Source organism: Erigeron canadensis, chromosome 7 (assembly GCF_010389155.1).
Source record: "Erigeron canadensis isolate Cc75 chromosome 7, C_canadensis_v1, whole genome shotgun sequence".
Classification (NCBI taxonomy): domain Eukaryota; kingdom Viridiplantae; phylum Streptophyta; class Magnoliopsida; order Asterales; family Asteraceae; genus Erigeron; species Erigeron canadensis.
Window position 1 is genome coordinate 13,020,520 of NC_057767.1, and position 72,089 is coordinate 13,092,608.

The 72,089-nt window shown below is 34.9% G+C and overlaps 4 protein-coding genes across 5 annotated transcripts; 2 read left to right on the plus strand and 2 right to left on the minus strand.

Moving 5' to 3' along the window:
• Positions 1-7,556: 7,556 nt before the first annotated feature.
• On the plus strand, positions 7,557-11,819 carry LOC122607443 (malate dehydrogenase, chloroplastic-like). Its single transcript, XM_043780416.1, has 2 exons — positions 7,557-7,719; positions 10,334-11,819. The coding sequence occupies exon 2, from the start codon at positions 10,342-10,344 to the stop codon at positions 11,572-11,574; it is 1,233 nt and encodes a 410-aa protein (XP_043636351.1). The 5' UTR covers positions 7,557-7,719; positions 10,334-10,341; the 3' UTR covers positions 11,575-11,819.
• A 1,662-nt stretch (positions 11,820-13,481) lies between these two features.
• Positions 13,482-15,638, minus strand: LOC122607792 (protein EMBRYO DEFECTIVE 514). The gene is made up of 2 exons (XM_043780840.1): positions 15,259-15,638; positions 13,482-13,948 (listed from the first exon to the last, which is right to left on the minus strand). Exons 1-2 carry the CDS (start codon positions 15,571-15,573, stop codon positions 13,622-13,624), a joined length of 642 nt encoding a protein of 213 aa, XP_043636775.1. The 5' UTR covers positions 15,574-15,638; the 3' UTR covers positions 13,482-13,621.
• A 6,707-nt stretch (positions 15,639-22,345) lies between these two features.
• Positions 22,346-26,392, plus strand: LOC122607304. 2 transcript variants are annotated; one of them, XM_043780250.1, is made up of 8 exons: positions 22,346-22,512; positions 22,827-23,030; positions 23,313-23,384; positions 23,964-24,022; positions 25,000-25,147; positions 25,238-25,354; positions 25,611-25,700; positions 26,069-26,392. In XM_043780250.1, exons 2-8 carry the CDS (start codon positions 22,827-22,829, stop codon positions 26,141-26,143), a joined length of 765 nt encoding a protein of 254 aa, XP_043636185.1. In that variant the 5' UTR covers positions 22,346-22,512; the 3' UTR covers positions 26,144-26,392. The 2 variants fall into 2 exon arrangements, with proteins under 2 accessions (XP_043636185.1, XP_043636186.1); XM_043780251.1 differs by having other exon boundaries at positions 22,351-22,512; positions 25,277-25,354.
• Positions 26,393-27,574: 1,182 nt separating this feature from the next.
• On the minus strand, positions 27,575-30,117 carry LOC122608212 (probable arabinosyltransferase ARAD1). The gene is made up of 2 exons (XM_043781298.1): positions 29,178-30,117; positions 27,575-28,724 (listed from the first exon to the last, which is right to left on the minus strand). Exons 1-2 carry the CDS (start codon positions 30,111-30,113, stop codon positions 28,206-28,208), a joined length of 1,455 nt encoding a protein of 484 aa, XP_043637233.1. The 5' UTR covers positions 30,114-30,117; the 3' UTR covers positions 27,575-28,205.
• Positions 30,118-72,089: the final 41,972 nt, after the last annotated feature.

Here is a 72,089-nt window from a genome sequence, read left to right on the forward strand (position 1 = left end):
GTATGTATTCCTTGTGATCAAACATTTTTTTGCCTTTTTGTGAGATTATTAATGGATTCCTATGATATATATAAAAATCAGGTTTTTTTTATTTATTTAAATTCATGATTAAAGAATTTTAATTGAAGGTTTTGGTTATTTTTGGTTCATCCTTTTAGGACTTATTATGAAGTGTATTTTTATTTCCAGTTTAGCGGTGCAAAATTTTTTGATCTTAAGATTAGCATTTTTTTTAATAGATATAAACCGTGTTGTAGCATGATCTTGTGGTCTTAATTTAAAAAAATGAACAATGTCAATGAACTTCTATGTATGATTCCACTAGAATTATACAAAATAATTATATAAGAACCCAAGCATCAAACATATTTTTGATAGTTATAACCGATTCCAATATAGACTTCCAGCATCAATATAAATGTGATTCTGAACTTGGAAAAAGTGAAAGAATCTAATCTAACAAAACATTTCAGAATCAATTTGTCTAACCTTTTTATAATTATTGCATTTTTTAGTAGTAGTCTTGGTAAAATTATAGTCTCAATCTTGGTTGGAAAGTTGCCTAACCAAATTCCGTAATATTTGCATCTTAAAAACAGATTGTCAGATGCCTTTTGGTCGTTTATTAGATAGTACATTATAATGCTTAGTTCACGTCTATTTTACATGTTTTAAACAAGATGAACCAAGCCACAATCATGCCTAACGTTATAACACCTACGACACAAAATGCAAGTGTAAGGGGTTCTAATGCTACGTTCTTGGTAGCATGCTGCGAGTGGTAGATACCCGTGATGTTGGAACTTTTTTTTAGCAAACATACAGGTTAGTCATTAGTTACTATCAATTGATCTTTGATGATAAAAATAAGACACACTTGTATAATACTGGGCTTTTTATTGTTAATATTTTAGATTGTGTTTGGATGTTTTTTTTCTCAATAATAATTACTCAATTTTAGAAAGTGGGTCTAGATGTATTTTTGTGTTTGTGTGTACACATAAGATACAAAACTGATCATATTATTACTTAATTAGTTGTTAAATTGATAATTGTTATAAATTGATAATTGTATAAGCTTCGGGTTAACAGTAAAGTTATAACGGCAATACAGAGGAAGGTAGATTCCATGCCTTTACACTACGTTCTAACTTTTAACATTGTTTTAAAACAACTTATGTGAATATTTGCAATCGTTTATGCGTACAACACGTGTTATTGGATAAATAGGCCTAATGCTTGGAACTTGTGTTTATATTTGTCTTTTATAAAGAACATGAAATTAGGAGGAATTCTCATGTAAGTATTTTGTTTAAATTTATCTTACCCCATGAGCTTAAATTACTTGGTAGTTGCTAGGGACCTAAGGTACTATTATCGAATTCGTTTTTATTCTATAATTTTCTTTTACCATCATCATCATTATCTCACAGATTCATGCCTTTCCTGATCCTATCAGGAAATTTATGCCCACCTGGGATACAATGGACTTTACTTTCCCTCTTCTTGTCGATAAACAACCCGGGGTCGTGGGGATACTATTATGATCCTTTAGTTTATATATGAGAAGAGTACCCCCTCCTAGAATACCATGATTCCCGTAGGCGAGGGTTGCCAGTTGCATGTCGATTTTCATCTGCAAAAACAATTAGTCATTTATATTTATATACATCCCCACCTTCCTCTAGTATATCACTGGCAGTCCATCATGAGTGCGGCACACACCTTTTTGTTTGTTTCTGAGCCATTTTGGCGGGGCGTACTAAACCCACTATGTACCACACTACCGGGTGGCTCGCCAGTCTTTCTCTGCATGTATGTGGGCTGCCTGCCCCTTCCCGAATAGACGAACAGGAACAAGCTGAAGAAGCGAGAGATATGTGGGCATCTTTTAAGATTTTTGTGGCCATTAGGTAGCATACATATACTTTTTATTTATATGATAAAAAGTTTTATTTTAAGGTACCAGTTTGCCTTTTTCAACTAATTTTTTGGTTATTATTATTATTATTTGATCAAGTTACTTCTAAACTCATATATTGAAATTTTGAGGAATAGTGGAACCGCAACCGCTTTAGTCACAATGCTTACCATCTCACAGAAATGGCTGGATTGAAATCGTTGTTGTAAATTAGTCACATTATAGTGCTAAAAACATGTAATACGTCTAGATTATTAGGAAACGATGGGTTAGTGACCAAGGGCAGTCAAAAATACAGAGTCTAGGAAACAAAAATCCAAGGTTGCGGGTCTGGGCATAGGATTTGATTTTTAACCAGCTGGGACTTGAAAGAGGTGGATTGATATGAAGACTCTTGGTGTCACATAGTACTTTCTAAGACATGTTTCTATTTCTCTAGAAGACTATAAGTGTCACATATATTCATCTTTCAGTTTTGTTGTATATATATGCTTATTTTGTTTGTCTGAAGCATACACTTTCGAACTGGGAAAAAACATTATTTAACGTATATATATATATATATATATATTATAACAGTTAGGAACCAAAAACAAGCCGGAACAAGGAGAAAACCATAGAAATCGACGAGAAATAAGATAGTCGTTGTAACTCACGGGTATCAACTAGATCTCATCATCCTAATTGATGAAAAGTTGGGTTTTCAATTTCTATTGTTTCTCCACCAAAAATGTATTTAAAGGTGAAGCCGTGAAGATGAAGAAAACCCATGTGGTAAGTTGTCTTCTTCAACATATTGTAACTTAGAAATATTGAAGTGGCATGTAGCTTTATTTGTTTTTATTTTTACTATTATGGTGGAATATAAAGGTGTGTATGTCATGGTATATGTAACTATGTTTATGGTGTTTGTTATGTTGCAGTTTACGAAAGGTGTGCTAACTGAAGCATTTTTAGAAATGGTCAGATGAATTCAAATTAGGTGTCAAAAGCTCCATCGAATGCAAAGATATTTCTCACCCTTCCTCTATCTGCTGGTGCCACTACTTCAAACAAGTGCCGGATGTTTTAATTTTAGACAAGATGGCAGGCGTGTAAATACCACAAAAAATGTTTTGTTTTGAATGAGGTTTTGAGTCATCCAAAATTTCTTTTATATTTATATTTAATTTTTGTTTAGTTCCAATTGATTTTACAACTTTTCTGTACAATAGATATTATTCACCTTTTTTTGAAGATATTCAACTCTAGAATGTATATGAACATCTATTTTATCATATATTCACTTTTCATTTTAACTAGAAAATTTTGGATCCCGCATTGCGGGGTCTCAATTCTTTTATTGAAACGGTTCGTTATTTTAGTATATATGCCGTGAATTTCGACAGCTTAATAGAAATAATTTTAAAAGTAAGCAAGAAAACAAAACGTAACACGTAGTAGAAACCTGAACGGGATGTGATATGACAAAAATATTATTATATTAATTCAGATATCAGGTGGATGCGATATAGCAAAATGCAAGTAGTGGTACGGGGTGTATCACAATAAGGTTGAATGACAATCAAAAAGTGTGAAAAAAACAAAAGAAGTAACCCGTAATAAAAAATCCGAAAAGGAAAAACAAAACTAAAAAAGATAAAGACGTGACAAAATCCGAACAGGATGCAATGTGGGAAAATCCAAACTATAGGAAACGTGCGATGTGTCACTTTATAGCCGATGCGACGTGTCAAGTTTTAATAAGCATGGTGACTATTGATAACCATGCCAAAAAAAAACTCAAAATGGGATCTGTAATGTCAGAATCTAAATAGTGATGCGGGTATATGATGAACCAATAAAAGAGATCATATACGCAAAAAAAAGGTATCAAAAAACCAAGAGAAACCAAAAGATAAATAACGTTAACGAAAACAGAAATAACAAAGGAAAAATTAAATTTTGTGTAAAAGTTTCCAATATATTAATTCAGAACACAAAAGCCAAAAAACTATGATGAACACTAAGAAAAAACCCCAAACGGGATCCAAAATGACAAAATCTAAATAGTGATGGGGGTATATGATGAACCAATAGAAAGAAAACACAAAAGCAAAAAAACTATGTAATAAACCAACAAAAACCGAAAGAAAAATAACCTTAACGAGATCCGATATAGCAAAATCCGAAAAAACGCGGGGTATAGGTGAACCAATAGAAAGAAAACACAAAAGCAAAAAAAACTATGTAGGAAACCAAGAAAAACCGAAAAAAAATAACCTTAACGGAATCCGATATGGCAAAATCTGGAAAAAACGCGAGATACAGGTGAGACCAATAAAACAGCGCCACGTGGAACGTGGCACTGTTCATAAGGCTCGCCATTAATGATATAGTAATATTGTATCTATTGCATATCATTTATAATGAACTATGTAGAAAATAAAATAGACCGGTGCAACGCACGGGTTTCACCTAGTATTGGATATGGGCCCCAAAGTGTAATTCTTTATATTATTTTATTATATTAAATAAAACAAGATTGTTTGTAGAAGGTTTTTACTTATGTGGCATGCCATCATTTTTTCTTAAACTATTTTTAAAATTATATGATGTCATAATAAATTTTTTTTTTTTCAAAATTTTTTTTTTATATTAGGCAATATGTCATTTTTTTTTTCCATAATGTTTTTTTAACCTTAATTTTTTTAATTAATATGAAAAATTATCGAATATATCCTTTTTTGTTGAACAATATTTATTCTTATTTCTACTCCTAAATTACATGTCTGTCAGGAAATAAGGACTCTCGAAAAACACCCTATTAATCCACCCCCAAAAATTTAAAAAGTGGGTCGAACCCAGGTGGATCTTCCGATTGTCAAAGACCTTACCAATGCAACACCAACCCCATTGACTGACTGTATCCTAACTCTTTAATTTTAGTTTCATATCTACCATTGATTTATGATAGTTACTTTTTTAATTTTTCATCACCCTTATCGGTTTTATATATTAATGTTCATTTTTACAAGTATGTTGTTAATTATCCCCGTATCAAATTATAATGTATTAACAAAAAATTACATACTATTTCTATATATTTTTTGGTTTTAAAATTTTAGTTAAACGTCCCGGGTTGAACCCGGGTTGATTAGCTAGTTGCTCAAATAAAACATTATAAATAAATTTTGAGGGGGTGATTAATGGTGAAAAATAGAGTTGTATAAATAATTGATGTTTTTAGACCATTAATAAGTTCTAGATCAATAGGAAGATGAAATGATTAGATATGTAGGCGAACAATTAAATTGGTTTGGTGAAATAAATGTCAAGTGAAATGGTTCATCTAAGTGAAAGAGAAAAATGGTTGGGTTTGATTTCTTTTGTTTTATGATTTGTTTTATTTTGATTGATTGTATTGTGAGATATTGAATTTGAAAGTTAAGATTAAGGAAAAAAGAGAAGGTGATATTGACATGACAAAGAAAAAAGTACGTAAAAAAAATGAATGGAAAAAAACGGTTTTAGGAATGTTTTAGAAAAGAAAACAAATGATGTAACGTTGAAGAATAGAAGTAAAAAAATACCCTCCTATAACAAACAACCTTATAATATAAAAGTTTTATAGCTAATTGTAATAAAACCGTTAACAAATTATTGTAATGAATTTATCAAAAGTAATGATATTTATATCACTTCACATTTAACAAACACAATTTCAATTTACATATATATACTAGCATGGTATCGCGCAATGCGACTGTATTCGTGACGGAGACGGTGTGGTTGTAGGGGACGACTGTTGGTGGTAGAGGAGACGTCAAGTGGTGTAGACAATTGATATAAAAGTAATTGATGTAAAGAATTAATAAAGATATTTTCAAAAAAAAAGAATTAATTGTGTAATATAATCATTAAAAGTATTTTAGACATTTTCACATGTAACTTTAACTTGGAGGGTATTTTTGTTATAAGATAATACGAGCAATAGTACCTGCGCAATGCGGCGGTGAGATGGTGGAGGTGATAGGTCATAAAGGTGATAAGTCATATACTGTGATAGCCAAATGTCTTAGCCGTACGGGCTCCGTACTCGGATTGAAAAATTCGTCGAAAGTATATCGAACAACATCTCTGATGAAAGAGCATGAAATTTTAAGAACACCCATACAATTTTTATAATTTATCGATATACGGTTTTTGAGATAAATTTTTTTGAATGAATTAGAGTAATAAAATGATTTATACAGCAGAGTGAAAAATGAATGGTTGAGGTTTAAGGGTATTATAGGTATATTAGATAGAGATGTTTAAATTAGTGAATAGAAAAGGAGAGTAATTTAGGTAGTTCAATCATTTTTTTGATATTTTGAAAAATGGCAAAATACTTTATAAGATATTATGGATAGATAAATAAGCAATAATTAAAAATAGAGTTAAATGCAAGAATGGTCCTCTTGGTTTGTCATTTTTTGCAACGAAAGTCCCTCTATTGATTTTTTAGCAATCGTGATCCTTGAAGATATGTTTCAGTTGCAACGGTGGTCCCTCACTAACGGAACCATTAATTAGTGCCGTTAAGTTTCCCATGGAGTAGCACATGAGAGGTATTAATGTCCTTCCACCTACACAAACACATGAGTGTTCAAAAGTATCCGTATTCGAACCATGATCCGAAAATCCGATTCGATTTTCTCTAAAAAGTTGGATACCTTAAATTTCGGATTCAAATTCGGATAGTGATTTTTGAAAAGTTTCAGATATTTTGGATTTTTGAAAATATCTAGAATTTTTTTAGTTAAATTTCAATGTCATATTTTTAAAATTCAAAAATATTGAAAATATATAAAAAAAAAAAAAGCTTAGTTTCAATATCTAAAAGTATTCTAAAACTTGAAAATACCCAAAAATCTGATAATACGAAAATTACTATGATACTTATTTTTTTCATAAATTTTGGCTATCTGAATTTCGGTATTTATAATTTCGGATAGTGTATTTAAATATTCGAACGCATATCCAAACGTTTGGATATCAGAAATATCAAAAACTTTCATGATAATATAGATATAATATCCCTTTTGGATACCCGAAATTTTGGCATATTTTATCCTGAAAGTTGGGATATCTGAAATTCAAATATCCGACTTTTAGATATTCGAATATCCGAAATTTTCAAAAATCTTTACATGTATTTGAATCCCAAATTTAGGATATCCGAAATTTGAATATTTGACATTTCAAATAATATCGGATTAGATTTTTAAATAACGTGTTTGGATACAGATACTTTTGAACGCACTTATGTTTGTGTAGGTGGAAAGACATTAATACCCCTCACGTGCTACTCACATGGGAAACTTAACGACACTAATTAACGATTCTGTTAGAGAGGGACCGCCGTTACAACTGAAACATGTCTTCAGGGATCACACTTGCTAAAAAATCAAGGGAAGGACTTTCCTTGCAAAAAGTAACAAAACACATGGACCATTCTTGTATTTAACTCTTATAAAAATAAAAAACAAAGTAGTAAAATAGGAACATAAATCACAACCGTAAAAGTAGGCATTGGATCCAACGGCCAGGATCAATTGACTGAAAACAAAAGAGTTGTTGAGATTCGTATATGCTAAAAGTACGTAAGCAGTAGCAGTAGTAGATTGCATCGAGGCTCATCAGGCGGAAATACCTAAAATCCTCTCCCTCCAATAACACACACACACAACACCTACTATTTAAACCCAATTCACCACACACACATTACTCACCCCTACACACTCATTCTCAGATCCACTTGTTTGAATAATAAGGTATTTTGTACATGTATAATTATACTTTCTGTATCTATTTATTCCATTTACTTGATTACAATAGTTATTATTATTATTATAGGTTTTTCAATTTTATGGATCTGGAAGTTCTAGTAATTAGATTTTAATGTTATCGCATTATATTTATCTGTTTTCTTGTTTTGCAATATGTTATTTTTGATTTTTAGGATTTCGTTAATTGTAGTCGGGTAAAATTTAATACGCATTGAAATGATAAAAGTATATATAGGGTTAATTGTCTAGAAATGTTATGTACCTTTTTTTTGCTTCTTCCGAGCCATCGAACTCTTTTATTTTCTTTTAGGTCATTAAAACTTTAATAGCTGTTCTTATAGGTCATTTTGTTACCAAAACGACGTTGTTTTGGTAACAAAGATAATGGTTTAATAGGAAGATATATCAAAATTTAATGACCGAAAAGAGACATTTGAAAAATACGATGGCCTATAAGGTACAAAAAAAAAAAACTCAAATATTTGTTCTTTGTATTTTCGTTAACAAAATGGCATTATTTATGTAAGAAAAAGATACCAAAGTTTACAGGTTTGACCAAAAGATTTCTCAAAGGAAAGAAATTATCAGTTTTATTAAAAAAAATATTCAGAAATATGGATTTTATTCCAGGCCAAAATATCTCTCAATGGAGAGAATTTTTGGGTTTTTATGTTTGTCAAAAGTCGAACTTTCGCTTTTGTACTTGTTGAGTTTTAGAAAGTTTTTAATTTTATAAACGCAGTTATTTCCGATTCATATTCCGATTTCCGGGGGTAGTTTGACATAGCTTATATTTGGCCTATTCAGGTTCGGTTTAACAAGAAGCAAATCTTTGTAGCTTATGAGTTTATGTTGCAATTTTAAGTTGTGATAAGCTAATAAGCCAGGAAACAAGCATGGTAACAAATGGGCTTATATGACATCAGTTGAGCCAAATAAACCAAATTAAGCTTAGCCGTGTTTAGTCATTTTTCATACATATAGTTTTGGATAGAGTTTCATGTGCAATTCTGAGGTTGGTTAGCTTTCACTATGCTGATAGTGTTGTCATATGTTGTTAGTGCAACTTTATAATATGGAGTTAGAATGTTCGATTTGAAAGTTCACTTGCTTGGATTGTTCTTGTTAATATCTCTTGATATTAGATTTCCGTATTTTTATTGACCTTACATGTTGAGTTATGAAATATACAGTAAATCATCTGGCAGTAGTCTTGATTCTCGGTAAGACTTTTTGTTTATCCTCTCTTGATGTTACATCATGTATATATCTTGGCTGTGCATATAATAATTGTCTACATTTGCATAAGTTCGTTTTAGTTCTAGAGTCTATATTTATCTTTCAAGTTTTGAAACAGTTCTGGAGTCTATATCTGTCATCTAGAATTTTGAAAGTTTAATTAAACCGTCACTAAAAGTGAATCAGATTTGAGAGTATGGTATCAATCTTTAAATTGGCACTGTGCCTATGTAAAGGCTGCACATTTAGTGATTAAGATAGCTACCAACATTTCCATGCCAATACTTACTATTTGCATTCAAACTAATGTGATAAGTTTAGAGGTTTAGGTTGATTTTTTGGCTTATAATTGTTACCAAGTTAGCTCAAAGTTTGAACAAATATGCTTCAAAATCTAGTTCCAAGCTTCAACGTAAATGCATCCAAAAGACCACCATAGATGCACTTGTCATCCTTATTAGTATTCAGGTACTGAAGGGTGTCATCAGCGATTAAGACTTCACATATTTATAAATGAGTGTTCCTGTATTATCTCATTTTCTATTTCTTTTAATCCATCAAACGCAACTAATGAATTTTAATAGCAGAGAACAGTATAATTTTTCTAGCTCTGCTGCTGGAAATACCCTAAAACGAGCTCATTTGTGTACAATATACTTTTAGGTTCTGTCTATCCCAATATCCTTGTAGGAATTCAACATATTCTGCTACTGTTTTTTTCTTAGTTAACATACATAATCATGGGCTTGTGATGGAGGCTCATTCTCCCATGATACTTGCTGTATATTTAGGTCTACATGCATTGCAAATTTGCAACTATTACTCTACTTAGATTTTATACCGAAATTTGATCTCTTGCTTCCTACATCACCTCTAGTCAATTTTACCCATATTTGATATTTATTACATTGCCTATAATTTAGTTTTGTTACCATGTGCTTCAAACCTGAAGAACTAATTAGAGTTTTGGTAAAGTGTCAAAACAGTTGACTTTTTCTTTCGATTGAAAGCTTTGGGTAGGGCCAAACCGAAACATATATTGGTTTAGTTATCTTATAATGGTCCATGGATAATTAGTGTTACAATTGCCTAGTACAGTAACTAAGAATCTAATCTCTGAATGAGATATTGTAGGAATTATATGAACTGGAAACCTATTATTGTAATTACAAGTCTAATGATGAGATTATCATTTACAAAAAAGTGAGCTAGATACTCGTAACCCTTATTCTGCTAACCAAAGTGTCCGTCTTTGTCATCATGTTCATCATTTTACATGCTTACCTTTCCTGAATTATTTTTCTTACCTTTCCAGTATTTGGTGTTGATCATTGAATCTTATTTTACCTATGTTCTTTAGGATCGAAAATGGCAGCATCATCAGCAAGCGCCCTGTCAATTGGATCAACATTGTCCCATGACTCCATAACTAACTCACTTTCACAATCAAGGACATGTGGTATGAGTGTTAACTCTAGAACCCGCCTGATGAGTTTTAGTGGCCTCAAGGCCACAACATCCGTTGCATCAGTATCATCTTTCCTGGGAAAAGAGAGCACTGCAGTTCTTCGTCACTCTTTTGCCCGGAAAGCTCAAAATCACCTTCAATCATCTCCAGATGGTCTACAGATTCAGGCATCTTTTAAAGTAGCCATTCTTGGAGCTGCCGGGGGCATTGGTCAACCATTGGCTCTTTTGGTAAAAATGTCTCCATTAGTTTCTGATCTCCACCTATATGATATAGCAAATGTTAAGGGAGTAGCTGCTGATCTCAGTCACTGCAACACTCCCTCAAAAGTTCAAGATTTCACCGGAAATGATGAACTTGCCAACTGTTTGAAAGGTGTAGATGTGGTTGTCATTCCTGCTGGCGTTCCAAGGAAGCCGGGCATGACACGTGATGACCTTTTCAACATTAATGCGGGAATCGTGAAGACGTTGATTGAAGCTGTGGCTGATCACTGTCCTGATGCTTTTATACATATTATCAGCAACCCAGTTAACTCAACCGTCCCGATTGCTGCTGAGGTCTTGAAGCAGAAAGGTGTCTACAATCCAAAGAAACTGTTTGGTGTCACCACTCTTGATGTCGTGAGAGCAAACACGTTTGTTGCTCAAAAGAAGAATCTAAAGCTTATTGATGTTGATGTCCCAGTTATAGGTGGTCATGCGGGAATTACCATTTTACCCTTGCTATCAAAGACTAAACCGTCCGTTACCTTCACTGATCAAGAAGCGGATGATCTGACTGTTAGGATTCAAAATGGTGGAACCGAGGTGGTTGAGGCTAAGGCCGGTGCAGGTTCTGCCACACTCTCCATGGCTTATGCAGCTGCCAGATTCCTGGAGTCTTCTCTTCGCGCACTTGATGGAGATAGTGATGTTTACGAGTGTGCTTTTGTTCAGTCTGAAGTGACAGAACTTCCATTTTTTGCCTCAAGGGTTAAGCTTGGGAAACAAGGAGTCGAGGCAGTGATCTCTTCGGACCTTGAAGGATTGACGGAATATGAGCAGAAAGGTTTGGAAGCTTTGAAGGTGGAGTTGAAGGGAAGTATTGAGAAGGGTGTGGCATTTGCACAGAAGCAAACCGTAGCTGCTTGAAGGCCATTGTCAGTTTGAGAGGTGTTCCAGAGAAAGGTAATAACATTCGGCATGTTTCTTCTCCAGTTACCAGTTTTGTAGCATTCAAAAACTTATTGCCTGTTGTAGAATTTGGTTCACATATGTAATGCATCCCATTGTATAACATGGAATAATGTTTTGCTGATGTTATTGGCAGCAGAAAAACATCTCCTTTTTCTTTTTCTTTTTGGAATTATAAATTTATACATTTTAATGCTTTTATACGTACACTGCGCCGACACAATTAGATGTACTGAATTTGTTCATATGGTGTTGCATAGAAATAAGTACACTTTGCTGGACAGTGTGTTTAAAGTCATGATACCAATTCTGGATTGTAACTTCTGTATAACTGTATTGACCGATCAAGTGGAAGACATCGATACGCTTAGGTGCTGCTGTACAGTCGAACAATAAAAAGGAAGTTAATTGGTCGTAGAATATTATATATATAAAAAAAAGAAATGTTAGGTAAATCATACAGTACTTATCTTAGGTAAAGCAGGAGACTATATAAAACTCAGGGAGAAACTTTTTTTAAAGTGATAGTACCTAAGCTTAGGTAAAATTTGCAATACGGATCATTTAAAATAAAATAAAAAGAGAAAGCTCTCAACATTTCACAACTTGGTATCCAATGTCAGTATGTCACAAGATTAATAGATAATTGCTTATTAGTTTTTGCTATATAAATTAAATAATTAATTAACTATAAATCTTATTAGCTCTTTTATCGATATCCTACATTTTATAATTTTTTTCTATATAAAAATATGTTAAACATTACTTAAAGAATAAAAACCTTAGCATCTCCCTTCCTCATTAGAGGTCAGGAGCTCGAGTCACATATTTGGGGATGATTACAGGTATTTAATTTTCACTTATGGTGAGTCTGGGTAAGTTTTTCGCTCCATATCCTCGGATGATAGGGGCTTTCTCATCAAGGGGTTTAAATTGGGGTTTTATTCGGAGTTAAGTAGGCGTGTACAAAATAACTGGGTTGGACCCGAACTTGAAAACGAACCCGAACCCTAAACTGGTCAACAACCGGGTTTGACCTATGGGTTATAACCAGACAGGGTTTTCGGGTCGGGTTCGATTTTTTTGTCAAAACACCCGAAAAGCTCCGGTCAATGTTTGATCCAAAACCGGGTCGGGTTGGGTCAGACACAATTTTGAACCCATTGAACAAATACCCCAGGTGGAGTTTCGGGTCGGGCAAACCCGGTGTTTGCCCACTACTGGAGTTAATATTGAGATTCTTGTTAAAAGGGAAAGAAAGGTCTTCGTCTTATATAAAAGTAGGAACCCTTGATCTATGATATAAAACGTCACGTTGTAGGTTTCGGGTCGGTTAGGCCCGTTTCGGATCGTCTAGCCCCTTTCCCAACCATGGCGAGTCGGGCCTGTTTATGTCAAAACCGTTTTACCACTTTGAGGCTACCTTGTATGTGGGACTTTTATATTGAAAAATTTCACGTGGTAAGTTTCGGGTCGACTTGACTTGTTTCAGGACCAGTGGCCAGTTTCATCCTATTGGCTCACTTACGGCCGTATCGACACCATACTTGGTGTGGGCTTTGCTACACGAGAAAAAGATGTCATCATGACCAAGTGCCAAGCCTTGTTCTCATGGGGCCTCATCCGGATGACACTTGATCTTCGTTGTTTGGTCATCGTGTTTACAGCCGGCCAGGAGCCTCTCTTGGAAAAACTTTTATGTTTGTCACAAAATCCATGGTGATAAGAGTATAAGGACATACTTGGGCTAAACCTCAGTCTTACCTTCCCAGTGTCGCCTTAATCAACTTTGCGATGTCTTCACTTTAAAGTTTAAACTAATAAAACCAAGCTTAGTTTGAACAAAGTCGGAAATGGCAATCTCATTTAACTTCCAAATAAATTTCATTCATAGCAAAAGTTCAAAATCCAACATGCGAAAATAGTAAACAGTACATACTAATGCAATGTTTCCTATATGTTATATGGTCTGGTATACCACAAACAACCAAGAACGGAGTCATCATCAGTTCCTTGGTTTGCCCCCTCTACCACGTCCACGCCAATTTCCACGACCACCGCCTCTGCCGCCACCCCTACCGCCATGACCACCACCCAACGCCTTGTTGACATCAGGTTTCACTGCCATGTTTTCAGGCAAGGGAAGAATGTGATCCACACACTTGCGGAAACTAAAATCATCAGAAGTCTCGTCCTCTCTGACTAAGAAAAAGCACCGGCTTTTCCACTGTGGATGGTAACGCACTTGAAAAGACTTGACGCCAGAGCCAATCTTTTTATCTGATTCAGAATGTCCTTTCTTAAGCAAGTCCAGCAGCATTGCATGTTCGTACTGTGTAACAGATGACAAAAACATACCACAAATTAGCATTAATTACATACCAAAATTGGCTTTACCAAAAGAAAACAGCACACTCTCAACACAAGGGAATGCTCCCTCTATAACACTGAACATAATTCTTGAAAGAACAACAATGAAAGTGTCAACTGTATCAGCCTCGCATCCATATATTTCGGTTACAATACTGGTTACACAACATCAATTACCTATTTATCTTTATTTATTCTACATGCGAACATTAGTCATAAGGTGTTTGGGGGGTAGCAAAATGTGAGAGAAACGCATCGACAACTGATTATTGCTAGTATTTTGATAGTTTTCAGATAAAAAAAAAAACGATGGGTCACATTTCTATATGGTAGGAAAACTCTTGATGTCTCTTCATAATGATATTACTCAACTTTTAACAGATAACAAGGAGATACCACAAATTAGTGTAAATTACTTAACAAAATTGGCTTTAACGAAAACACAAGTGAATACTCCCTCTGTAACACTGAACACAAGTCTTAACAGGATGTCAATGTTAGTGTCAATAGTATCGGCCGCACATCCATATGATTCTGTTAAAATACTGCTTACACAATAATTTCCTATTTATTCTTCAAAAATACATTAATCATAAGGTGTTTGGGTAGTCACCAAATGCCAGAGTAATGCAGCTACAACGGAGGATAGTATTTTAATAATTTTCATATAAAAGAACTTAAAAAAGAAAAACAACCGCTCATGACTTAATAGAGGGAAAAATAAAAGATGTATCATGATAAGAAAACTATTGGTGTGCATGTGGCGGCGACTGCAGTGTGTTAACCAACAGTTTAAAAACCGACAACAGTTATTAACCACTTCCTAGTGATTTCGACATTAGTGTTTGAAATATGTCAAATTTTATTTATTGAAGTAAAAAAAAATGGCTCATCTCTACTAGATCTCCTTAATCTTAAAGTTAGGAAACATATCAATGTTTTTTATACGGGTTAAGGGTCTAAATACCAAGATGAATTCCCGTTTGTACACAGTTGCACTATGTAAAATGACATCAAAAGTATATCATATCTACAATTTATAAAAGTTTATTGATAATCTAGGTCAATAAATTTATACCTGACGTAATTGTGTACAACTAGAAAATTACATTATATTATCATTCAGCAATTTTTATGCAGTTGGTACGGATAGTTACTTAAAAAATCATACAAAAACAGAACACAAAAAACGGTATAGTTTGTATATCTCAAAATCATGTATTTCAGACAACCAAAAAATTAATAAAAGAAGAAATAAATAAAGCGAAGTACCTTATTGACATTGAGATTTGGAGGCCAAAAGTGAAGAAACTTATAATAGTAATCAAAAATCTCAACAGAAGTATCAAAGTTTTTATAGCCAACAGAAACAGGGCCAGTTTTTGTTTCTTCAAGTCTTTTTTCTTCAACAGATTTTTCATTGTCATCATCTATTTTTGGTTTTTTAGCATCAACTCCATTCTCTGGAGATTCATTATCTTCTCTCCCTCTTTTTGTTGCTGCTGCAGCGGCTGTGTTGACTTCAAGATCCATCTCTGTTGATGAATCGTTGGGCTCGACGGCGGCTACTGGAGTTTCGTCGGCCATTGGGTTTGTGGGTGGGCGTGTGGGTTTGTGTGGAATAAAAATAGAAGTAAAACCCTAATTTAAACCCTGATTCCTGATAAAAGAAAGAAAAAAATATATATAAGAAAAGTTTTATTACTTGATAGGTTGAGTAACATGTAAGGTTACGGAAGTCGGGAATCGGGATCAGTTCAGTCAGAGGGACAGGATTTTTTAAAAGTCGGATCGAAATCGGATATATAAAATAATAGCTTTTGAAATTATATGTAAGAAAAAATTAAAAATATATATAAAACTTTAAACATAAACATAACATAATTTTTCAACTTAAACATAATTGTCTAGAAACACTAACATAGTTGATAAAAACTTTAAAAAAAGAAAAAAAAAGTTTGACTTTGGTTGACCCAATCTGATATAGCCGAGGCTTGACTGATACAGCCGAATTTGGACCGATACAATCGAGTCTTGACCAAGATGACCCGAGTCTGGAACCCTAGCCGATTTTCAGACCAAGTGTGACAAACTTGCATCATCAGTCAGCCGATACACGATCTGACTCGGTTGTATGGGTCGAGTTTCACAACACTGGTTAAATGTATTACAATACCATTAAAGCCGATGGCACTGTTTTGTTGGTTGATATTACAAGCCGCATCATTATTCGGTATTTGTTATATCGGATCTTGTTCGAGTTTTTTTTATTGATTTTTTCACAGCTTTTTGCTTTGTGTTCTCAATGAATATATTGGATGTTTGTAACACCCCAAATATTTTAAGGTAAAAGAAAGTAACCCTTTTTCATAGTTTTGACATTAAATTAATTTCCTAGTATTTTATTTTTGGATATGGGGTTAATTTAGTTGGAACTTTAACGGATAGCGGATAAAATACCCACAAAAGGTGGGATGGGTCGTGGCATCTCCAAAGAGTGCCAGCCATCCTTTTTTGGCTTGTGAGTTACTTCTCACTCTCTTTTTCTCTACCTTTTCATGCATTCCTTCCCATTTCTTTCAAAATCAAGCTCAATTCCTTCAATTCAAGATAGAAATTATCATAATAACCATCACCAATAATCTTTATCAAGCAATTTGAAGAGTTAGGGTTTGTAGGTGTTGTGGTGTGGCTGAAAATCCTAAGGAATTTGAGGGAGAAGAAATTGTAACTTAAAGTCTTGAGTTAGTTCTTGGAAGATTGAGGTATTGATTTCCTTAACCTATTTTTATCTCTTTTTTCTCTTGAAATTAGGGTTCTTGGAGATTTCCAATTTGGGGGTTTTTGCTAGAAATTTATTATGGATGGATTTTTCCCAATTCCTTAGTTAACCTAGTGTCATTGAGTTATTTGAGGTGTTTGATTATGAAATTGATAAGTTCTTGTGATAATTTAAGTTTATGAGAAAAGATGAGTTTTTCTAGTTATTGAAATGGTGATGAAAATGGTAGGTTGAACTACCTTTTTGTAATTGTGGGTAATGAAAGTAACTCAATGACAAATGGGTTGGGTTGGGTTTGGAAAGGCTAGTGATTTAGTATGACTAGGTTGAGCTAGTCAAGTTGTGAATGAAAGCTTATGCATTTTATGATATGATCATAGGTTGAGCTTGTTGAGCATTATTGTTTAGCTTTGTTGTCTTTCTTGCGGAGGAGGTGAGTATATTTGCATACCTTTGTGTATACGTTGGGTCAATTACCATGAGATGTGAATGTTCCAAGCATAGTAATTGATTTGGCGTTTAGCCCATGTGGGGCATAGTTTATGAGGCCTAAGAACCTTCGGGGCCTAAGAACCCCGATAGTTGATCGATTGAGGCCTAAGAACCTCCGGTGGCCTAAGAACCCCGATAGATGATCATGATTATGTTGTTTAGCTTATATGGATCCATATATGTATTGTTAGTGTACAAGGTGCATATGTAAATGTGACATGACGATGCCATAGGTTACATGTAAAAGTTCTTGTACTTTGCCTTCCTTCGTATTCGTAAATGTATGCAAGTATATTCACTAAGCCTTTGCTTATATTTTTAGTTGTTTACTCTTTTATAGGTAGTTCCGGAAGAAGGAACTAGTGTGATTGATTTGAAAGATTTGATAGAGCTTGAAGTGGCACTTTGCAATATTTGAAGGTATTAGGTCATTCATGGACGAATGGCTAGTTTTGGCTTTTAGAGACTTAGAAGTCCCTCTCCCTTTGGCTCTTGATACATTTCGTTTTGATGGTCTTGTTTTGGTCAAATTGTGTAATCGGGCAGGCGTAAGTTTCAGCAAATTGTGAAGTTGTATTTGGACAACAATAGCGTCAAATGGGTAAATGACCCATTCTTTGTGTTCAAGGGTTTTGAAACTAGACTAAATTGTAATTATATATACAACGTGTTTTTAAAGTTGTTGGTAATATCTGGAAAGTGTTTGGTAAAGTTCATTTGAAATTTGAAGGTCACAAGTTCGATTTAGTGTCAAAAATGTTTTAGGGTTGCTGATGTGCTGCCCACTGCGGCGCAGTGGGTGTGATATTACTTGCGGCGCAGTGGTTTTCCTCGACCAGGATTGATGTTCTTCCCACTGCGGCGCAGTGGGAGGGTGTCAAGCCCACTGCGGCGCAGTGGGGCTTTGTCCCTTTCTTTGCCGAGACTTTCCACTACGGCGCAGTGGGGAGTGCTCGACCCACTACGGCTTAGTGGGGTGAAAAAAAAAATTTATTTCAGTATTTCGGTTTATCGAGTCTAGTTCTTTCAATGTTGACACTGCCGGCACGTGGCATTGTTCCTTTTTATTGATATTACATCCCTGATCACTATTCAGATTTTGTCATATCGGATCTCGGGTTTTCTTACTTTCGGTTTTTCATGATTTTTTTCACAGTTTTTTGTTATGTGTTCTCAACTAATATATTGGGCGCTGACAATGTTTAATTCGTCTATCTTAAACCACACACTACTATTCGGATTTCTCCATAACGGATCGAATTTTTCTTGGGTTTTTGCATACTTTTTTTATTTTGTTGTGTGTTTTCAACTCATATATTGGTCACTGACATTGTTCTATTCGTACATTTTACATCTCGCACCATTATTCGGATTTTGTCATATCGGATCCAGTTTGAGGTTTTATTTTTTTAGTTTTTCTTCGTTTTTTCCACAATATTTTTGCTTTTATGTTCTCAAATAATCTATTGAAAACTTTTATATATTCCTCACATCACAAACTTTTGGGCATAATTATGATAATGCATGATACATTTATTTTGAGTTTGTTTTCCCTAAGTTTTTTTATCTTTATATTTTTTATTTTTTACTTTATTGTACAACACAAACCTATATATTTCATATATAATATTTCTCGGTGTAATTAGGGTATTGTTCTTAAATACATAAGTATAATTTTGATATGACAAACATTTTAAGAAACATATCTATGATATAGTGTTTTTGGTGTTGCCTATGATATAGCGTTTTTGGTGTTGACCAAACTATCCTTAATGAATTAAATCACCACCAACTATATATATTAAATTACACTATTAGTCATTTACATTATAATATATCCCTACTACCTACTTTAAATCAAACACTTTATATCAAATTATCTATACCATTTGACGCCCCACTACCATCACACTATCTTCGTCACCGTCCCATTACGCGATTACTGTGATAGTTTATTGTAATATATTATCCTATATACTAAAATAACTTATTTGTTATTAATTAGTAAATATAAGTACAACATAACTAACAAGGCATTTGTTACTTGCATTTACAAGTTGAAATACATTTGGACAAGATCCTTTCAATTTTAAAAAAACTTTACTTGTAAGGTTAAGTATTTTAAACCTTGAATTATAATTAAGGGTCAAAATAAAAAATCGTAAACATTTATTTTAATCTACAGGTCAAGATATATTTAACTTTACTAGTTTCAATCCAAATGGGAAAAGTGAATGTGGTGTTGTCACACACGTAAGTTGGGTGAAATCCTTTACATACGAATTTTTTAATCTATAAATGTATAATGAATAAATAATGGACCCCTGTGTTTTTTTATGAATTAAAAAAATAAAATGTGAGCGAGATTTCACCCAACTTAAGTGCCTAACAGCACCACCTTCACTTCCTCAATTTACAAAAATCCTTATTGGTTGTTTTAACTATGTAACCAAGGTGTTATTTTATATGTACTTATATTATTTTATTTATTGACTAATAGATGTACTTCTGGTTTCTCGAAAGGGTTTACCATTATATGATTAGGTCCTTGATATCGAATATCCACTAACTGTTTAAAAATTTTTTTTTTATATTTAAGCGGAAAATTTTTTATACTAGCCATATATGACAAATGTTAGTCCCAAAATAAACTTAGGTTTTGATTAGATGAGGAAGGGTTATTTAAGAACCCACAAATAAAAAAGAACTCAAGAGCCATTCTGGACCACACATTTTTTTTTATCTTTCTTTCTCTTCAATTAAATAATAAAATTCACCCAAATCATTCAAAATGCTTTATTTCACAAACCGTAAATCGTTAGACGAAACAAAAAGCATGGGTGGTCATAAAAATTTCGTCCTCTTTTATTAGAGATCCAATTCGATATACTTTTGACGACTTTTTAATTTTCGTTTTTTCCCCTCTTGTACTTGTGTACATATACATGTGTAGGATCATTGTTTTCACATGTAAATTAATAAATAAGCAAATGTACACAACAATGAAGGTTAAGGGCAGATCCCGTCAATCCATGGTGGAGCCATAACGGCTAAGGGCGGAGCCCGTTAAGTAGATCACCCATCAACAGTCACCCCTTATGACCTATCACCCTCTATGACCTATCACCCTATGACCTATCACCCTATGACCTATCACCCTCTATGACCTATCATCCCCACTAGCTTTCGTTTATGAATATCCTTAAGGGCGAAGGCCGTTCCGAATCATAATTTCTGTTCAACCTACACATGTGTAAGTTCAACCTACATATGTGTAAGTACCAAAAAGAAAACAAAAACTAAAAAATCATCAAAAGTATATCAAATTGGATTTCTAATGAAAGATGACGAAATTTTAAGACTGTCGATGCTTTTTGTTTCGTCTAACGATTTACGGTTTGTGAGATAAAACATTTTGAATGATTTGGGTGAATTTTATTATTTAATTAAAGAGAGAGAAAGAAAAAAAGAATATGTAGTCCAGAATGATTTTTGAGTTCTTTTTTTTAATGAGTTCTTAAAATAACTCACCCCTTGATTAGATAAAACATTCTACTAAGTACATTTTATAAACGGGAATCAATATCATCTCAATGTTAAGAAACACTCTGTTGAAGTCAAAGAAATAAGCGGATGGAAAAGACATCTAAAATTTATGGAAATTACCTTAAAGTTTAAATGATAACTTAGAATATACAAGTGACATCAACGGTTCTTACAAATAGTTGTTGATAAACAAGTTTTAAAAGACTTAAAAAAAATTCTATTTTGCAACATTATTCTATGTATATGCTGATTCAGCAGTCGCTGATGAATACATACAAAGTGTTTTGTCCTTAGTATAAGAACATTAAGGAGTGGGTTGCGGTTGTTAGAACATGCATTTGTCAAATTAGACTTTGATAAGTGACTTTCACCTATCCTGAAGAGTGAATCTTTGTTTATTGAAGAGAAGCCAACTATTGGAGAAAGTGTTTGTCCAACTGTAAATTTGTGTTTTTGAAATATTATTTTTTAAAAATCTGTATCTATTAGTAATTTTTGGTATTTGATATAAGAGACAAATTTATTTTAAAAAAACATTAAATAATCTTTTTAAATTTTATCAATTTATTTTTTTTCATTCTTAAAAAAACAATTTTATTTTATTTTTATCAGAAAAAACTCAAAACATAAATTTTTTTTTTTATAATTAAAGGTGTGAATTACTTGCGAATATTGGAAGAAGTTATGAGCACGGGTTAAAACCCGACCCGACCTGTGCATAAGATGACCCGACAAAAGCAACAAAGTTGAACCTGTGACCCATCCCGTTACCTCTTTTGGGCAGGTAAGTTTGGGTCAGGTCGGGTCGGGTACGGACAGGGTCGGCTCGGTTCTTGGGTTTAAGGGACATTTCATTTGTCAAAACCCGGACCTTACTATGTCCGAAACCAGGCGGAGCAACAAAATTAAACCCGTAACCCGACACGTTATCCTATCGGGCAGATCGGTTCGGGTTTGGACGGGTCTAGGTCGGGTCGTGGCTTTTCGGGTCATATTCTCATCCCTAGTTGGAAGATCTAGCACACGTTGTTATAACCGGACCCGCGTTAGAGAGCATCTGTTGAATTAATCCTCAATTTAATTTTCTCGATAAGAAACCCTTATCACTCAGAGATCTAAATGAAAAACTCACCCAGACTCATTATAGATTAAAATTAAATATTTGTGCCCATGTCAAATATGTTTAGGGTAAGATTCGGATTACAAATTCTTATCACTTAGAGTTCCTCAAGTTATTATTTATTATTTTTAATTTGAAGATATCTTTAACTATTTATGACTTTGGGTTAAATATTTGGAGATGTATGTAATTTGTAAATTTTTTTATTATATGGAAAAAACTTTTATCTGGTAAATTTTAAGTAATTAATTTGTTACATTAAACAAATTGTATAAGCAATCGACTAAATGGTAATGTGAGGATCTAAATGTTAATTACATGCATAAAACTTTTTTTCGCACAAAATAGATAACACGAGTACATCCCAAATAATTAACCTATGACTTTTGATCCTCAACTTTACTCTGTTCCTTTCTTTCAAGAGTAATTCTAGGTGTACAAACCTAGAATATCCCAATTATTTACTTACCAATGCCAATTTCAAGCTAACTAGTTCCATCTTCAACTACTAAAATATCCCAATTTACTACTCGTATTACAAAAGACGCACCTCATCACCATCATTTCCACTGCACTTGTTTTACAGGTATTAAATATTAAAAATTATTTTTCCATCGCAATTTATATTCTAGGGTTGTGTTACTCTAATGTGTATCAACTTTTATTTATCAATTCATATTATTTAACCCTAGATCAACATAGCTATTATTATGCCATTCCAAAAAGAAAACTTAGTTATTATTATTTGTAAATATTTTAGTAGTCTTCATTAGTTATTGCAATGTGTTGGAAATGTTACTTTTGGATTTTAGTTTTAAATTTTGAGGTTTCATTAAACAAATGTTAGATGTCTGGATTCATGTGTAAGTATTATTGAATAATTAGTGCCTGTTTTTGCAGATGGAAGACGATGTGGTTTTATGCGTTAATCAGCTGGTGACAAATAAATCGTCGGAAACTCCAGGGTCGTCTCTAGATGGAGAAAATGGTGAAGAAGCTGGTGAACACGTGCCACTTATTCAGTCAGTTGAGTGTCGAATATGCCAGGAGGAGGATAGCGTCAAAAACTGCGAGATTCCTTGTGCTTGTAGTGGCAGCCTTAAGGTGCTTTCAAGGATTTCATCTTTCTTTATTAGCTTACATTGCATTCTTTTCGTTATTATAAAGAAAGAAAGAAAGAAACTGCTCAGTGCCGCCTTTTGTGGATTTTGAGCCCCAATACCTCGACGGTGTATGCGGAAGGTTAAGATGTAGGCAGACCTTACCTCTATCTAAGTAGAGAGACTGCTTCCATTTACTACCTAAATTCTTTCGTTATTATGTGAATGTCAAACACTGTATTGGCGGTCTAGAATATATGAACACTAAAGCACACCGTTATCGCAGTTTGCTCACAGGAAATGTGTTCAACGATGGTGCAACGAAAAAGGAGACACAATTTGCGAAATCTGTCACAAGGTATCTCACTGCCTGCTTTCTTACTCTTGCTGCCACAGTGACCCCTCCCGAACACAGGTGCCACAATCCCTCCATTGAGTGGGGTCTAATCATGACTAATATAACATACCTTTGTGACCACTTCCACTGGTGATCAAAGTTAAAAGTTGCAAAGACGGATTGTATGCATAACGTGGAAATTATGACTGCAGAAAACATAAATTATCTATATCCTTTCATAATGAACCCGTTTCGTCCTTTTGACCTGTTTCCTTCATTAACTATGTTGTTTGATTGCCGATCCAATATTTATAAAAAATGTTGTTTGGTTCAACCCATTTGACCTGTTAAGTTATAACCTAAGTTGACCCATTAACAATAGATGGGTCGAAATTAGCATCTATAATTAAGCTCACTATCCACTTATCGAACTATGTTCCTGTCTAGTGGATTATTCTTTGCAATGCTGAAGTTTAGTAAAATTGTGCATAAAGCATGTCCTCTTAATTTACATTAATTTATTAATATTGTATTGCATGCTATGAATATGACATAACATCTTTAAGTCGATGACTAATTCGAAAAATGTTGATTACACAGGCTTATGAACCTGGTTATATGGCACCTCCTCAATCAGATGGCACTGTTGTTGATATCAGGCATATTAACCTTTCATTGCTTCTTACCTAAACTATTTGAAATCATTTATTAGAATAATCTTTCGGTTGTATACTGTCATTATGTGACATACTTGGAAGAATTTTTATACGGAAGAAAGCTAAGTAGTTAATACTGAAATAGCGGTAATAGTGGTCGAGGACTGATATATGAGATGTTCGGTATAGCTGTGGTATAGTGGTAATTTTAATATTATGCAACATTTATATATAAAATAATTAATACTTTATGCTGAATAGAGATATCACAAGTCAAGCTTGAAAGTGTCAATATTTGAAACATTAGTGTTAATGTTTGCAAAAATTAGTGTATTTTTAAGTTTGGGCTATTTTTTTTTTTATTTTACAAAAAAACGCTATATCGCCTCCATTTAACTGCTATTTGGACCTATATAGCACCGATAGCGGTAAAATAGCGCCGATAATAGTGGGACCACTTATATGACTTCTATTTTGCTTGAGTACCGCTAACTGCTATAGCACCGCTATAGTGCCGGTATAAAGAAAGGGATGCTGAATGTGCATTTTGGAAGTGATGTTATGTGGGTTTAGACACTCTAAAACTGATAGTTAGTAGTAAAAAACGGGATGTAGGAGATAACTTCTTCAATGTGCTTTTTCTGTTTGAACTTTATAATATTCAGTTAATCAGATATTTATACGGAAACTGGCCAAATAGGAGATTCTTGTGGAAAAAGGCAGCATCTTGTAAGATGGAAGCAATAAGTTTCTTACACAGTTACGCAACTGGCGAGAAACTTATAGCTTAGCCGTTAAGATTTCTGATAATTAGAAGCAGATTTCGTGCATATGAACCTAAAAGCAGTTTATTTTTTCCACAAGTCACAATAGTTCCAAATTTTGATAGTTATCGCTGGAGCTTAAACTGTGAGTGAAAGTAATTTTTAATGTTTCTCTACAATTTTAGTTGTGGTTTTAATAGCTGGTTTTACATGCAGTGCAAGTTGGACACTTAATGGTACTCCTATAAACCTGTTAGATCCTCGACTTGTGGCTATGGCTGCTGCTGAACGGAATCTTTTGGATGCTGAATATGAGGACACCAGTGCCAATGGGGCTTCGTTTTGTCGCTCAGCTGCTCTCATTGTAAGATTGTAATAACAATCTTCATTTTATAGTTATATGTATGGTAATTTTTAGAATACTTGTCTGCTAACAATAATTGGTATATTCAAGAATTTTATGTGCTTCAAATTTTGCATCATTGCTGGGCAGTTGATGGCTCTTTTGCTCTTGAGGCATGCTCTCACAATTGGCGATGATGACGATGATGATGCTTCTGCCTTTTTTGCTGTAAGTGTAGTTTGTTGTACTATGGGGCTGTTTGGATTTGCGATTTGGAGGTAATATGTAACACTGAATCAAGATCTGATAATCAGCTGCACTGAAACTTTTACTCTTATATCATCAGTTACGTTGCAAAATCTGTTAATCAAAATTCACTAAGCTCCAAATCGCATATCCTAGGACCCCTTATAAAACAATTCGTACATGACTCCAGTTTTAAACAAAACTATCTAGACAACTTGACAAGTTGTTTATCGTGCAGCTTTTCATGCTTCGGGCAGCTGGTCTTCTCTTTACTTTCTACATGATGGCCTGGGCGATCAGTATCTTGAAGCGTCTTAGGCAATCACAGGTAGAAGGCCAAAATTATGCTTTTCTTTAGAGGTTGCAAAATGGGTGAAAATGGGTTGGATCAAAACAGGTATGTGCTGGCAGAGGCGGGGCTATCGTACACACAATTAGTTTGTCAGATATGATAATGGTTTATTTTTTTGCTTTTATTAACAACCTATATTTTTAAATTAAGTCATTTAGGAAGGTTTTGTGCATCGAGGATCGATCTGTTCAACACATTCTCTGTTTGCAGAACAAAATATCTTTTCATTTACCCATCTAATAGGTTGTAGATAGATTGTAGTCCAAATCCACTCACTTATCAGTAAATGGGTCGGAATGGTTACCTTGATGATATAACAATGTTAATGAAATTATTATGTACAGGAACCCACAAGACGGGCAGGACTGGAAGCAGCTGTAGATGTGGACTGGCAGCAGCCCCTGATGAGGCACCCATGATGCAAGCTGCCAAGCAGAGCATCATAGAGGCCTGCATATCATTCTTGCACCAGGAACATCTATGGTATCACCACCACCACCTGCTATGACCACGGCTCCTTTGCCAGTGAGCCTCATCGATATAATATGCTCAATTGAGGTTGTATGTTGTATCTTCTCCCTGTCTACAAAAATGAAACTGAAAGCTTAATTGTGTTTGTAAACTAATATTAACGATCAATTTATGAATATATGTGGGGATTCATGGTAGCCTTTTTAGTCGGTATGGATATTTGTCAACTTTCTCCAATTTCATATTAGTTTGTCACAATACACGTTCAACATATTTGTATTTTGTATTGCGTAGTAGGATAAAGAGGATAGAATGTGAAACAGGAAAAGAAGTTTTGCTACTTTAAATGATTTTAAGCATATAAAGCCTTTAATGCAGATTAAACACAAGAAATCAAGAGTTAGATGTATGTTTTGTTTTATAAAAAAGCTTGGATACTTCGGTTAGGGCGTGTCAAATATATCTGCATTCTTTAGGTAATGGGAATAACGGAAACTTCCAGCATTTTGTGATTAGTTATGTGTGATCCAAATTGATCAAACAAACGAGGTAAAAACGTGCAGTCCCTATCCATAGTAGTAAAAGAGACAGCCGACCTGAATCACTGGTTCAATGACAAAAGCTGAACATAGGCTGGTTTCTTCTCAGTGGTTCTTTATATATATATATATATATATATAAAAGCAACTCGGATTAGTTCTTCTCGATGAGGTTAGCTTCATCATGATGGTACAAACATGGCTCTGATATCATATTGTAACATCCGTCTATATAGATTATTTGTTTTATTGCAACTAGTCCTCAACCCTTAATTTTCCAATAGCTCATCATATTGGATGGAATTACTCGATGCGATTCTACCACTCCATATCTATAGGTCTGGGCCATAAGGGAACCGATCTCAAAGCTTTCACAATATTGCCCGCTCCTTCTCAGAATCGAACAGGACAAGGATGGGGAAGCTACGCCCGCGAAACATACCCCGAAAATAACCACTTACCTCACATGTCCGTGGACACTGCTATAGGATGAGTACTCCCTGTAAAAGTGACATTGTCGCCTTCATATTCATCGCAATGATTCACAAACATACGCAAACATTAATTGCTTTTAGGATGGTAATTAGCTCATAAATAGGCTGTATAATGTTAGTTTTAGTCAAGCCAACATAGCAATTAGCGTTTCGTATTGTAGGTATTCCGATTATTCCATATGTCATTCTATTTCGTCAAAATTGAGTTATTTCTCTGTATGATAAGTGATTTATGGACATAATATGGTTCAAAGTACAAGAAAATACATATACATAATTCCAAGGGTGTAACTCATACATGCAAGTATGCAAATGCAATGATAAAAGAAAAGGTTTACAATCGACATAAATTCAAAAGGCATATTAACGTTTTTGAATATTTATAGATGGTTCATTATATTTTTGAGAGAAAATGATTTTCTATAGCTACCAATGACCCATAGATAGAGTGCTGAGACATCCAGGTTTTACTCATAAGGTTGGGTGTTCAAACCTTGGCAGGGGCCTTATGAGGTTTTTCCTAGAATGAAACTACATGGTGGGCTTGGGCTACCCAGCGCTATACGTGTTCGCAGGGCGTATGGGGTTGCCTTTCGCCATTGGGTTAACCTAGGTATCCGGGATATATTCGTTGGCCATTAAAATAAAAAAAAATAGTCTTGCAATGGGCCAAATTTACTGGTTACACAGGCCAGTGGTAACAGATTTAGGATTTTGCTGTAGGCTTTGTGTAAAACATATGACTTCTACACCCTCAACAAGCAGAATGCTTGAACTATAGGCTTGAGCTCAACTTGGTCTTTTGATGAGTTGAGCGTTAGTAGACTGGCTCCCTTACATCTCTATTATGTACACTTGAATCACGGCACTTGATTCCACTGCAACAGCGGGCACTTGATTCTTTTTGGACGTTTGACATCTTTGGTGTAACCTCTAGTAGTCCAGCTTCTGTATCTGTTCTCCTAAACCATCCTGGATTACGATGTCAAAAACTTTTGTGACATTTGGTATCTATTTTCCCTACCAACTGTCTTATGTACCGAAGATATCTTCCTATAAACTGCCTGCCAAATCATGTCAACAGCATCACCACTCTGTGAGGGAAACTGATACTCAAAATGTGGTGCAATTTGTTTCAATCTTTCCCACATTTCAATCCATTTTTCTCTTTGAACACCTCTAAGAAGTTTTAAAAGGTAACCCTTCTTAAGAGCATCTGATGCAGGAACAAATATGGCGAATTTGGAGTAATCAAGAACATCCTCAAATGGAACCTCGATGTTGTCACTTATTACAACAGGAACACAATGACTAGCAATAGCATCAAACATACGGTTAGATGAAGGTGTGTCTCCTGCAATGTTGAGGCAGAATTTGGATGAAATCATCCCTCTGGATGCCTTTCGGACCCCACCTGATGACACAGTTCCGAATGTAAAGTGCACATCTTTTTCGTCTTTCATTAGGTAGTATAGCTTTTGACGAAGCATTCCACCCTGTGTAGATACACAAACACACAGTTAATTGATAAGAGAGACAGAACAATACTGCATAGCCCAAAGGTTTTAAGCCTTATTTGAGGCCTGTGTGTTTATTATATTCGGTACAAAAGCAAATGCTTAATATTAACGAATTTTTGTCCAGTTTGTGTTTAGGGTAAACAACTTCGCTTTCACCCTTAACACCTTTAAACTAATTATTACTTGACGATAACCTGTACATTAGTCACATATAACCGGTTAGTTAGCATCGAATAGATGTAAAGTAACCATTTCCGAATATCAAACATGCCAGCATTATCCACACCTGATAAGCTCTACGGAATAATAACATTACATCAATCTTTTGAACATTTGAAGGTGCCATGGTTAAAAAAAGGTGGTTCCCTAAAATACTAGTGAGAAACTTAGATCGATACAGAAACAAAACATGGGCAAGAAAAAACTCACATCTTTTCTATAGATCGCTCCTTGAAAATAAACTAACACACGCCGATCTTCAAAAGAAGGCGAATCACCAGCATCAACAAGCCTTACAACATGTTTGTAAGGTGCAATGATATCTTTATCAATATTTGCAATATGAGCAGGATACCTTCCAAAATCAGCAAGAACAAACATAGCAGAACCCAAGTGTTTTCTTGCTAAAAGCATACTATTTGGATGGTGAGCCACAATCATATGATCCTTTCCTCCCAACCTTTTCCATTCATCTCTACCTTTTAAATACTTCACCAATCTTTCTTGCAAAATCTTATCTAAACTAGTTTTCCCGGTGCTATGAATTTTAGAATGCCGATTGTAACTTAAAGAGGAGAAAAATGGCACAAAAATGACATCCGCTCGAGTTGCATTTTTTACAAGAATTGCAGTACAAGGTGTAGACAAATTTGGAGCAGTTGAAGACAATAGATTAAGAGTGAGCCAATATTCTATACTGTGTTGTAAGTTTAACCCACCTGGGTATTTAGGGATTTCACTCAAATCACTCACATTAGGCCAAATTTGGCTTCTATCTCCCTTCCATCCTAGTAATCCAAAGTGAAACTCAGGTGGTAAATCATACATAAAAATTTTAAGCAGAGCATGGTTTCGGTCACAAGAGACGGTTGGTTTAATGAGGTCGGATTTAAAACAAGACTCTTTACAAGATGAACCTACAAAAGGGGTCGATTTTAGTTCAATTGGCTCACTGGTTTGATCATCTTTAATAATAACCGGCGTTTTTGAAACAACAATAAGCTTATATATTGATCTGGGTACTACAGAATTATCACCAAACTGAAACAGGATTGATGAAGAAAGCATTAGAAACAACATTGAGACCGCGAATAGCAAGGTAAGTGATCGCGAAATAAACACACCCTTTTCAGACATTGTTGTCATTGGAACAAAGTGTAGAAGTTGCAAAAACAAACGTTATTCTAAGATCATAAATACTTCAAAACCTCAAATACATCAAAGACCTATTTTCAACAAGAACCTAACTTTCAAGAAAAGTAAAAGTCACTTTCTTAATAGTTAAAAGCCTAATTTTCTAAGCAATGCATTGGTAGTGACATTATAACTAAGCCAACAATATATTTGACCATAGTTAACTTAGAACTATTAAAATTCTTGATATTTGAAGTAAAAAACTTAATTATCAAATATTAATTAAACATCATAAATAACATAAAGAACCTGAAAGCTGAAGAGGCATGCATTAAGTTGCAGTCTTAAAACTCAAGAAAAGATTAATTACCAAGAATCGAATTTCTTATCAAATAGTTAATAGGAAACAACAGAAAAAAGAAGATGTGAATGAAAATCTTAGTTTTGTGACATGATGATATTGATGAGCTACCATCCAAGCCTCCAAGGTGATGAAAATAGAATCCTTGTTGAATTGATGCTCTTTTCATTTTTATTTTATTTTTTAATTTTTCAAGAAGAAGACAATAACGTGTGTATCTATGCAAAGTAGTCACGACTCACGGGGACTGATTTAATATTCATTAATTAATTCTAATTAATAATTGAAAAAACATATATCTTCCCTCCTAAATATAGTATAATGTATTAAATTCAATTTAATTTAACTTGTACTGATATTGAATGTTAGCTGTAATTCGGCCGATAATACGGTATTTCTGGTTTTACCTAAGGTCTTGAGTTCGATCCTTATAGATGGAAAAACCTTGGGGTTTTTCCCTCTGAATACTTGCAATGGTCCATGGTCAACATCTTGTTTATGCAAGGCTTCACCATTATACGGTGAAGTTTTCCCGATGTCGTATGCCGACTGAATGTTCGAAAAAATACCAAATTACCAATAATACTAGTATCGAGTATTTTGCCGATACGATAAATATAACATTTTCTAGAGCACTCAATTATTTTTATATCAAATTAATCATACTTCTATAAAAGCTTATGAAAACTTAAAAATTGGTTTAAAAATTCTCCTAAAACTTTTTGTATTATTGGACTGTCCCGTAATTACAGAGTAGTATTGTTGTGAATGACATATAATTTTAAAAAAAAAAATATTAAAGATTGATCTAAAAATTCTTCTAAAAATATAAAAAGATGATATGTGGTATACAATAATTCTCATTTTTAATTTTCTCCTTATTTTTTTATATGTCACCGTTTAACAATTACGATGATTTTTAGACTATTTATTATAAGTATTAATGATTTCCCAAAACTTTAATATCATAACCCTCGTCTTTAGTTAGTTATTTTCGTATACAAATCGTAGGCCAATTTAATGAAATAATTTGCCAAACTGCAACAACAGTGACGATTGTTGGAAAAAGTACAACTTTAAACATTCTTATATGCTATTTCATTTGTCTTCCAATTTTCCTTTTCTTTTCTTCTTTTGATTCTTGTTTCCGTACATTATTATCATCAGATCTTTACCAAACATGAATTACATAACTTCTTCCCTTCTCATTTTGTCGCATCAACGTAATGTCAACACATCCAAACTCATATTTTACTTTATTTGCTTGTTGCTTCATCACTTTATTATTTATTAGAAAAGTTAAAGTTAATTTCAATTAATTAATCAAATACAATAATATATTTAATGTCGGAAAAATAATACAATAACTTAAAATATACAGTTATTATTTGGTAAAAGCATCTGTAATCTAAATTATCGATCCATGAGACGCTCAATAATATAAATGAAACATAAAACTAAATTTTAAATGACTGATATGTAATATTTCTAGTACAGTTTTCAATGAGTTACTCAATAATATAAATGAAACAAAAAACTAAATTTTAAATGACTGATATGAAATGTTTCTAGTACAGTTTTCCATGAATTACTCAATAATATAAATGAAACAAAAAACTAAATTTTAAATAACTGATATGTAATGTTTCTAGTACAGTTTTTCATGAGTTACTCAATAATATAAATGAAACAAAAAACTAAATTTTTAAATGACTGATATTTAATGTTTTTCTAGTACAGTTTTCGATCAGTCACAAAGTCACACAACTAGAAATGCACATATGTATTCTGCGGAATTCTTTGAATCGAAAATTTTAAAATTATAGCTAGCTTATTAGTAAAATTTCAACCAAGTGGTCATCGGGTAATAGGTCGGGGTGGTTGGGGTAAAACGGGCACATCGGCTCCGGGGGTTTGGGTTGAAGATATTTGGGCTTATTTGTTATCATTTTTTAAAAATAGTTGGCCCATCAGTTTTTTTCCTAACAACTTTTGATTTATAAGTTGGTTTTTGTTATACTTTTATTGGACATTAGATGACAGAGCCACTCGTCATTTTATTGGACATTAGATGACAGAGCCACTCGTCATCCACAATGGTCTTTACGTTCATTTTGAGACGATGTCATCGCAGAGATTACAAGAAAAACCACCTAATGGACCATCAAACTGCGCTCTTGGTTTATATTAATAAAAAGTTTTCGATAATTAAATATAAGTTGATGTTATGTTTTTATAGAGTTGTATTGATGCGAAACCATCAAAATTGGTGAAACCTAAGGGCTCAATCTCAGCCCTTAGATCAAAACAGATCGACGGTTCCCTTGAAAAAAGAAAAAAAACACGCAGAGGGGTACTTTGGTAATTTTGCACATTATCTCACACCTCAATTATTTCTTTCCAGTTTCAAACACACACACAGATCAGATCTCTCTCTCTCTCTCTCACCCCCCACTAGTAGCACCACCACCACTACCAACACCGTGCTCAGGTCACCATCGCGTTTTTGTTGCATCTGTCATCATCATCTCCAACATTCATCATCAATTAATCTTGAAGATAACTTTTTGTTATGTAAATTCTAAATATTCAAATGTAATTAGATAACATGTGATTAGATCTTTCTAACATTTGAATTTGTTAAATTTTATTAGTTATTTAATTGACTTTGTTGTTTGGTATAATATTGCCTACAAGGTGTTTGATGAAATGTCTAAACCAAAGTTTCTTATATACGATTTAGTATCAAATCACATCTGATTGAGTATTGCATATAAGGTGTTTGATGAAATGTCTAAACCAAAGTTTGATAACCTTTATGATTTTGAATCAAATTTGATTGTGTATAGGTTTGTTGATATAAAACCCATTTGTTTGTAATTGTATGTGTAAAATCAATCACATCTGATTGAGGGTATAGAGATTTCTGTTTTTGTAACTGTATGTGTAAAATCATATTTGATTTTGTATATAGATTCTATAGATTTGTGTTTTGTAACTTTGTTTTGTACAATCAAATTTGATTTTGTATTGAGGTTTTAGTTACTTGTGTTCTTATGTCTAGAATCATATTTGATTCTCTTATAGTGTGAAAATCCTATATATAATGAACTATTCAAAATCAAAAATGATTTTACGCATACATTGTGAAAAACCTATTCAAAATCAATTTTTCAAAATAAAAAATGATTTTACGCATATATTGGGGAAAACCTATACAAAATTATATATGATTTTTTATAATACATTGAGACAAAACCAAATGAGTTCCATACAAAGAAAACCATTTGAAATCAAAAATGATTTTATCCATAGAGTGTCAAAACCCTATATAAAATCATATATGATTTTATTCATACATCTAGACAAAAAAGTGAGTTCGGTATCATTAAATATATTCAAATTAAAAAATGATTTTGTATATGCTTTCGTACAAATAAACTTAATCAAAATCAAAATCGATTTTAAGCATACACTATGAAAAATTTATTCAAAATCATATACGATTTTACATATAAGTTTGAGACAAGGCAAATGAGTTCTATACAAATAAACCTATTTAAAATCAATTTTGAATTTTGAGACAAGAAATGAATTCGGTATCATTAAACCTATTCAAAATCAAATTTGATGGAATTTCATTTGTTTGTGTAGATATATGGAATTTCACTAAACCTATTCTAAATCAAATCCGAGGGGAAAGTGTGATCACGAGGGTCTTCGACCTCGCGCTTTAGTTTGGGTTTGAAGTCGTAGGGTTAGCCGTTCAAACCCTAAACTAAAGTTTAATTTCTAATCAAAAATGATTTTACATGTATAATGTTAAAAATCTATGCAAAATCATTTTTGATTTTATGCATACATTTTAGAAAAATTGCATTCTAAAACCCTAAATGCTAAAGCCTACAGTGAGGGGACGGATGTATACGGTACGCTTAAGGGTTTAGGGTTTAAAGTCGTAGGGTTAGCCGGATAACCCTACAACTTCAAACCCTAAACCCTAAGCTACAATGTAAAAACCCGGGAAAATCTATGCAAAATCATTTTTGATTTTATGCATACATTTTAGAAAAGTTGCATTCTAAAACTCTAAATGCTAAACCCTAAAATGTTAAAGCTTACAGTTGGGGGACGGATGTATATGGTACTGTAAGTCCACCTAACAAGATGTGCACGAGATCAAGATATAACAAGATATAAGGTTAGACAATAATAATCACAAGTTATATCAAGTAACCCGACTGGCAAGTAAATCGAAACTAGATGGGACTAGTTAGAATTACGATCCAGATAATGGATAAGAGTAATAATGTATAATTGCTTGAAACTATATAAATTACTAAATATAATCAAGTATTATGGCAATGAGTCAAGATGTATTTTTCAATGTATTTTATTTATTGCTTGTAAATAAAATACAAGAGTTGTTGCGGAACAAAGATAATCACACTTGTGAAAGTATCTAAACAACCCAGAAATACAAATGATCTATGTGACGAGGAATTACTCGTAAGAATACTTAGAGTAATATCACACGTTGCAATTGCCAAAGTTCCAAGCTATTTTGCAAGTGTGAGAAGTGTTATATTTATAGGCAAAACATGTCTTGATGACATGGCAAAATGCCGTACTAAATATGGTTGGATGGATTTGTAGGACAAATCCATAACACGCTTGTTTAAGGTAAAGTATGTCAGTTTCTTGATGTGACTTGACATACTTTATTCCCAACCTTTTTGCTAAAACTTTCCCAATCCCAGGTTGATAGTAATTAACCGGGTAAAGGTAGTTAAAGTTGCAAAAAGACTTTCCTCGTAATCAGTGAAAAAGTGTTGTAAGTACTTTTTCACTGATCCTCTTCAGATTCAACTTCAGGTAAGATCTTCTTTGAGCTCTGCTTCTGAGATGATCTTCTTCCTCAGTCTTCAGTCTTTGACTTTCGTCTGAACGTCTTCAGTGTTGGTTGATTCTAAATCTGAAGTGAAGCTTCAGTGAGCTATATTCTGAATGATTTCAGAATCCTGAGCAAGCTTTCTTCTGAGCTTCAACTATTTTGAACAAATTATACTTAGTCGATTTTCGACCTAACAAATTCCCCCTATTTGTTCTAAAATAGTTCATGTATTTTAGACTTCTATCTATACAAGTTTGTAAGTCTAAAAATACAAGTTTTTGTTTAAGTTGTAAAAATATTTCTAAGGACATCTCATAGATCACGATGCCTTAAGAAAGTTTGCTAGTTTGTTTTTCTAACTTAAACTATTTTCTAATAATATGATGTAACTTGCAACTATATAGAAGATACTGAGATGATTGTTCAGTTACAAGTACAGAAATGAAATGAAATGAAAATATTTATAAGTACAAATATTTACAAAGAGATACACTACTTCTTCGCAGGCCTTGAGCCAGAAGGTGCTTCAGTAGCTTTTCTCTTAGGAGAGCTGATCTTTCCAAATAACCTTTCCTCCATCTCAACCTTGGCCTTCATTTTCTGTTGGATCTTCAGCATCCAGGCGCCATTCAGATGAGACTTCGGTTTTCCCTTCAACGCATTGATCATCTCCTTATGCTCAGAATACCCAAACTTATGCACCGACACTTGCTCATACTCTTCTTCAGCTCTACCTTCTCTTTTCACAATCAGATTAAACAGCTTCAGACCATCTTCCTTCAGAATTTGCACATCCAGGATCTTTGCAGGATGACACCTGTGTTTCATGTAGTAATCATACTGATCCTTCTCATGTTTATCCTTTACCTGAGCAACTTCTTTGGAAATGGGTATGAATGTAGAGAGGTCAGCATCTCGAGCAGTTTTTCTTGAAGTCCTTGGGCCAGTAAGTTTGGGCTTCTGGGGTGGCCTGCAGATTTCCTTTTCAGCTTTCAGAACACTAGACATTATTTCTTTCTTTTTAATCTCCATCTCTTTCTTTCTATTCTTTATCAAGTCTTCAATAGATATCTTGAAAGTGAGATGGTCCAGTTTCTGTTCCAAGGGAGAATACTTCATCCCATATTCATATTCTGCCATATCCACCAAAGCTTTCTGCACTCTTGCATCATGCTTGATCTTCTGATATCTTTCTTTAGTAAGACCAAGAGCTGCAACATCCACCAGATCAATGGTACCCATTGCCAAGTGTTGGGCCCTTTCTCTTTCTTGAGTCTCTCTCCACATAATGAATTGATTGGAGACTTGTTTTTGAAGGGCTTCCAACTTTTTCTGATCAGCTTCCAAGTCTGGCAATGGATAACCATGCTCATCCACATTTTCACCAACCACAAATCCAGAGTCCTTGGCCCCCTTTTTCTTTGGCTCCTCAACCATATTTGCTTTGCCTTTATCTTTCCTTGATGGTTCAGATGGTTGAGGTTCAGATTGTACCCTTGGTTGTTCCCCCTCAGTTCCAGATGTCCTTTCGGTTGCTTCAATAAGTTCTTGAGAGCTAGCCAGCAACCCAATTGGCACATCACTTCCCCCTTTGGGAATCTCTGCAGGCATCCTTGCATATAAGTCGATAGCCTGTTGCATGCCCTGCAGAGGTTCCCAATTCTGCTGGGAGATACTATCAGAGATTCCCTTTGACATCGTTGCAAACTGAGCTCTTAATCTGAAAGTAGAGTTCAGATTTAGCTTCTCATGCTCCAGGACTTCCTTCAGTAACCCCTTGTCTTCTTCAGATAACATACCAGAGGGAGGAGGAGTAACAACTTCAGAAGTTTTCTTGAGCAGGGCCAGGATTTCATCCAGTTGCTTTGACTGGTTCTGAACTTGTTTATCAAGAGTTGACACAGAGTTTTTCATTGCAGTTACAGCCCTGTCAACCTTGTCATTTGTTGCTTTAGATACTTCAGAAACCACCACCCTGACCTTCTCTTCAACCTTGGCAGCCACTGACACTGAAATCTGAGAAATGAGATCTTCAGAGAATATAGATTTCAGTGTCGCATAAACTTTATCACTAACTGAGGCACCAAGAGACTCTTCATCAACACTGGGCTTCTTCACCAACTCACTTACTTCTTTTTCAAGTGCCAAGAATGAACTTTGTATCATTAACAACCAGGATTGCAGATTTGAAACTATTGAACTCTACACATCCCTCTTGGTCAACTTGAATGCTTCACCAATAGCCCTACTTAATCCATTGCAGGATGACACCAATTCGTGCAGCTTCCCAACCACCAAGCTCTCATTAACCGCTATTCTTGTAAACTCAGTGCCCATAACATCCTGGGCATCCTTCAAATCTGCCAGAGACTTGGTGTTGGCAGCTAGAGATTATAAGCCCTCAACCTGAATGAGAAGGTTGTGGACTGCAGTTTGTGACTTCTCTAGCTGAGCTTCCATGCTCAGAGGTGCAGCAGTCGAAGTGGAGGCTGAAGCAGCAAAGGGAGTAGTCCTGATGCTCGCCAGAGATTTCTCCAGGATTCTTTCTAAAGGACCATCAGACTCGGTCTCAGAATCCAAATCTTTTTCTTGCTCTCCTGGCAGATCATACGTCCTCCTTGGTGGAACATCATGGATTTGTGGGTGAAGGATTTGAAGAGGTGGCTGAAAGACAGTAGAAGTGACATAGGCAGGAGTTGTGCCTTGAGGAAATAGAGGGTGTTGATGAGAAATTAGTGGTGGTTGATAAGGTGGATCGAGATCGATGAATTGTTGTTGTTGTTGTTGTTGTTGTTGTGATGATGGTTCTTCAAAATGAGTGAGGGTTGGCTCAGAATCTGAAAGATTCTCCCCCAGTAATTCTTCATCAAAGACGAAGTCTTCGAGGTTTCCCTCGGGTAGCTCATCTTCATCCCAGACATTTACATCCTGGTCAGATATGCTCTGGTATAGATTCCCAGAATCCAGACCAGCACCCAGTTCAGCAGCTGCTTCAGCAGGTGCATCGCAACTGGTCAGAGATGGAACTGCTTCAGACGATACCAGTTGTGCCTCAGTAACTCTTGTGCTGGATCCAAGAGTCTCATCGTCGGCCGCAGACTTTGAAACCTCCATTCTTCTGGGTATCACCTGAGAAATATCAAAAGTTTGTGCAAGCAAAGAGTGTAAGATTTGTGAAGTTACAGGGAGTGCATGTGTAGACACAACTTCTAATGTGTGTTGGGCTGACACACCGATATCTTCACCATCTCCTCCTAAAGAAGTTTTGGAGATGGCTGCTTGTGGGTTTCCCATTTGACCTTCTTCTGAAACCTGTTTTGAGGTTTCAGAAGGCTGAGCTTGGGTACTAATATCCTTGGGTTGTAAGGATGGCCTAAAAGGACGCAGTGTTAATAAACCCTTTGGAAATCCTGAGGAGTCTTTTGAAAGATCCTCAGGTTGGTCAGTGGAAGATGAAAGTGGCAGGTTAGAACTTGTTTTGGGTTTAAACAAGTGTAGCGTAGTGCCACTAGATCGACTGGTGGGTCTCACATTCTTTTGTGACCCGCCCAGTGATCTTTCTGAGCCAGCCGGTCGTGCTGTGTCAGTTTTAACGTTGTTACTAAGTACCTGAAGCATAGCAGGGGACAGTTCAGGTTCGTCCTCAGACTCGGTCATCTTGGAGAGGTCCTTGCAAAATTCAGTCTGAGAACTCTCCTGAAGGACATCAGCATAACCCTCTCCTAGAATCGCCAAAAAACAAATGCTCAAAAATCTGGGAAAGGCAATATGGATGCTCCTCTTCCCCTTCAACTTAGTCAACAGCTGAGCAAACAGCATCTCAGCAAAATCCACCTTCATCCCATGCCACAAGTAGTAGCCCATCTCGACCTGAATCAAAGAGATTTGATCCAGTCCTCCACTATTCCCTCCTAGACACTCTACAATTTGTGTCCAGAAGTATCTCCAGCACCCCTTAAAACCGGCAATGAAGATGTGGCCCGACGTCTTCAAATTGCCATCATCATCAACGATCTGGTTGTGGCCAGTAACCAGCAAAACTTCCCTAAAGTTCACCCCTTTTTGTCTTTTTGTGTACGGGGTGTTGGGAGGCAAATAGTTCAGCCTCAGCTACTCCCTAAAACCGTCAAGCGTCAATACGCACTTAACCGTACCCTCCTTTAGTGTGAAGGCTATTGACTTCTCATCTTTGGAAACTTCGGCCGTATACCAAAACTCCAACAAATATCGATGGTATAAACGCTCTGGGTCAGCAGTAAGAGCGTATGAAAGGGGACAGTGTATAAGCCCTTCAGATTTGGCGTTAAGGGCTGCTTTAAAGTTGTTCATGTTGAAACGAATGGTTTTAGACTCAAAGTCTTTTGGCCATTGAGAGCTGGGCTTAACAGCAGATTTAGGTGGAGAATATTCAAAAGCAATGAGGGTTCTGGGTTCTTTAACGGAGGATGAGGAAGCCATTTAAAAGGAGATAGAATGAAATGAAGAAAAGGAGATGAAAATGTGTTAAGAAATTTTAGGGTTGGAAGTTATGAAAGAGGATGAAATGAAAATTGAATACTTGAGAGAATGAATTGAATGTTTGAGAGAATGAGAGAGAAATATGATTGGAAGTAAATGAAAAATGAAGTAAATGAAAGAATGATTTTGGAAAAAAGGTTTATATATTTTCAAAGAAATTCAAAAGATTTTCAGTTGAAAATAGATAAAAAGAATTTTGGAATTCAAACTCAAAGAGAATAATGATATTTTATTGATGGTAATTTTGATCGGGTTTGAAGTCCGAAATAATTTTAGGCGACACGTCCGCATTAAATGCTACAACGGGCATGACCCCACCTTTTCGAGAAAAATTCAACCATTTTTAATGCAAAAGCAATGATCATTTTCCTTTACGGCGCAAGTGGCATGACACGTCAGTAAAAAGGTATCCTGGAACAGTAAAAATCACGTGTCCACTTGCCAGCTGGGTATCCATTGTATAATAAAAGGTTTTGATGGACTTCAGATTTAATAATATTAAAGTTCCGAGAGAGGTAAAGGAATTGCAATCTGAACCTTCTCATATTTTAGAAATTCTGAAGTTCTTCAGTTTCTGAAACATTTCAGACAAAGTGTTTTCTGAGGCAAAAATTCCCCCTCAGAAAGAAAGTTTCCTTCTCTTGTAAAAACATTTTTGCCAATCCCCCCTGAAATGCTACACAGGATTTAGCATTCCTAACTCACTGATGAGATGTTTAAAAGTTTTGACATCTAAAGGTTTTGTGAACACATCAGCCAGTTGTTTATCAGTGGGAATGAAATGAATTTCAATGTCACCTTTTAAAATATGATCACGAATGAAATGGTACCTGAGATCAATATGCTTTGTTTTAGAGTGCATTACAGGATTGTGAGATATTGCGATGGCACTTGTGTTATCACAAAATATTGGCGTTCTTGTGTACTTAACACCATAATCAGTTAGTTGATTCTTCATCCATAAAATCTGAGCACAACAACTTGCAGCAGAAATGTACTCAGCCTCAGCAGTTGATAATGATACTGCAGTCTGCTTCTTGCTTGTCCAACTAACTAATTTGCCACCAAGAAAATGACACCCACCTGTGGTACTTTTCCTATCTATCTTACAACCTGCATGATCAGAATCTGAATAGCCCATGAGATCTAGACTTGAGCCTTTGGGATACCAAAGACCTAGTCTGGGGACACCTTTCAGGTATCGAAAAATTCTTTTTACTGCATTCTGGTGTGCTTCTCTGGGATCAGATTGAAATCGTGCACAAAGACATGTTGCAAACATTATGTCTGGTCTACTTGCAGTTAAGTACATCAATGATCCCACCATACCACGATATTTTGTGGGATCGACAGGTTTTCCATTAGGATCTGAGTCCAAAGTTAATGGTGCAGAAATTGGAGTATCTTTAGATGAAACTGAATCAAATTGATATTTCTTTAATAAATCTTTGACATATTTTTCTTGATTAATAAAAATACCATCACTGGTTTGTTTTACTTGAAGACCCAGAAAATATGTCAATTCACCCATCATACTCATTTCATACTCAGAAGACATAATTTTTGAAAACTTGTCACACAATTTTTTATTTGTAGATCCAAACACAATATCATCAACATATACTTGTACAAGTAAGATATCACTTTTCTCATGCAAGATGAATAAAGTGTTATCTATAGCACCTCTACGAAAACCATTATCTAAAAGATGTCGAGTTAGAGTATCATACCAGGCTCTAGGTGCTTGTCTCAGACCATACAATGCTTTGTTCAGTCGATACACCCAGTGAGGTTTATCTTTGCTTTCAAACCCTGGAGGTTGATACACATACACAACTTCTTCTAGCTCTCCATTCAGGAATGCACTTTTAACATCCATTTGGTAAACTTTGAACTCATGATGAGCTGCAAAAGCTAAGAAAATTCTGGTAGCTTCTAGTCTTGCCACTGGTGCAAAAGTCTCATCAAAATCAATTCCTTCTTCTTGTACATAACCCTTTGCAACAAGTCTGGCCTTGTTTCTGATTACATGGCCATCTTCATCTACCTTGTTTCTAAAGACCCATCTTGTCCCAATTGGTTCTTTCTTCAGATTGGAGGGACATGGAACAAGCTCCCAAACACTGTTCCTTTCATATTGGTTGAGCTCTTCTTGCATGGCTTCAACCCAACTTGGATCTTTCAAAGCCTCGTCAATCTTCTTCGGTTCTATCAGTGACAAGAAGCTGACGAATAAGCATTGATCGCTTGTGGCTCTTCTGGTCTGAACCCCTCTACTTGGATCGCCAATCACTTGATCAATTGGATGTGAGCGAGTCCATTTAGAGTAATGACCAGGATGAACAATGATATCAGTGCAAGAACTTCTCTGTCCTACTTCAGAAGATGGATCAGAATAAACTATTTCAGTTTCATCATCTTCATCATCTTGTAAATCACGATTTGCATCATGAAATTCTTCATTCTGAGGTATTTCAGGGGAAACTGATATCTGAGGAGTAGCATGCACATCTGATCCAATAGTCAATTCAGGAGGTAGTTTGAATGTGACTGAAGGATAGAATGGAATGTTATTGCTGATTTGAAATTGGTTCTGAACTGGATTGAACAGAAACATGTTCAGGTGACTGATCTGATTTGTCATTTTGATCAGAATCACCGAAACTGAGAGGACTTTCTGAAGGTTGTTCAGAGACTGGTTTATCAAAGATTGCAGAATTTGATTCATCAAAGGTAACATGAACTGACTCATCAACCTTTTCAAGTCTTTTGTTATAGACTCTAAAGGCCTTGCGAATTGTTGAATAACCTAGGAAATATCCTTCATCAGCTTTGGCATCAAATTTGCCCAATTTGCTGGAATCATTCAGAATGTATACTGGACATCCAAAGACATGAAAATATCCAATATTAGGCTTTCTATTTCTGAGTACTTCATAGGCAGTCTTCTTATGTCTTTTGACATAAATGGAACGATTCTGAGTGTAGCAAGCAGTTGCAACAGCTTCAGCCTAAAAACATTTTGGAAGACCTGATTCATTCAACATACTTCTGGCAGCTTCTATCAGTGTTCGATTCTTTCTTTCTACAACACCATTTTGCTCTGGAGTATGTGCTGAGGAGAAGTTCTGAGATATGCCAGTGCCAGTACAGAAAGTTTCCAGAGTGGAATTTATGAATTCAGTGCCATTGTCACTTCTGAGCTGACATACTTTTCGCTTGTGCTTGAGTTCAATTTGTTTGATGAGGGCAATAATTTCAGCAGCAGCTTCACTTTTATTTCTGAGGAAGATTACCCAACAATATCTTGAATATTCATCAACTACAACTAAGGTGTACTTCTTCCCGGCTTTTGTCTGAACATTCACAGGACCAAAGAGATCCATGTGTAACATGTGAAGTGGTTCAGTGATGCTGAAATTTTGCTTGGTTTTGAAAGATGCTCGTTTCTTCTTTCCCATTTCACACCCTGGACATGGCTTGTCTTTATTGAAAGACATGGCTGGTATCCCATCAGCAAGTTGTTTTCTTGACAATTTATTTATATTTTTGAAATTGAGATGGGATAGCCTTTTGTGCCACAACCAATTGGTGTCCTCATCAGCCTTTGTATAGAAACATTGTTCAGAAGTAGCACTGTTCATGTCTACTACATAAATGTTTCCTTTTCTGGGAGCAATCATTACTACCTTCCAATCTCTGTTGAATATGGTACCTTGTGAAATATCAAATAAAACCTTAAAGCCATCATCACAAAGTTGGCTGACACTGATCAGGTTATATTTCAAACCATTCACATATGCAACTTTTGTGAATTTGACCTGACCATTATTCACAATACCATATCCTTCAGTTTGTCCATGATCATCATTACCAAATGTTATTGAGGGCCCCTCTTGCACCCTATATTCCTCCAGCAGGGATTTGTGACCAGTCATGGTTCTGCCAGCAACACTGTCAAGAAACCAAGTATTCTTTTTGCGGTCACCCTGCACATGCACAAAAAATAGTTCTTTTTGGGAACCCATCTTTTGATGGGTTCACTGGACTTTCCCTGAACAGTCTCAGATTTCTTTGGTATGTGGGGAACAGATGGATCAAAGGGAATTTCAGTCATAACTTCTGATGACACAAAAACAAACTGGTTTAATGATCTCAGAAACCTTTTTCTTCTCAGATTTTTGCTTTTCTTGTTTGATTTTCTTTGAAAAAGGTTTTGGATTTTGTTTGAGATTTTGTGGAGTGCTTTCAACATTCTTCAATCGTGCATTACAGCTTTGCACTTGCCTAGCCAAATTTTGAAATTGACTTTCAATCCTTAACAAAATAGATTCATGATCAGACACCTGAGCTCTACCAGAATCTGAGGTAGAAGGCTCAGCAGGGATGACATTCTTCTTCTTTTTCTGGTTTTTGGAAACCTGATTTGAAGATTGTGGGGAGGGCTTCTTGGATTTAGCCTTCTTGTCTGAAGCACTGGTCTGACATGCTTCAGATTTGCCCTCAGGTTGTTCCAGGGCTTGATTAGTTATCAGTTTTGATTTTCCAAGATCTTTAAAAACAATTTCTGGTCTCATTTCTTTTAGAAGAGCATCAAAATCAGTTATTACAGAAGCAAGATGAAGATCACCATTGCCATAAGCGATTCTTTGGTTTTCAAAAGTTTTCTTTATGGCAGCTTCTGGAAAAGGTGATTTCATCCAAGATTTTATTATTTTTTGTTCTTTTTCTAAAATGGTTTTTAATTCTTCCTTTTCCAATTCTAATTTTGAAACCATTGACTGATAACTTTTCAGGGTCAACTGAACATCTTTCAGTTCTTTTAATCTGGCCTGACTGGCGTTCAGTTCAGAAGAATTCATTTCAAAATTTTTAATACCTTCTGAATGCACAGTCTCAACATATGATATGTCAGCCTCAATTCGAACTAAAAGATTCAGTTTTAGTCCTTCATCATTCTCAAAACCAAATTCACTAACCTTTTTCATGATAATATCCACCCAACGACCAGATTCCACATCAGATTTAACAACATGACTTTGATCTTCACGAGCCATGAAACACATATCCCTTACTTCTTCTTCATCATCAGATGACTCATCAGAATCCTCCCATTTTTCAGTATTGGCTACCATGCAGCTATTTTTGTTGGATTCTTCTTGTGCCATCATTGCCATGTGGGCTTTCAGCTTTTTGTACTTAGCTTTGTACCCATCATCTGGCTTCTGAAAGATAGAGTGGTTAGGGGCAGTGTGTGATGAGGAAGGTTGTGATGATCTACATTCCTTCATAAAATGTCCTTTCTTTCCACATTTAAAACATTCAAGATTGGATTTATCAACAGTGTTGTTTGATGAAAATTGTTTGCCATTTCTTTTGTTTTTAAATTTAAAACGATTAAAGGTTTTGGCAATCATAGCAATTAGATCATCATCATCATCCTCATCACATTCATGTGATGCATAATCAAAAATACCAACTTTCATCAATTCAGCTACTATCTTCTTCACTGAGTCAGACTGATCACTCTCAGAAGATAGTAGGGCAGTATCTTGAGGTTCAGAATAATGAACCAGAGCTGACTTGTTAGATGAATGATTCTTTGCATCTTGCTCAGCCACAACTCTCTCTGCTTTGTTTTCCTCAGTGAATCTAAAAGTACCATATAGAGAGGCCAGAGTGTGGCTGTGAAGAGTGTTTCCTTGTCTTAACACCATGATCAAATTTTCCCATTTTGAAGGTAAAATATCACAAAATTTTTCAAGCAAAATTTCTTTGTCTTTTGTTACACCAAGAGCTTTTAATTGATTAACCAAATTTGTAAATCTAAGATATGTTTCAGTTAAAGACTCATTTGGTAATGCAAAAAATGCTTCATATTTTTTATTTAAAGAAACTTTTCTTGTAGTGACAGTTTCCTTTGTTCCTTCAAATTGTGTTAGCAATTCTTCCCACATCAACTTAGAATTGTCAAGTAAAACAAGAGTAGGTTTTAAACTTTCTGGGACAGCAAAGAGAATCATGTTTTGTAATTTAGAGTCTAGGTCAGCCAAACGATGATCTTCTTCTGACCAATGATCTTTCTCTTTGGGTGTTAATCTAGGGGTCCCATCTTGATTAAAGACAACAGTTGAAGCATTCATGGGAACATAAGGACCTTCAACAAGAATGGTGGTCAAGTGTCTTTCAACACCAGCGATGTACTTGAGCATACATGCCTTCCAAGTAATGATTTAACCTGGGAGGCTCTGATACCAAATGTAAGTCCACCTAACAAGATGTGCACGAGATCAAGATATAACAAGATATAAGGTTAGACAATAATAATCACAAGTTATATCAAGTAACCCGACTGGCAAGTAAATCGAAACTAGATGGGACTAGTTAGAATTACGATCCAGATAATGGATAAGAGTAATAATGTATAATTGCTTGAAACTATATAAATTACTAAATATAATCAAGTATTATGGCAATGAGTCAAGATGTATTTTTCAATGTATTTTATTTATTGCTTGTAAATAAAATACAAGAGTTGTTGCGGAATAAAGATAATCACACTTGTGAAAGTATCTAAACAACCCAGAAATACAAATGATCTATGTGACGAGGAATTACTCGTAAGAATACTTAGAGTAATATCACACGTTGCAATTGCCAAAGTTCCAAGCTATTTTGCAAGTGTGAGAAGTCTTATATTTATAGGCAAAGCATGTCTTGATGACATGGCAAAATGCCGTACTAAATATGGTTGGATGGATTTGTAGGACAAATCCATAACACGCTTGTTTAAGGTAAAGTATGTCAGTTTCTTGATGTGACTTGACATACTTTATTCCCAACCTTTTTGCTAAAACTTTCCCAATCCCAGGTTGATAGTAATTAACCGGGTAAAGGTAGTTAAAGTTGCAAAAAGACTTTCCTCGTAATCAGTGAAAAAGTGTTGTAAGTACTTTTTCACTGATCCTCTTCAGATTCAACTTCAGGTAAGATCTTCTCTGAGCTCTGCTTCTGAGATGATCTTCTTCCTCAGTCTTCAGTCTTTGACTTTCGTCTGAACGTCTTCAGTGTTGGTTGATTCTAAATCTGAAGTGAAGCTTCAGTGAGCTATATTCTGAATGATTTCAGAATCCTGAGCAAGCTTTCTTCTGAGCTTCAACTATTTTGAACAAATTATACTTAGTCGATTTTCGACCTAACAGGTACGCTTAGGGTTTAGAGTTTGAAGTCGTAGGGTAACCCTACAACTTCAAACCCTAAACCCTAAGCTACCATGTAAAAACCCGGGATAATCTAAACCATAAAATCTAAACCCTAAAATGCTAAAGCCTACAGTGGGGGAATAGATGTATACGGTATGCTTAAGGGTTTAGGGTTTGAAATCGTAGGGTTAGCCTAACGACTAACCCTACAACTTTAAACCCTAAACCCTAAGCTACCATGTAAAAACCCAGGAAAATCTATGCAGAATCATTTTTGATTTTATGCATACATTTTAGAAAATTTGCATTCTAAAACCCTAAATGCTAAAGCCTACAGTTGGGGGACGGATGTATACGGTACGCTTAGGGTTTAGGGTTTGAAGTTGTGGGGTTAGCCTAACCCCACAACTTCAAACCCTAAACCCTAAGCGACCATGTAAAAACCTGGGAAAATCTAAACCATAAAATCTAAACCCTAAAATGCTAAAGCCTACAGTGGGGGAATGGATGTATACGGTACGCTTAAGGGTTTAGGGTTTGAAGTCGCTAACCCTACAACTTCAAACCCTAAACCCTAAGCTACCATGTAAAAACCCGGGAAAATTTATGCAAAATCATTTTTGATTTTAAATGTTTTCTTTGTATGGAACTCATTTGGTTTTGTCTCAGTGTACTATATGATTTTTTATAGCTTTTCCCCAATGTATGCGTAAAATCATTTATGATTTTGCAAAGTTGATTTTGAATAGGTTTTCATACTTTATGTGTAAAATCATAAATGACTTTGAATAAATTTCTTTATATGGAAGCCATTTGGTTTGACACAATGTGCTACACAAAATCAAAAATGATTTTGTACATTTTATAGACAATGTATGCGTAAAATCATATATGATTTTGTACATTTTATAGACAATCATATATGAGTTTTTCACACTGTATGCATAAAATCAAAATTGATTTTAAATATGTTTATTTGTATAGAACTCATTTGCCTGTCTCAATTTTATACGCAAAATCATATATGATTTTGAATAAATTTTTACAATTGCCGGAAACAAAATTACAGTTGCCGGAATCATGATCAACACTTTTCCGTTTTCTATTTGATGATTTCGACTTGTAAGCCATGATAAAAAACCTAATCGCCGATGGAAATGATTGGCTGTACACAGTAAATACGTATATAATCATATTTGATTTAGTAAATACACTTTGGTTTAGACATTTCATCAAACACTTTGTGGGTAAAAACTCTTTATAAAAAAATCATTATATATAGGTTTTTCACAATGTATGCGTAAAATTATTTTTGATTTTGAATAGTTCATTATATATAAGGGTTTCACACTGTAAGAGTAAAAAATCAAATATGATTTTAGGCATAAGAAAACAAGTAACTAAAACCTCAATACAAAATTAAATTTTAGAATAGATCTATGTACAATCAAGTATGATTGGCTGTTCAATCAGTAAATACATATATAATCAAATTTGATTTAGTACATACATTTTGGTTTAGACATTTCATCAAACACTTTGTGGGCAAAACTCATTATAAAAATTTTAAACAACAACAACTAAAGATACAATTTCTTATCATATAAAAAACAAAAATCAGAGAAAAAAACTACAAATCATGGATAAAATTGGTTTGTTTATCCATTATTTATATAAAAAACATAAACTACATAAATATATCACTCTAATAATATCTAAAACATCATCTTCCACTTGTTGTTGTTGCTAATGGTTTGAGATGAAGATCCAGATTGTAGTGGTGGTGGCGGAGGCGGTCGGATATGGTGGTGGTGGTGGTGGTCACCGTCCAAGAAGGAAAAGAGAGAGAGAAAGTGTGTGTTTGTGTGTGTGTGTGTGTGTGTTTGTGTGTGTTCCATCAGAAGGAAGAAAGGGGAAAAGAATTTTTTTTTTTATTGAGCAAATTTACATATATGCCCCTCTGTGTTTTTTTTTAATTATGGCAAAGTTTCAATCCTAGCAATTGATTGAGATAATCAAATGGCTAGGATTTAGTCCTTGGGTTTCATGAAAAATTAAGGATTCAAATGAACATTTACCTATATATTATTGGTTAATGAATTATTATGTTGTTTTTGTTTTTTTATATCTTTTGTATGAAAAGTAAATAAAAAATAAAAAATTATATATATTTATGGCTCCTAGAGCTCAGAGAAAAAAATCACCTCAACTTTTGATCTTGACCACTAAAATTAATAACTAAATTGATCTCAACCCTTAAAACTAATAGTCAAATAGTCAAACAACTAATGTAACCTTTCAGATTCATTCGCATATATTAAATATGAAATTAAAATCAAGCATTTTCTATTATTAATTTAATTAATAGATCTGACTAAAAATTAATTACATATCTTTATACAAAATATCAATTCATTTACCATCTTTAACCATATCACCACCTACCAAAATAACTTTCGGCCACTACCTGCCACCAGCTACCAGTAGCCGTTGTTACCTCTGGCCAATGGCCACCACCAGCCGCCGTACACCTGCAACCAAATTCCATCCAAAACGGATGTACACACGGATCTATACCGCCGCACACCACAGATCTATAAACGTAAGATTACATTAAGTTTTTTAACCACTATGTTCATTCATCACACATACACACAAATCTATTGAAGTATATCATACCCACAAAATTCATCAAAATTCATTACAAAAGTGAAGATATTACCATATAACCATTACGTTGATTCATTACAAAATTTATTTTCTCCATAGTATTGAAGTGTATCATGCCCATAAATCTATCATCACACATACACACATACATACACACACACACCCATGGATCTATAGGCGGATAAACATACCCACAAATCTCTTATTACACGCACAAATATAGAGGCGAAGTAGTCGACGGGATAAGAGGGGTCGGGCTAGAAGTGGCATGCGATGGTGGCTGGAAGAGAGACACGGCGGGTCGTGTGGCGGTGAAAGGGCGAGTTGTGGCTGAACTAGAGAAGTGTGTGTTTGATAAAAATGTGAAATGAGGTTTGACATGACAGAGTTTTTGTTTTGTTTTTATCATTCCCGCCCATTTTTACTTTCTAATCTTTTTATAATTAAATGTCAAATACGAGTAAATTTTTATTAAATATGTTTTGGGTCGTTCTAATCACACATCATAAGTTTAATTACACACACCACATATATGCAATTTACGTAGTCAAAATTACATTTTCAGAATTTTTTGCAACATTGGTACAAATTTTACATTTTGCTATTTAAAATAAGTTAAATTTTAATTCATATTAGTGAACCAATTTTGTTCAAGATCGAAGGAAATTAATTAGTATGCTATAATTTTGAAGTTTACTTAAAAATACATCTAAAGTTCTAAACAGATTGACTAGAAATTTCGTCAAATTAAACTCTTAACAAATTAACCATTTAATCTAAATTTTAAATAAATATATTAAATAAAGTTTCTTAGTGGTTTATACAAGATGTGTGTATTTGTAAACAACTGTTATTATTAGGGTTATCAATCGGGTCAACCTACGCCAGGATGCCAAGTTGAAAATATATAATCCTAACTCGCCCACTAAAAGTTTATTGTTAGTAATATCAACCTACCTCTATCTCGGGTCTACCAAATTAACCTAATTAATTATAACTAATTTTTGGCCATTTAGGTTGGCAAGTTAATGGGTTGACAAATCAAATGGCTAGCTCTGGGTCAAATATGTTGTATGTTGTTTTTGGTCAATGGGATGGGCAGGTCAATTGGGTTAGCTTTGGTCAAGCGGGTTCTTTTGGGTCAAGTGGGTTGGCGGTCAAATGAATATAACTTAGGTCAAGTGGGTCAAATAGGTTTTTTTTTGGTGATGTGTGTTGATGAGTTGATAGGTCAAGTGGGTTTTGAGGTCAAATGGGTCAACATTATATATAATAAATAAAATTTTAAAGAAGTTATTCAGGTTAACGGGTCAACTGAACCACCTAATAACCTAACCCGGACCCGATAAAAAAAATCAAGTTAAAGATAAAGTTGTACATAATTCGTGTACTTTTAAGTATATATTTATTGTTTCTAACCCGGTCACCGACCGGGTATTGATCTAGTTTGTGTTTGGTTGGAGCTCATCACTTCTCTGATATTTAGTAGTTTTGTATATTTGTAAGAAATTTTGTAGTTTTAACATGAAATATTTTAATTAAGCAATGATGACGTGGAGATTTTTATTTTTATTTTTATTTTTGTGGAGAGATTGGGTTGGAGACATGGAAATCACTACTTCCTAAAGCTGTTAATGAATCGAATGAACGCGAATGGGACCTTACGAACGAACATGAATGGGACTTTGTTCATGTTCGTTCGTTTTGACTTAACGAACGGTTCATGAACAGATAAAACGAACATAATGTTGTGTTCACGAACGGATGAACTGAACAAAATGGCTTGTTCATGTTCATTCGTTTGTGTTCATATATGAACGAATTTTCACGAACACTAACAATTATGGTGAGATATCCTAATTTCTTATATATACGTGAGGCCGATACAAAGCTAAGCAACGAACAGAGGCTTAGGCAGAAATGGATGATTATATCGAAGGCTTATAGAAATATATATATTTGAAATCAAATATGTAAAAGTGCAAGGTTAGCTGAAAAGAAAGACGATCGGATTGATAATTGACTAATATACATAAATATATATATATATATATATATATTACATATTATTGAAGCCTCAAACAAAGACAGAATATCGAAACCTTGCAACCTGGAAGTGGGACCCACCCTTTAGCGAAGCTTAAATAAAGTCTCGTGAGCCCTCATGTACAGCCAGCGAAGCTTAGGAGGTAATACCGGATGTAGGCCCAGGTAAGGTCTCGAAGGATGATTGGCGAGGCTTAGAAAGATGGAATAGAAGCTTAGGTTGGGAGTAGGGCCTACTGGCGAGGCATCTAAGGTAGAAGTGGAACCCAGCCGAGGCTAGACAAAGAAGGCTAGCAAATAGCAAAGGCTTTATTTTCCCTTTAGATTAATCGGAGCTAAAGGAAAGAAAGGGTGAGGGCCCAACCAAACTTAAAAGAAGAAAGTGAGGCGTGGTCTTGTCTAAGCCTAAGCAACAAACTTAGACATAGAAAAGAGAGTCAGTCAATATATATATATATATATATATCTTATGGAAGCATCAAATAAAGGCTAGAAGCATGAATCCATGCGGAGTGTAAGGCTAGGGAAGCAAGAAGTGGGCCCACTCCAATGAAGCCTAGACAAGCATAGAGTTTGTAAAGACCAAGAGCCTAGCACTTCACTCTTTCAACATATCACCTATATAAATATTATTATATTTATTATGGTGATTTATATAAATCAGGTGACGAATGAATAGCTGACAACATGTACTCTAGAACATTCTGTACCTAGTATTATCATACTGGGTCAGGATCCATTTATGACAAGCCCAAAATACGATATGACCTAATTTTCGGTCTATAAATACTCCTCATCATTTGGTTGTCAGATTCATTCCACACGCAAGCAATTCATGACACACATTTTATACAACATTCTCTGCATATCTGCAGTACGTTCAATCACCATAATATTCATAAATATTCATCAATCATTATATTACATTAATATCCTCCATAAATCTATATTCTGTGAAAAAATCATCATACACCTTAGAGTCGTCAAGAATTTATTAGGTTTGACTACTTTGTAGGAGATCTTGATGATTTTCTTGGTTAAACCCACTTTGTGATTGAGCTCATCATTTTCATGCTCAAACAAAAACAAACGAACGAACACTACAGAACCAACACAAATGAACAAAATATTTATTAAATAAGTATTTAATAAATATATAGATATATATATTAAATAAGTTTTTTTTTAATACAGATAATAAGGTATTAAAATATATAGATATATATATTAATATATAAAGAAATATTTATAATTAAACTTTTTTTTAAAGTATAGTTGATTAGGTATCAATATTTGTAAACGAATAAATGTTCATGAACATAAACGAACTATTGTTCACAAACATAAATGAATGAACTTTCACGAACAAATTATCGAACGTTCATGAACATAAATGCACGAACGAGAGCTTTGTTCATGTTCGTTAATTTAACTAGAGGAGCAAACACGAACGAATTTCTCACCGAAAAGTTCATGAACTGTTTAGTTTATTTACACTTCTACCACTCCCTCACCCTAATGGCCTAATATAGTGAGCAACCCGGGCCTCTTCTTTGGTCAAGTTGATATCTTGCCCTAACTTATTGAGATCACACTCATAGCAGCCTACATGCATTGGGCCCAACATGGCTGTGCCCAAAAGTTGAATGTGCCACCTCTAGGCTCTAGATGAAACCGAATATATAATACTCCATCCGTCCTTTTTTAGTTGTCCTATTTTGACTAGTCAAGTCTTTTTCTTCTGACTTTGACCGTAAATATCTTTGTACATGTTATAAATTAGTTGATCAAAGTTGTATCAATGAAAAGTATATTTAAAACTCAATCAATTCATATATGTTAAATCAAGTGTTATATAACTGTTAGGTCGAAAATCGACTAAGTATGATTTGTTCAAAATAGTTGAAGTTCAGTGAATGAAGCTTGCTTAGGATTCTGAAGTCATTCAGAGTAAAGCTCACTGAAGCTTCACTTCAGTTTCAGAATCAACCAACAATGAAGACGTTCAGACTGAAGTCAAAGAATGAAGACTGAAGAAGAAGATCATTTCAGAAGCAGAGCTCAGAGAAGATCTTATCTGAAGACGAAACCGAAGAGGCTCAGTGTAAAAGTATCTACAACACTTTTACACTGATTACGAGGAAGTCTTTTTGCAGGCTTTAAACTACCTTTACCCGGTTAATAACTTTATACCTGGGATTGGGATAGTTTTGGTAAAAGGTTGGGAATAAAGTATGTCAAGTCACATCAAAGAAACTTACATACTTTACCTTAAACAAACATGTTATGGATTTGTCCAACAAATCCATAAATGCACCCAACCATATTTGTTCGGCATTTGCCATGTCATCAAGACATGTTTGACTATACATATAAGACTTCTCACACTTGCAAAAATGCTTGGAACTTTGGCACTTGCAACGTGTGTTATTTACTCGAAGTATTCTTACGAGTAAATCCTCGTTGATAGATCATTTGTATTTCTAGGTTGTTTAGATATTTTCACAAGTGTGATTATCTTTGTTCCGCAACGACCTTTGTATTTTGTTTATACCAATAAATAAAATACTTGGAAAAATACATCTTGACTCATTTCCATAATACTTGATTATATTTAATATTTATATAGTTTCAAGCAATTGTTCTTAATTATCTTACTTGTTCATATCCATCATCTGGATCATGATTCTTAACTAGTCTTCATTTAGATTAGAATCACTTGCCAGTCGGGTTACTTGATATAACTATCATTATTATCATATTCGTATTATATCTTGTACTTGATTAACATCTTGTGTAGGTGGACTCACATTTTGTATCAGAACCTCCCAGGTTTATTCATTAAGTTGTTATACCTGTTTTGATCCTACAAGATGTCTGGAACCGAACAACCAAACCCTAATGGTAACCCTAACCCAAATGTCAATATGAATCAAAATCCACCACCACCACCACCACCAATACAACCCAGTGTACACGTACACTTTCCTAACAACCCTGTCCCTAAGTTCAATTGGGATAGTGACTCATTCATCACATGGAAAGCTTGTATGCTCAAGTATATCGCTGGGGTTGAGAGACACTTGACCTCTATTCTCTTAGAAGGTCCTTAGGTACCAATGAATGCTTCAACTGTTGTTTTTAACCAAGATGGGACCCCTAGGTTAACACCCAAAGAGAAAGATCATTGGTCAGAGGAAGACCACAGATTGGCTGACCTAGACTCTAAATTGCAGAATATGATTCTCTTTGCTGTCCCAGAAAGTTTAAAACCCACTCTTGTTTTACTTGACAATTCAAAATTAATGTGGGAAGAGTTATTAACTCAGTTTGAAGGTACAAAGGAAATCATTGTCACAAGAAAAGTTTCTTTGAATAAAAAATATGAAGCCTTCTGTAACAACCCTCAAATTTCGATTAGGATAATTTACTTGGACTTATCTAGATCTTTATCCCTAGAGATTTATTAAGAGAATTGACCTTTTAGACATTCAAGACACAGTGATAGTTGCCCTCTCGTTCAATAAAACGCCCTAGATGACTAGCTATCTTAGAAATGCCATAAACAATAACTATAATCATTCAATACAATCCCAAAGTATAAATTAGTTCTAATCAAACTTGGTGAAATGTCAATGAACCAAAAATCTTATTTCGAGAAGTTGGGATTATACAAATATGGATGCAAGGTTCATAAGCTATGATAACAACCAAAAATACTTATAAATGTCCAACAATTTAAACACCAAGCTAATTAAAGTTCAAACGGTCATAAAAATATAATAACCCTGTAACAGCCCACCGTTGACGGAAACATGAGGTGACATGAAAAGTACAGCACGACATGGAATTACATAGATACTACTAAATGAAATAGAATATAATTAGTATAATCCCGAAACATGAGTTCAAGTCATAATTAAGCTAGAACAACTCAATACAATAAGTCCATAACCGGTATAATCCAAGGCATTTAGCCTTAAAGTCTGACAATAAATGAAGGAGCACTAATCTTTGAGGTCCAGGCCTAGCATAACAGTCTTTATTCCTGATTAGCCTGAGTACCTGAAAAGTATATACTAAAACGTGTCAACAGAAGGTTGGTGAGTTCGTAGGTTTTAGTCAAAAAGTCTAGTCAAGAAAGAAAGTCTTTTGTCGATTCTTTTAAGTACAAAAATAAGTATTTGTTCAATATATAATGAGCAGAGTTACGCCATATAAGTCAAAGTACACAAGTCTCAAGTCCAAGTCTCAAAGTCCAAGGTACTCAATGTACCCGAAGTACTCAAAAACTCAATGTTTCAAAGTTTGGCCTTACGGTACCTGCCTTAGTCCATAGTCTCAAAGTCTCAAGTCTCCATTTTAAGCACGTCAAATAAGCATGTCATCAAGCACAACAACAAACACATAATCACACACAAACAACAAGACAGAAGCACGTCAAATGCCATAAGTAACTCTATCCGCACAGGCTGAATATTGAACATAAACAGAAATCGACAAACTGTTTAAAAAGAACAAGTATATTTTTCACCCCAAAAACTTATAAAAAGAGGGGCTACGAAACTCACCTGAAAGCAGCACAAGTATAAGTATTCTAGATCAATGTCAAGAACACGAACAGTCAGATACACCTGAAACATGCACACTATTTGTCCAAAAGCCCTACATTGTCCACAAGTCATCCAGTAAGTACTTACTTAATTGCACAAGTCCATGTCTTATACTAGTGTCTTAGGAAATGCCATTATGTCTTGTCCAATGTCTTAATATATATATATATATATATATATAATAGTCCTTTGTCCTTATAAGTTGTCCAAATAAATAATTCGTTTAATAATGTCATGTTTTATTGTTTATATTCCGTCAAGTCTTCGTATCAACGTCATTATAAAATATCTTAAGTCCGGAAAGTCATTGTGTCATACAAATGTACAATTTTTATATAGTCTTTACAAATTCCTTTCAGTTATATATATCCATAATAATTCCGATATTATGATAATTGAGATTTGATTATAAACATGTCTCAAAGTAATTAAAATATGATTTAACTTTCTTAAAAACCTTAATTTGACTAAATCATGACTTAAACCCATTTTTAACCAAAAGATCCATTAATACCCAAAAATAACTCAAACTTTTAATTTATCAGATGGACCAAAATAGACAATTTATGAATCTGCCCTTTGACCGCGGTTTGACGAGCATTGACCGGTGTTGACCGGCAAGAAAATGAGTCCCCAAGATTAGATCCAAATCACAAACACAATTTCAAGACCAAAATCATGATTTACAACTCAAATCTATGTTAGATCTACTCAAAAATAACCCATAATCACTTTTATAACCCGGTTTTGAATTAATTCGGTAATATATATATGAACAATAACCAAACTCATAGTACAAGCATCAAAACATACCAAGTTGATTATATATTTGGGTCTAATATTTCAGATACAAGGATTTCGGAGCAAAGATTCAAGTATTCGGGTGTAACTACTCGGATTTGAAGAAGATTTCGGGCTATTCATCACAGATTCGAAGGTTTTTGGTTTAAAGTTTTCGGATCTAACCGATTTGTGTCTCAAACTATTCGGATCTTTGAGTTTTCGGATTTATATACATTTCAAGCTTTCCGGATCCATATACATTTCGGATCTATATATATATATACCAACATGAACATCCCGAAAATATATATGTAAATATGTACAAAAATCGGATTAAATATATATATATGCGTTATATAACCGATTAGTATATATATTGTAAAGAAGATTTCGGGTCTAAACAAAACAGGTCAGAAAAATTCGGATCCAAAGATTTATATAAAAATATATGGCCAAAAATATATATGAATATATGTTTGGAAGAAAACCTTTCTTTTGATGTAGAAAAACCATCTAGATACAAAGATCTATGCAATACTTACTCAAATCACAAAAGAAAAGAAGAAACTTGAAGAAATATGACTATAGGTGGTGGTTTGTGGCGGCTGCCGGCCGGAATACAGTGGTGGTTGGTGGCGGCCGGTTGGTGGTTGGTGGTGGAAAGTTGTGGCCAAAAAAAAAAAAAAAGAAAAAAAGAAAAGATGGGAGGGGGGAGAGGTCGGTTGAGAAAGAAAGAGAAGGGAGAGGGAGAAGTGAGATGGGAAGTGTGTGAAAAATGGGAGAAATTAGGATTAGGTTAGGTTTTGTTAGTTCCTCCCCTAACTTTGACCAGGATTTGACCCAACTTTGACTCCACCAAAAACTCGTTTGACTCGACTAATTAAGAATACTCGAGACCCGTTAATTCACATCATCGACACATTCAAATGTAACTTTTTAATAGCTTTCTAATGGATATAAACATGACTATATTAACTTATTAAATATTTAATAGATTAAATTTTAAGTATTTCATTTTATTTGGCATTTCCACAAAACAACTAGTATTCCTCTTGTTCTGAAGTCCATGCACAATCTTTCTAAAGTCTAGATGCTCAAAGAGTCCAAATAAGTCATAAATCCACCTAATTCATCGCTAAAGTCTTAAAATCTAATGACGTACATAAGCGAAACGAACTAAAACGACCGGAATAGTACTTCGGGAAATACGCTCAGATGACAGTTGTCACAGCATTACCCCGTTAAAAGAATTTCGTCCCGAAATTCAACTCGCACTAGTCCCATTAAACAATTAGGGGTATTTTGTTCTAAAAAGATTTTCTCGTTCCCATGTATGAGGCCCTCGCTTTGAATTCCAGCGAACCTTGACAAGTGTATTATTGGTTTTCCTTAGTTTCCGTACCTCGCGATCCACAATCTCTAAGGGTTCTTCAACGAAGTTCAACTTATCGTCAATACGATTTCGTCCATAGACACATGACGATCTTCTTCAGCTAGACATTTTCTAAGGTGAGACACATGAAATACGTCATGACTCCCTTAAGCTTTTCTGAAAGTCTCAATTAGTAGACTACCTTACCAACTATTTCTAGTACCTCAAATGGTCCGATATATCGTGGTCCAAGCTCTCCACTCTTGACGAATCTGACCACACCTTTCCACTATGAAGCAATATGAAGTAAACGATCTACGACACTGAATTCTAAAGGTCTATGTCTCACGTCAGCCTACTTCTTTTGACGTTCAAGTGCTAGTCTAAGTCGCTCTTTAATCTAGATTATTTTCTTGGCAGTCTCTTCGATAATCTCAGGTTCAACCAACTGACTATTACCAATGTCAACCCACGCGACAGGTGATCTACACTTTTGTCCACCCAATACCTTATAGGAGACATATCAATACTCACGTGATAACTATTATTGTAAGAGGATTCTATCAAATGTAGATGGTTATCTTAGTTACCTCCAAAGTCCAGGACACAGGCTTTCAACATGTCTTCTAAAGTCTGCATTGTACATTCACTCTGATCATCGGATTGAGTATGTACACCGTACTCATATCTATTCTAGTCCCAAAGGTCTTCTGAAACCCTCGCCAGAATTTAGAATTAGAGCGAGTATCTCTGTCAGAAATGATCAAAACTAGTACGCCATGCTTCAACACAATTTCCTTTACATGCTTCTTCACAATTTTCTCGATGAAGTCTTTCTCAAGAATGGCCAAGAAATGAGCAGACTTTGTCAGTCTATCGACAATCTACCAAATCATATCATGATCCTCATTCGTTCTAGGTAGTTTTGTAATGAAATCCAAGTCACACAATCCTTCTTCCATTCAGGGATTTCTGGTTGCCTGACTAATCCAGCAGGCTTCTCATGTTCTGCTTTCACTCATAAACACGTTAAGCATCGACTTACAAACTCAGCAACATCTTTCTTAATGTCAGACCACCAATATAACTCACGCAAGTTATAGTTCATCTTGTCAATGCCCGGGTGTACCGAATACTTTGTATTATAACTTCGTTCATAATTAATGTCCTTATATTACCAACAGAGGAACCCATAGTCTGTCCATTATCGTCCCTGTTATCCAAATGTCTTTCCATGCCTCGCAATCCTTCTTGAGAAGTTCTTCATCGACAACAACCACTGTTTGTGCTTCCATGATCTCTCTAACGCCTCTATGCACTGTAATACTCATAACACGTACTAGTATAGGCTTAACTCTTTCCATACGGCTTAAAGCCTCGGCCACTACATTAGCTTTCCCCGGGTGATAACGAATGTCACAGTCATAATCGCTGAGTAACTCAAGCCATCTTAGTTGTCTCATATTCAAATCTTGTTGATTGAAAATATGTTGTAAACTCTTGTGATCCATGTAGATTACACACTTGGTTCCATACAGATAATGCCTCTAGCACTTTAGCGTAAATACTATTGCTCCTAATTCTCATAAATTGTGTAATTCTTCTCATGGACCTTCAGTTGTTGTAAGATGTATGCAATCACCTTGCCTCTTTGCATGAGCACGCACCTTAAATCCTTGACATGATGCATCACAGTACTCTACAAAATCATCTGAACCTTAAGAAAAATCAAAATCAGTTCGTTACACATCCTACCCTTCAAAATCTGAAGTGCTTTTTCATGTTCCTCGCCCAACATACGGTATGTCTTTCTGTGTCATTTGCGTTAGCAATAGCTTAATCTCAGAAAAATATTCAATGAACCTTCTATAATAACCCGCCGGACCAAGGAACTGTCTAACCTCAGTCGGCGTCTCTGGCGTTCTCTAATTCTTAACTAAATCAACCTTGCTAGGATCTACATTACATGTATTCCATCCTTGCTCACAACATGCCTCAAAAGTATACCTCATTCAGCCAGAAATCACATTTAGAGAACTTTCCATACAGTTTTTCTTTCCTCAATAATTCTAGTACCTTTCACAAGTGTTCAGTATGTTCCTCTTTTGCCTTCGAGTAATTCGAAATGTCGTCGGTAAACACAATAACAAAACTTGTCCAAATACGGTCGTCACACTCTATTCATCAAGACCATGAACATTGCCGGAGCGTTAGTTAATCCAAAGGGCATCACTGAAAATTCGAATCGTCTGTATCTTGTCCTAAAAGCGGTTTTTGATGTGTCGTCCTCAGGTACACGTAATTAATGATAAGTCTATCTAGGAACACTTTGTACCTTGGAGCTGCTCGAATAGATCATCAATCCTAAGAAGGGGATAACGATTCTTCATTTTTAATACATTCAGTTCACGATAGTCGATACACATACGAAATGAACCATCCTTCTCTTTGACAAATAAAACACGTGCTCTCCATGGTGATTAACTAGGTCTAACAAATCCCTTGTCTTGAAGTTCTTTTAGTTGCAGGGCCATTTCTTGTAATTCAGTCATTGCTAGTCTATAAGGGAATTTTGCTACAGGAGCTACGTTAGGAACAAGACTAATATAAGAATCAAATTGTCGATATGGAGGTAAGTGAGGTCAATTATCAGGTAAAACACCCTGATAGTCAAGAAAGACGGGGACATCGGTCAAGCCACCTCATTAATAGACACACCCAAAACACGACCCTCAAAAGACTCAAGCCACCTCATTATCTCACCACTAGGTAAGGGAATTTTAACGACTTTTGCACTACATAGAATCGTCGCGTTGACCAAAGACATCCAGTCCATACCAACATTAACGTCAAACATTATCTCATTACAAAGGTACCAAGTCAATAAGGGAATTATAATTATTAAAGTCTAATGTGCACGAACGAACGAGCTGGTTTAGTCCAGCTAGCCCTCAGTTAGCCATTTCTATGTCAAAAAAAATATATATACGTAAGACCTAGTCTAGCACTCAATAAGGGAACAAAAATAATCGTGACAAAATTATACCCAGCTCTCTAGTCAAAGAACAATATTATAAAGATCATTTAGGAGAAAGTCCCAATAGCACCATCGAATCATTACGAGTCTCTGTTGCATTATTACATACGCACGACCTCTAGCAGCTAGAACTTGATTGCCTCTGAGGACATGTGTTTAGGGTAGTCTCGTCTGATTCAATGATAACCCATTGAACGGTGCCCTCTGAATTCTTGATTCCCTACCGTAACTTGCAAAATGCCTAGTCTTATAGCATTTGAAAGATGTCATGCAATTTGATTCTCCGCATGTATGAAGATTACACTGTGTACACTAAGGGCGAGGACCCACATATTGCTTTTTGCTGACATTGCCTTGCCTCCATTATGTCTTTTACCAACAGATTGCCAAACCTTCTCACTACTACTTGCCCCACTACTTTCCTTCGTCCTTGTCCTAACAACCATAAGGGTCCCACACTAAATCACTCATCAGGCATAGCCATCGTATCTCAATGTAGCCTCTTCCAGAGTAAGCGGATGAACAACAGCCATAATCGACCTAACCCAAAGGATCAACCTACGAAGATACTCCCCGATGCCTTTGCTTTCGGATTAACCAATCGTGAGACCATCCTTGACAACTCACTCCAACATGTAGCGTAACGAACATGATTAGCACCAATCATCTTATACTCCAAAAGTTCTCGCTATAATCTTATTGGTTCAATTGCCATACAAAATCTTCTTGTCAATAACTCCTTAAAATTTTTAACATGGCATCGCTTCGGCCACTACTCTGCCTCTGGTTCGACACTAACCATTCCACCAAGACAGCACATCCCAATTAACGAAATTTGTCACATAACCCTCTGAAGAAGAGTACACCCACTAATGCCAATCACAGCTTCCATTTATCTAATCATTGAATAAACTCGACTGCTCCACCTTTGTCTTCATAATCTTGTACACCACGATCCTTGAAGTTTTTGTAAGCAACATTTGACACCACTTCTAGGCTCTCTTAGTACATTTCTAATACGAATTCTTTCATCAGCTTCTTCATAGTATTCACTGGTCTCCTTGTTTACTCCTTCCTCATACTGCGCATCCTCTGCTTCATTACAAGTTGGTCCATCCTTCGTCGCATTTCATGTATTTCATGTCAGTACAACATTGATGACTTAAATAATCACGACGATCGTCTCCGTTTGCAGTAGCTCTTGTCTCACCGTCATTCCACACACGTTAGTATATCTCTAGAGCATTAAACGCTAAGAAACGCTCGAAAATGTCAATTTCTAGGTCACATGTTACACTCAGCAAGCCCTCTCGTTTTACGGTCTAAGGGATATTATCTAGAACTTAAACTAGTCATGCAATTCGTATCAATGCAATACATATATATACTAATAATATATAACCCTAAATCGCAGTTAAAATGTGGTCCGAATCTAACACCTACATCCATTGCACTAGTGGTGTATGTATACAGGGTGTACCAGCGGCTAACCCTCCACACCCCTAGTACATCTAATGCAAGGTCGGATCACGGTACTGGTATGCTTTCTAGGTATTGGCTCGGTATGTATATAGGATGTACCAGCGGCTAACCCTCCACCTAACCAACACACATTAAGCAGCCCAGGGTAGCTACCACACTCTCACTACAAGTGCAATCACTGATGTGAATAACTGTCGCAAGGCATGGCGGTAATCATAGAACAGTTGATCAGGCTTTTCTATGATTATCGTTATGCGATACTAATTAGCGCCATCACTTCATCTTGCTCTAATACACATAAATAATCACAATAACACCGAAAGCACACAGTCACCACAAGTACACAGTTACCAAATGACAGCCATAGACAAAATAAGCACAAGGATAATAAGTATCAATAGAACTTGAACTCAAAATATAAGCGACGTTAGCACGTCTAGAATGCATCTATGGTTCCTATCGTAAATGCTATACGGGGTTCTTAGGTTATAGTCTAGATTTTTCCACCTAATTCTCTACAACCACGTCTCTGATACCATTCTGTAACACCCCACCATTGGCGGAAACATGAGGTGACATGAAAAGTACAACACGACATGGAATTACATAGATACTACTAAATGAAATAGAATATAATTAGTATAATCCCGAAACATGAGTTCAAGTCATAATTAAGCTAGAACAACTCAATACAATAAGTCCATAACCGGTATAATCCAAGGCATTTAGCCTTAAAGTCTGACAATAAATGAAGGAGCACTAATCTTTGAGGTCTAGGCCTAGCATAACAGTCTTTATTCCTGATTAGCCTGAGTACCTGAAAAGTATATACTAAAACGTGTCAACAGAAGGTTGGTGAGTTCGTAGGTTTTAGTCAAAAAGTCTAGTCAAGAAAGAAAGTCTTTTGTCGATTCTTTTAAGTACAAAAATAAGTATTTGTTCAATATATAATGAGCAGAGTTACGCCATATAAGTCAAAGTACACAAGTCTCAAGTCCAAGTCTCAAAGTCCAAGGTACTCAATGTACCCGAAGTACTCAAAACTCAATGTTTCAAAGTTTGGCCTTACGGTACCTGCCTTAGTCCATAGTCTCAAAGTCTCAAGTCTCCATTTTAAGCACGTCAAATAAGCATGTCATCAAGCACAACAACAACACATAATCACACACAAACAACAAGACAGAAGCACGTCAAATGCCATAAGTAACTCTATCCGCACAGGCTGAATATTGAACATAAACAGAAATCGACAAACTGTTTAAAAAGAACAAGTATATTTTTCACCCCAAAAACTTATAAAAAGAGGGGCTACGAAACTCACCTGAAAGCAGCACATGTATAAGTATTCTAGATCAATGTCAAGAACACGAACAGTCAGATACACCTGAAACATGCACACTATTTGTCCAAAAGCCCTACATTGTCCACAAGTCATCCAGTAAGTACTTACTTAATTGCACAAGTCCATGTCTTATACTAGTGTCTTAGGAAATGCCATTATGTCTTGTCCAATGTCTTAATATATATATATATATATATATAATAGTCCTTTGTCCTTATAAGTTGTCCAAATAAATAATTCGTTTAATAATGTCATGTTTTATTGTTTATATCCCGTCAAGTCTTCGTATCAACGTCATTATAAAATATCTTAAGTCCGGAAAGTCATTGTGTCATACAAATGTACAATTTTTATATAGTCTTTACAAATTCCTTTCAGTTATATATATCCATAATAATTCCGATATTATGATAATTGAGATTTGATTATAAACATGTCTCAAAGTAATTAAAATATGATTTAACTTTCTTAAAAACCTTAATTTGACTAAATCATGACTTAAACCCATTTTTAACCAAAAGATCCATTAATACCCAAAAATAACTCAAACTTTTAATTTATCAGATGGACCAAAATAGACAATTTATGAATCTGCCCTTTGACCGCGGTTTGACGAGCATTGACCGGTGTTGACCGGCAAGAAAATGAGTCCCCAAGATTAGATCCAAATCACAAACACAATTTCAAGACCAAAATCATGATTTACAACTCAAATCTATGTTAGATCTACTCAAAAATAACCCATAATCACTTTTATAACCCGGTTTTGAATTAATTCGGTAATATATATATGAACAATAACCAAACTCATAATACAAGCATCAAAACATACCAAGTTGATTATATCTTTGGGTCTAATATTTCAGATACAAGGATTTCGGAGCAAAGATTCAAGTATTCGGGTGTAACTACTCGGATTTGAAGAAGATTTCGGGCTATTCATCACAGATTCGAAGGTTTTTGGTTTAAAGTTTTTGGATCTAACCGATTTGTGTCTCAAACTATTCGGATCTTTGAGTTTTCGGATTTATATACATTTCAAGCTTTCCGGATCCATATACATTTCGGATCTATATATATATACCAACATGAACATCCCGAAAATATATATGTAAATATGTACAAAAATCGGATTAAATATATATATATGCGTTATATAACCGATTAGTATATATATTGTAAAGAAGATTTCGGGTCTAAACAAAACAGGTCAGAAAAATTCGGATCCAAAGATTTATATAAAAATATATGGCCAAAAATATATATGAATATATGTTTGGAAGAAAACCTTTCTTTTGATGAAGAAAAACCATCTAGATACAAAGATCTATGCAATACTTACTCAAATCACAAAAGAAAAGAAGAAACTTGAAGAAATATGACTATAGGTGGTGGTTTGTGGCGGCTGCCGGCCGGAATACAGTGGTGGTTGGTGGCGGCCGGTTGGTGGTTGGTGGTGGAAAGTTGTGGCCAAAAAAAAAAAAAAAAGAAAAAAAGAAAAGATGGGGAGGGGGGAGAGGTCGGTTGAGAAAGAAAGAGAAGGGAGAGGGAGAAGTGAGATGGGAAGTGTGTGAAAAATGGGAGAAATTAGGATTAGGTTAGGTTTTGTTAGTTCCTCCCCTAACTTTGACCAGGATTTGACCCAACTTTGACTCCACCAAAAACTCGTTTGACTCGACTAATTAAGAATACTCGAGACCCGTTAATTCACATCATCGACACATTCAAATGTAACTTTTTAATAGCTTTCTAATGGATATAAACATGACTATATTAACTTATTAAATCTTTAATAGATTAAATTTTAAGTATTTCATTTTATTTGGCATTTCCACAAAACAACTAGTATTCCTCTTGTTCTGAAGTCCATGCACAATCTTTCTAAAGTCTAAATGCTCAAAGAGTCCAAATAAGTCATAAATCCACCTAATTCATCGCTAAAGTCTTAAAATCTAATGACGTACATAAGCGAAACGAACTAAAACGACCGGAATAGTACTTCGGGAAATACGCTCAGATGACAGTTGTCACAGCATTACCCCGTTAAAAGAATTTCGTCCCGAAATTCAACTCGCACTAGTCCCATTAAACAATTAGGGGTATTTTGTTCTAAAAAGATTTTCTCGTTCCCATGTATGAGGCCCTCGCTTTGAATTCCAGCGAACCTTGACAAGTGTATTATTGGTTTTCCTTAGTTTCCTTCACCAAAACCAGCCCTATGCCACTCCCCATGAAACTCCTCCAATTAAAATACATCCTCCTTTACACTCCCCATACACATAACACACCCTCCTACACACTTCCTCATGCTTTCACACTTTCTCACACACACATTCAAGTCATTCTCTCTCTCTCTTTCTTTAGAAAAATTCTGCATTCTTTTTCTCCTCCCTCTTCTCTTATTTCGGTTCACACATCATCAAAAATGGAGGTTATACAACTATAATAATAAGGGTTTAAGGTAGATTAATCAAGGGTTGATTCAAGTAGGGTTTAAGGGTTATTTTAAGCTTGGAATGAGTGTTATTTGGAGCTCATGAGGCCACGAAATTTTCTGCCCAAAACAGCCCCTATTTCGAGTTCATCAAGCGTATAAATCTTCATCTCTTAGTTTAATCTATCTTGTTTTTGCATATACTAACAGATCTTTATCAAAGACCATTTTTTCTTTGATTTTCTTCTTGAAAATACACTTGATGAAGGAAAGTTGATAGAATCTTCTTCCTCATGCTCATGCATGTTGAAATCTAGAAGAAAGATTCAAGGATTCAACTAGTTTAAGACCCAAAGGTGTTGTCATAGATTAAATAGATTTTAAAGTGATTTTTCCTTTGAAATATGGTCATATTTTTATATATTTTGATGAATATATTTCTGGAGTTTTTCATAAAAATATGTTTTTAAGTTGTTGAATTGAAGATGGATAAAGATTTGTTGTTAAAATAATGAGATGATTACATGCATGCTTAGATTTGCACTAGTTTAATTTGGTTTTGATATGGGACTTGAGATGGATCTTTTAAGGATGATTGATTAACTTGAAATTGATTGAAATCTGTATATTTGATGTTAAGAGATACAAAATAAAGTAATAATCTTGTTAGTGGGAATCTAGAGGTTAAAGAAAGCAACCAAAACCATTGGTGAGTTGATATAACCAATAAACTTTTTGACAGAATTGATCTCCTGTCTTAGAACGGGTAAACTGAACATTTGAGGACATTTTCAAGAAATAACTATCAAAATAAAAGTTGTAGACAAATGAGTTAAGATTAACCTCCAACTGGAATTACTCAAAAATACTAAACCAAACGAAAGATATGATTTTTCTACTGAAACTGGTCAAAACTATAATTTTGTATGAATATTTTATAAACTTTAACAATTTTTATCTCCTAATCCATAAAGTTCCAGGAGGAAAGTAATTTCAATGTGTTGTGAACTTGAAATAAAATCATGGGATTTTTCTAACAATCAGAACATCAAGAACTTTTATAAAACTTCTGATGTCGCAAGCAACGCCCATTCGGGACAGTTTGTGTTTGGATAATTTTTACGGACACCAAACATCATCTAAAAATTCACGAAAAATTCACAAAAATACTAGATACATGTAAGTCACTGTGTAAAAATCATGAAGGTCCAAATAATTCGTCTTGACCCCAAAATAGTAGCTATCATTTCTTAAAAATAAAGTATAAAACAGAAAATTTGTAAGTAATCTTATAAATGGCATAATGGGCTAGGTAATGAACTAAGAACCATAATGGGCTAACCCGGTCCAAATAATGAACCCATAAGGAACACAAATCAGTAGGCCCACTTGGCCCAATAAGCCTTATAGCCCAATAACCACTATGACCCATTAAGCACCTAACCCAAATAAGGTAAAGCCCAATAACTAATGTAAGCCCAAAACATTTAAAAGCCCATGACACTAAAGGCCCAATTGGTAATGGCCCATAACACTTAAACGAACTTCATGAACCAAGTAATCGTAAGACAAATCGAGGAATATACGAGTTGAAGATAAGTATAATCAAAATAAAACAAAGATAATTAAGTGAGATTGACATAAGTAATTATGTTAACCAAGCTATATATTGATATCACAAATGTTTATTCACGCCAAAATCGGTTACACAACAAATGATGAATAAGAATAACATAACTTAATATGGCATTTCTATATGATAACCTAATATATCAAGTGAAACCACAAATGAAGCCAAGTTGCCGAAAATCTAACAACTTATAACTACACATGTAATGAAAGTAACCCTTTACACCATCAATCTCTACAACCAAAACGATGCGAGTGTTACCAATATACTTGGACCCCACAATTGATAGCAACATAATGAAAATGGCATTTCTAAGTGATGGCTTAAGATAGGAACTTACGTATATTAGTCCTATCGTAGGGATAGTCTTGGCTTGAAAAATGATGGAGGAACATAATGGATATATGGTCAAGGAAGCTATAGATGGGAAATACCCATTTTGGATAGATGAGTATAATATGCGGCATATCAAGGTGAGTCATAGCCCCCTTTCAAACTATTTTATGTGTTTTAACTATCGGGGTGAAAAGCATGATATATAAGCTAAATTGCTTTTATTATTACATATATATGAAATGATTGTTGATTTTATGATTATGAAATGAGGTTATATCGTATGTTCAACGTGATAAATATTATATGATGAGCTTGAGTTCTGTCAAACCGCTTTCTTCGGTTCACTACTATTTACTCCGATTATGGAGACCTGTAGTTAGTTAGTTGCGCAACTAGGTTTCGTCCACCCACCCATTAGTGTAACGGTGGAAGGTTGGTTGCCTTTGTGACAACCTCCACTTCCAGTCCGACCACGGGTGTTCTAGCTACCTTACTTAGGTCGTCTCCATGGCACGACCCATTATTATTATTATTATTACGGCACTTGATTGACAGCTTGTGCAAGATTTGTATTATTTATTATTGGACTTTGAAAAAATGGTAGTAGTAGTGGCTCAAGCATTTACTCATCAAAATTATGTAAATTATGCCCTTGTGGCTAAGTGAAATTGATATTAATATTGTTGATAATTGGAAATTGTTTAGACATACGGATTGGGTATCGTCCCTCATATGATATCTTGAAAGACATTGAAATTGGTAATATTGAAATGATTTTGGTAACCGAATGATTTTGGTATGATATACGATTAATCAATTTATATACTTTTTCTCTCATGATGATTTAACAAATGAGAACCTGAAATTTTACTATAGATTCTCCAAGTCTTGATATGACATTATGGTATTTGGAAACTTGATAACATGCTACGAAAATTTTGTCGATCATATGGTTTGGATATTTCGAAATGTAATAGTAATCAGCTTTTCTAAGTATTAAAACGGTGATGTACCAAGATTTATATAAAAACCTATGCACTCACCAACTACGTTTTCGTAGTTGACACTTTTCCTTCATGCTTTTCAGGAAATAAGCTTAAGCATTGAGGATTTATATGCTTCATGATTATTTGCATTGCCCTTTGGAGTCAAAGATCAAACCTTGTGATAGGCAATGGAATCCGCCTTGATCATTGTAGTATACTACTTCATGTGCTTGTTATTTGTTTCGTGAACTTAATATTCAAGTACGGTGGACGCATTTGTACTTGGAAATTGGTTCACATGCTTGTACATTTGTAAATTCTTTTATCAAATAAAACTATGGTGAATGTTATTTATAATCCTTTGTTTTGAATACTCGACTTTCTGTACATCTCATTGTTCCGCCTTAGTTGGGGTGTTACACCTTCTTCGCTTTACCAAATGAAAGTTTGACAAACACGTATTTAAGATTCACAAATTTGGTTAATCAATTGAAAGCTCTTGGTGTCATAAAGGACAAAGAAATTTTGTTGGAAAAGTTTTGTGATATTTTACCTTCTAAATGGGAAAATTTGATCATGGTGTTGAGACAAGGAAAAACCCTTCACAGTCACACTTTTGCCTCTTTGTATGGTGCCTTTAGATATACCGAGGATAATCAAGCTGAGAGAGTTGTGGCTGAGCAAGATGCTAAGAATCATACTTCAACCAGTTCTACATTGGTTCATTATTCTGAACCCCTAGACACTGCTCTACTGTCTTCTGAGAGTGATCATTCTGACTCTGTGAAGAAGATGGTAGTTGAATTAATGAAAACTGGTATTTCTGATTATGCATCACATGAATGTGATGAGGATGATGATGATGATCTGGTTGCAATGAGTGCCAAAACTTTTAATCGTTTCAAATTTAAATCCAAAAGAAATGGTAAACAATTTTCTTCAAATAATTCCATTGACAAGTACAACTTGGAATGTTTTAAATGTGGAAAGAAAGGACATTTTGTGAAGGAATGCAGATCATCACAACCCTCTTCATCACGAAATGCCCCTAACCATTCTATTTTTTAGAAAAATGATGATGGGTACAAAGCTAAGTACAAAAAGCTAAAAGCCCACATCGCAATGATGGCACAAGAAGAATCCAACAAGAATAGCTGCATGATGGCCGACTCAGAAAAGTCGGAGGATTCTGATGTGTCATCTGATGATGAAGAAGAAGTGAGGGACATGTGTTTCATGGCTCGTGAAGATCAAGGTCATGTTGTGAAAGCTGATGTGGAATCTGGTCGATGGGTGGACATAATAATGAAGAAGGTTAGTGCTTTTGGTTTTGAGAAAGATGAGGAACAAAAGTTGGATCTTTTAGTTCTGATAGAGGCTGACATTTCATATGTTGAAACTGTGCGTTCAGAAAGCATTAAAATGTTTGAAATAAATTATTCTGAACTGAACGCCAGTCAGGCAAGGCTAAAAGAACTAAAAGATGTTCAACTGGCTTTGAAAAGTTATCAATCTCTGGTTTCCAAGCTTGAATTGGAAAAGGAAGAATTAAAAATTATTTTAGAAAAAGAACAAAAAATAATCAAATCTTGGATGAAATCACCATTTCCTGAAGCTGCCATCAAAAATACTTTTGCAAAGCAAAGAGTAGCTTATGAGTCTGATGATCTTCATCTGGCATCCATTATTACTGATTTAGATGCCCTTCCTAAAGAAATGAGGCCTGAAATTACTTTTAAAGAAATTGGTAAACAAAAGATTGTAACTGAACAAGCCCAGGAACAACCTGAGGGAAAATCTGAAGCATGCCAGACCAGTGCTTCAGATAAGAAAGCTAAATCCAAGAAGCCTTCCCCTCAGTCTTCATCTAAGGTTTCTAAGAACCATCAGAAGAAAAAATTTGTCTCCCCTACTGAGTCCTCTACCTCAGATTTTGGTAGAGCTTAGGTGTCTAATGAAGAGTCTGTTTTGTTAAGGATAGAAAGTTAATTTCAATTGTTGGCCAGGCAAGTGCAAAGTTGTAATGCACGATTAATAAATGTTGAAAGCACTCCTCTGAATCCTAAACAAAACCCAAAACCCTTTTCGAAGAAAATCAAGCAAGTTAAAGAAAAATCTAAGAAAAAGGTTGAAGAAATCATTAAACCAACTGTTTTAATCTCTTCTGAGATCATGACCGACATCCCCTCTGATCCATCTATTCCATATGTACCAAAGAAATCTGAGGCTGCTAAGGGAGAGCCCAATGAACCCATCAAGAGATGGGTTCCCAAATAGAACTA

What these genes read in the sequence shown, in the direction of transcription:
- LOC122607443 (XM_043780416.1), top strand. Translation starts at nt 10,342, where the DNA reads ATGGCAGCATCATCAGCAAGCGCCCTGTCAATTGGATCAACATTGTCC.
- LOC122607792 (XM_043780840.1), bottom strand. Translation starts at nt 15,573, where the DNA reads ATGGCCGACGAAACTCCAGTAGCCGCCGTCGAGCCCAACGATTCATCA. An exon ending in CAAATCTCAATGTCAATAAG is followed by an intron (nt 13,949 to 15,258) that starts GTACTTCGCTTT and finishes TCTGTTACACAG; the next exon opens with TACGAACATGCAATGCTGCT.
- LOC122607304 (XM_043780250.1), top strand. Translation starts at nt 22,827, where the DNA reads ATGGAAGACGATGTGGTTTTATGCGTTAATCAGCTGGTGACAAATAAA. An exon ending in CTTGTAGTGGCAGCCTTAAG is followed by an intron (nt 23,031 to 23,312) that starts GTGCTTTCAAGG and finishes CCGTTATCGCAG; the next exon opens with TTTGCTCACAGGAAATGTGT. An exon ending in AGCGTCTTAGGCAATCACAG is followed by an intron (nt 25,701 to 26,068) that starts GTAGAAGGCCAA and finishes TATTATGTACAG; the next exon opens with GAACCCACAAGACGGGCAGG.
- LOC122608212 (XM_043781298.1), bottom strand. Translation starts at nt 30,113, where the DNA reads ATGACAACAATGTCTGAAAAGGGTGTGTTTATTTCGCGATCACTTACC. An exon ending in GAGCGATCTATAGAAAAGAT is followed by an intron (nt 28,725 to 29,177) that starts GTGAGTTTTTTC and finishes GTATCTACACAG; the next exon opens with GGTGGAATGCTTCGTCAAAA.